Here is a 61,837-nt window from a genome sequence, read left to right on the forward strand (position 1 = left end):
TTTTTTAAGGGCATTTTAGTCCAAAACGTCGGTAATCCAACAATACCTCAGGAAAGGGAGGTAATGACATTCCCGATAATATACTCCAAAAAATATACTATTAGTAATGTAAGATTACAGAAAATAACATTCCCAACCAATCAAACGGAGGAATATGAATTTCATTCCCATGGGAATCTCACATTCCCCCAACCAAACACACCCTAAGGGAGCTAAAAGTGTCCGTCAACGGGATCTGTTGTTTGTTATTAATATGAATATTTTATCCAAGCTTTTGGATAGAGCTGAGGAGTTTGGCGTCATCAAGTATCATTCTAAGTGTCATCCGTTGTCCCCTTATTTGTTTGTTAATACTATGAATATTTTATCCAAACTTTTGGATAGTTGAGTGATGAATGATGCAATTTATTTATAAAAAAGTGTTACGTGCAAATCATCCGTTAAGTTTTTAACAACAATGTACTAAAATAAAACAAAAACTAAACATTAGCTATGTTTTTGAATTTTTTTTAAAAGTTTATTACTAAAATAAACCAAAATTAATAGTTTAGGTACTAAATGCATAATTTACATTTTTTTTTGCGTAATGTTAAAATTAGCCCTAATATGTATTAAAATAATTATTTTGGTCTTTATTATTTTCTTGAGCATTATGGCCCTCAACATTTTATTTTGAGCCAAAAAGTTTTTTATATATGGAAATTGTTAGTTAACAACTGCAACAGAATAACTATTGATCTTAGAAATAACTAGTTTGAGCTCTAACAACTGTAACAGAATAGTTGAGTCAGGGATAGAACCATGATCAAATATTGGGAAGGACAAGGTATCTAAGTGCAAAATTTTAAGGACTTATTATGTATTTAATCTAAAAAGTTAAGGGAACAAAATTCTATTTTTACTTAAATTTAAACTAATAAGGACCTAAAATACTATTAAACCAAAAATTTTGAAAGGGGAAAGAGCCCCTCCCACTCTCTATGTAGTTCCATCAAATGATTGAGAATATTTAAAAGAGATACTACTTTAGCATCACTTTAGTTTAATAATAATAATAATAAAAAACGAGGAACCAAAGCAAACTCCGAGTGTAAAACTTGGGGAGTTTTCATGCAAAAGTGGGATATCGTTAATTGAATGCCACTGTCGAGTTGATAATAATTTATGGTTCGATCCATAACCAATTCACCGGTTCAGGTCGAGTCACAAAAAGTATCACGAGTACAATTCGTTATTGTTCTTTTTGAATTTTAATAAATCTTGTAAGTTTTCATCATCTTAAGATGCGTTTCTTCAGTTTCGAACCAAAACTTTCGAAAAGTAGATGATTTCGAAACTACACAATATTCTTCTATGAAGAAATCTTAAATTCGAATTCAGAAGGTACATCTTAAAGTGAAAATATTAGAGTTTACTCGTGAATTTTATGCAACCTATCCCATGACATCTCAATTTTTCAGTTTGATTCAAGCTTAGCCACGCATTCCATCACAATTCTTCACATTAAAAGATCTTACAATTCGATAGACCTCATATAGTGCTGCAATCGATAATGGCCACATTTCATTTGGGTGACCCGTGAGAGTCTATGATCTGGAAAATCTAGACCTAAATTCAGCAAATGAAAAATGCAAAGTAAATTGAGCATGCCTACATTTTTTTCGCTTAAGAAAAAAGGCTACTGCGGTTACGAGAGAGCTGAGGCCGCTTTATAGGAGAGATTATCAGGTTCCTCAAAGTCATTGAAGGATTAGCGGCAGAATTTCCAAAAGCAGGGTGAGCACCGGCACCTCGCCTAACCGGAATGTCTGCTTGCTTTGCTGGTGAGCCACTTGATATGTCAAAAGGAGCAGAGTTTGAACTGTTCTGTCTTGCTGGCCATACGTCCTCTCGATGCACTGGAGTTCCAGGAGAAAAAACCGACCAATCTGCAACAATTAAGTTAACTGGGGAGGGGGATAATTAAGCAAAAATGACCTACTATACATTGGAATGAAATCACGATAGCAGGAACCTAGGAAAATATTAACTGTTTAAAGGCTTTTAGTGGAAGGTTTTTCAGCTTGTTGAATGATCTATTTTAGCATTCGAGTATTTGACACAAGGTAGGCAGCTTAATATTATATGAAGTTAACAAAAGAACATGATTACCCTTTCGAATGGGATCTCTGTTATCCATCATGTTAGCTGTTGGATTTGAGAATAAGTCAGGCTCATTTCTGGCAAAGAAATTGTTTGCAGGTTGGATGGCTGACCGTTTCACTGATTGGTATTCACTCCTCAATTGATCATACATTTCATCAAGCTTTCTCTTCTGTCTGGAATTTGTGATATTTGAAGTTAGCAGGGTTCAAGAAGCATAATATTTTGGCCAAAAGAATTAACAAGTTCAAACAATAGAATTTAGACTGGCCTTGATTTCTCAGAGAACTTTTCTTGGAGCTCTTGCTTATCCTTTGCTAGACTCTCAATTTCCTGCTCCATCATCTGACACCTCTTCGCCATTTTCTGATATGCAGTATGCACCTGATCCAGTTTCTCTGAGAACTTTTCGTGCATTGCCTCACATTTCTGCCGGTACTGAGCTGCTATTCTGCTCATCTTGTACTGCATTTCTATTTCCTTTTGCCCAATGTAAAACATCACACTTCTGCATGCACTCTTCATCGCTAAATTCATTAAGGATATGGACGTCTAAAAGTTTTTTCAGGCCGATCAGATTCCATTCTCTCTCTCAGTTGCAAAATCTTTCAAATGATACAGAACAGTACAGAAACATATCAAGTAATAGGAAAATCGTGTGAACTATATTATGAAGGATACATATCTGTGGAGAGACACCGGCCATTGTCATCTGCAGTAAACACATCATGTAAGCGAGCAAAATAACAAGTAGACAAGTAAAGAAGCATCACAATAGAAGGCAAATGAAAACAGCAGCATGGTGCAGATTTTACCAGGGAAATATTTTAAACAATAGAGCAAGCTGTATGTAATAATCCAAGTGAATCATTTGCTTACATTTATCCATTCATCATTTGGGTTGATATCAACAGGCTTCATAAGACTGGGAATCAAATTTCAAGATTAGAAAAGTAGAATTAAAATCAATAAGACACGTCATCAAAGTAAATAAAACTAAAAGCTACGCAGAACAATCCTATGCTTGTTAACAGATTATCAACCTCACCTGTATAATCAATAAACACTCAAATTCTTCGATAGACCTCTCTTTCCAAATAAGCAATAACTAAAATTTTACATTGTGCAATTCTATTTCATTAGGTTAGAAAAATGAAAATTCTGGAAAGCATCATAATGGCCAGCTTCCACCAGATAAAATTCTCACCTCTTAGAGAGAACTTGATCACAAATGGGGCATGCTGCATCATTGCTAAGGATCTTGCTTGCATCTTCAGTACCTATTAACTGTGTCAAGGAATCTTTTCATGCATTAACTGTTTCTCAATCTTAAACAATGGAAACAACAAGATGAAATGTATCCTATTGCTACAGCAGATCGATGAAAATAGTTAGGATACACAAGAGGTGACCACATGTAGTGGAAATGGCTCGCCCTTCTAATTCACGCCAGCAGGCATTGCATCTCATTTCAATTGATTGTATTTGTCTTTAAATCATAAATCTGTCTGCATATCAAAAGCAACAATCAGGGCGAGGTTCTATTAGTAGCATATGCCCCTCCTTCATAAAGTTACAAGTCAATGACTGCTACAGCTTGTTGTTTCATGAATTGAAAGGAACAAAGCTTTGGTCCCAATAAGAAAGACTTTCTGGAGCTTATCAATATCCTAAAGAATCTTATCCTATGTTTGGTTGTTAATTTAGTTTCCTGAAAGTAAGAAATTGCTATAAAAAAATTAAATGGGTGAACAAGTTCTAATCACAAAGCAAAACTTTTTCTTTTCAAAATCTGTTTTCCTTTTATTGTAAATCTTTCAAAAGTTTTGTTTTCTTTTGGAATATAAAAATCAACTACCAAAGTGATGATCGGATAGTACCTAAACTAGTAAGTTGAAAATTTTATATGAATAAGCAACAGAAATTAAATTATCACCGAAGCTTGAAAATTTCATGAAATTTTAGGGAAAATGTAATTCAGAACTAATTCATAGTCAGATTTTGATAATTAACCGTCAGGTTTTAAGGAAAATTTAAAGCCCTAGAGTTTCTTGGCATTGCAACTCATCAGCAAAAAAAGAAAAAAAATCACACCGGTTCAAATATTTCTAAGATGCTCAACCAAATCACCTGATGATTCAGCTTCATCAGGTTCTAAACATGGTAAATGCAAATATTCAGTTCGAGATTTCCAAGTTCTCTGATATTCGTCTTCCTAAATTTTCTTAGTAACCAAACAGAGTGATAATCAAACCTTTTATCCACAAGTTGACCAGCAATTCCTTCCAAATCAACGGATTCTCTAGCGACTTGATCTAAAATAACAAAGAAAAATATTTTAAAACACCTAGAACTTCACAGTTAATAGATCAACTAAGATTTTTTTTAAAAGAAATGGTGGAAATGAGATGAAAACGGCGAACGAACGCAGATACCGAGAACGCCGAGGAAAAGAAGTTGAAATCGAAGAAGTTTGAGTTTTACCTTCAAATATCATGAATATTATCTGGAAGAAAACGAATCTCCTTTCTCTGCCATTTTCTTCGATGGTGAAAGCTTTGAATTGAAAATATCACTTTGGCGCGTAATATTGCTTTTAAATTCTTCAGTTTTGAGTATTTGAATAGGTTCGTTATTGTAATATGCTTGGACTTATCTCGGCGTCAATGGTAAAACTGCAGTTTAGTCCCAAAGTTAAGGCAACATAATGAAATGGTGAAATTTCGTTTTGAACCCTAAAAATGGTAAAGGTTTAGTTTAGTACCTTCAAGATATATTTATTAAGATAAATCATATCATTTTGTCTCTAAACTTTTATTATTTTCTTATTTCGGTCACTAAACTATAATTTTTTTTATTAAACCACTAATGTTTTAAATTAATTTTAATTATCAAAGCATTAAATGATTAAAGGTGTAATGTTGTAATTGTTCTTCACATTTTTTTAAAAACCCTAAATTTCTAAAACTATCATCTTCGTTCAATCATTACTCATTGTTGAGTGTCGCTCGTGAGAAAATTGATATTTTAATATTTGCTTTTCACCATTTACTTTTTATATTTAATTTTATTCAAAATTAATGAAATCCCATTCAATTTTTTAATTTTCTAATATTCTAATATGTTTCGACAACTTCTCAATGAGATTAATTTTAAATATATATTCTTTGTCTTCTTAAAAGAATATTTCTCATTGTTTAAATTTTTAAATAGCTATCTCGAATCTCTCAAATATGGTTTTTAGAATCGGACCGGTTAGCGAACCGATTGTGTTACTGGTTCACTGGTTCAACCGATTAGACCGGTCGAAAGAACCAGACGACATCATAATTATTTAAAAAATTAAATAAAAAATACCAAAAAATTTTAATAAAAAACTAAAAATATCCCCACAATTATAATACTTAAATACAACACCAAAATTTCATCATTCATTACTTGATTTACTTCTAATAAAAATCTCTAAACATTACACATTAAAACCAAAACAAAAGTTGATTAACCTTCAAAATAGAAAATTTAACTTTTTTAATTTTTTATTGATGGTCGGTTCTTAGCAGTTTCGGTCCAGTCCTGTTCGAACGGTTCATAGTCGATTTAGATGTTCCTTGCGGTTCACTAATAGTAGTTTAACAGGATTAGAATGAATCGAACCTGGCAACGGTTCCCGATTGAACCGACCGATCCGGTCCAATTTTCAAAACATGGCTCTCAAATCCAACAAAATAATACAATTTTTATATTTAATTTTACAAAGTTTAAAATATTTTTAAAATTTTATATTAATAAAATGGTAAAAAAATGATGAGATGAATTTATTGTTCTCACAAAAATAATTGTAAAAAAATAAATAACGATAATTTTAGAAAAATATTTAAAATAGAAAAACTTTAAATTTAATGAAAGAAATGACTGGATAAAAATATAAAAATAGCATCAGATAAAAATAAATAAAAGTACACTTATAGTAATTTTTTAAAGCATCTATTTTTGGGTAAAAGAGTAACAAAAATAGTGACTTTATTGGTTTACTGGTTGGGATCCGACAATGCCAGAAAGGCGGCATGGCTTCTACCAGAATTCTGCCACGTGTACATGTTCTGTGGTTGCTAGAAATTCGAACTGCTTGATTTTGTGGCCTAGTTGTTATCTCGTTTTTTTCTTTCTTTCTTTCCTTTTGGAGCAAGTATTCCTTATTAAAATCAATCAATTTTACATATCAACCTTTCTTGATAGGAAGCATCTGGGGTTTCCTTTTGTTTGCAAGATCGAGCTTTACTGTGCCGGAAATGTGATGTTGCTATACATACAGCAAATCCTTATGTCTCTAGTCATCAAAGATTTCTTCTTACCGGAGTAAAAGCTGGTCTTGAAACACCAACAGACCCTGGTGCATCGTCTTCTGATGTCAAATCTTCTTCTAGTGAAAAAACTTCAGAAACTAAAACTAATTCTACATCTAGAAGGTGGGCTCCAATGGCCTTTTCTGGTGGATACAATGAGGTCCTACCATCAAATGTTGGAGATGAGAACAATGACCTGACAAAAGTAACATATGCTGATGGGGGTTCTACAGCTGGAAGCATTCAGTCATGGCAAATGGATGATTTATTTGGGCTAACTGACTTTAATCAAAGCTATGGTTATATGGATGATGGGTCATCTAAGGTACAAATTATAGTTGTTTTTGTACCAATTTTTATATGGCTCTTGAAGAACTGAATGTGTTGGCATAAAATACAGAAGATTTGAACAAAATTTTCTATAAAAAGCAAACTGAGTTCTTTGATAGGTCATATTATACTAAATAACTAATGTTGCAGCTCAGCTAGCAAATTAAACTACAGTGTTGTCTTCTATTGCTGTAGTTGTAATATATATTTGAAATGTCTGGCTAATGCAACTAAGAGTTCTGTGTCTGGGTTATTTTTGCTGGATTCTTCCAGGCTGATAGTGGCAAGCTTGGAGATTCTGACAGTTCATCAATCTTGAGATCTGCTGACGAAGAGGTAGATGATGATGAGCGCTTGGGTCAGGTGCCAGACTCCTCATGGGCTGTACAACAACTGCCTTCACCTCCAACAGCCTCGGGGTTGTATTGGCCAAAAGATTCTCGCAATCAATGTGATAGTGTGGTTTATGTTCCAGACCTATGCTGCTCCGTTATGAAAAACCCCCTTTAATTCATGGCGTCTGGCTCAAACCCGAAACACCGGCGACATTTAGAATAATCTGGTAAAGTCCTAATGCACAAGCTACTCTTCTCGCAGTTTCGGATCCACCTTCTCAGGTGTTCTTTTAGCATATTATCTATTATTTATGTAGGTTTTGATCCTTCCAAGCACCAGCCTGAGCTACTTACTTTCAGTCTGGGCTAAGCCACTTCTCTTCTATGTAGAAATCATTGTCATCCTGCAGTTGATATTTTGGTTGATAAAGTAAAAAAACCAGAACGAAAAAGGTGTACTAGAAAAAAGCTTGTTAATGGGTATTATTTCTATTTACAGCTTGTATTTCTTCATGATTCATAATCTGTGTTCTGAACTCCGAAACAGCTAGAAAAAAACAAAGTCTAGCGGTTTCACATTCCATTATTTTCATCGATGTTTTTCACATTCAGTTCATATTCGTATTGTCTATGATAATCTTCATGTTTGTCCTGATAATTTTGAGTGATTACCGAAACCTGAATGCCGGATATGTCTTATCTATAGATCTGTGTGATGTAGCATTGCAAGCTGAAGATAATTAGTTACAACAGGGATCAGAAGACAAGTAGTATCTTGGCTGCTGATCTGTCCAAGCAGAGTCAGAAGTCAGAAGCATCATGAGGCATCAAACCTTGTTTTTTTTACAGAAGTCTTTCTGATTTTGTGAGACAAGGTTTGCTTCAAATAATGTTACATGTGATCTCCTTTAAATTATCAGTTCTTTTAACTATATATATATATATATATAGTATAGTCGAAAATTTTCACGAGGCTGGACAACCTACTCGCAACTTTGAAAACTGTACCGAGTATGATTTCTTGAGCATACAAAGATGGGGGTTATGTAGTTTTTATTTGTTACCTTGTTTAGATGGCCGATCCTGTCCAGTTAGGATGCGGACGGTCAGATGCCACTGGAGGCATGCTACAGACGTTGATGTCGACGGGATATAAGCGGTTTTTAGTATCCAGTTCGTTGAAAATCTTGATCATCTCTTCAACCAAGAGTGCCCTTCTTGCCCATCGCTCTCCCATATCTTGGTGATTCATTTTATGTGTGAGCCATATAGCTATCCTCACTCTATTCAACTCTTCGAATTCCTTCAAGATAATCTTTGGATCTGGATACCAGTGGTCGCTTTTGTGCTCGACGAAACTGCAGCAAGAAACGATCCATTGAATCAGACATGTTAAGCATATTTTCCATTAATTATACATTTTCATAGATTCTTTGCATCCTTTTCTACTGACCTGAATATCCTCTTCTTGATTAGACCAATCTTTTCTGCAGGAGTTTTGACATGGATACAGAATTCAACTGCATCGCCCATATCAGGGCTACGATAGTAGTTATGTATGGCCTTTGTAGCCAGCACACTGTTTGGGATAATGATCTTCTGGTTGTCGTATCTTAGGAAAACAGTGGTTAAGAATCTGGAATTCGTTAAACAAAATTCATTTGAGAGCCCAAGCAATTAATAGAATACTTCGTTAAACAGAATTCATGGGGAAAGAAAGAAAGTTTACATGCTTATTCAAGTACCTGAATTCCATCGATTTCGCTCCTATCACCCACATCAAATGGGTGCATGATAAATAATAATACAATGGCTTCGAACACTGTCTTGCAAGTGTTGTCAAATACGAAGGCGACAAGGAGCAGTTGAGAGCTAATGAAAACGAGAACTTTTCGGGTGGTGATTTCGAGTATGATTAGCCAAGTAACCACTATAATGATGCCGACAAGAACGTCGACTACCTGATGAAGTCTGTTGATAGCTGTTTTGGTATCGTTCAGTGTCAAGGCAAGTGCCCTTCGTTCTCTGAACGCATTGGCCTACATTGAAGTGCATCGTGACATTATTGCATACATAAAGAAGGGGGGAAAAGGCCTTGCTTTATCCCCTAATGGCACGGTTGCTTCAAAAACATAAGCTTGCATATAGTCTCACCACCCAGCTCTTCAGGGCCTTCTGATCAATTCTCCTACTTTCGGATGCTTCTTCAAAGAGACTCATGGTCTTGAAAGCCTCGTCTTCTTGAAGAAAACGTTCAATGTCCTCCAAGTAGATGAACCTGAGAAGACAATTATTGGCAATAATACAAGGGAAAAGCATCTTAGGTGTTTCTAAAGTACTCGATCCGGACGGACAATATCATATTACCATTAAACCTGCAACTCATTGGTCAAACTAACAACAGCAATACATAGTTATACTACTTATTCACCGTAATTCGCTTCTCATTCAGTGTCCTTATGATTCTTAAACTGAAAAAACGGAGGTGCCAGGAGGCTTGATGAAAAAGAAAGCTGATTTACATGATTCGAGATGAATTAGACGTACCTGGATCTCGGCTTTGTAACATTCAGGAAGATTTTTCTTGCTGTGACTTTTGCCTTACGTTCATTTCTGATTTGGTTCGCGGAATCGTCTCTGTCAGTTGAATCTTGTATCTGTTCATCTAAAGTGGAAAGAGCCCCAAGGCAGACTATATTAATCAACCTTTTCATGTTCCAAGCAGAGACATTTTTATGATTCAATTTTTGCAAACGGTCGATCCTTATCCCCTATCATCCTTCTCGGAAGAAAGCAGAATCAAAAGCATAGGGCTTTTTACTCGGGGACTTTTCTGGATCCGTCCACTCCCTATCGTACTTACAGAAGAGGGTGATGAGAGGGTAGACGTCCCGAGTCCTGGAAGAATCTTGGCACCGGGTTTCTGTTGGCTGATAACTTCATTTGCAAGTCTTTCCTCCTCCTCCGCCCTTTGAATTTCAATCAACGGGGGACCAGAAAGAGTCTCGATTATGTTGGTTTTTGGCAAAAGTCCCACATTGGTTGTGTATAAGGAGGAGGGGAAATTCTTTTGTTATAAATAAAGCCATCCTCCTCCTTAGTTAATTATCCCACAAATATAAGCCTTCTTCTATTTTAAAGGCTATTTGTATTCTTTCTCTCTTTGTAATATTTCCTCTATTAGTGAAATATTTTGGTGTTCTCTTTTATGTCTATTTAATAGCTATTGTCGGGTATAGTTGTTGTCAATTATTGTCCTATTAAAATTACTTGTCTTGGTAGTTCTGTCTAAGGAAAGTGGGTTTTAAGAGGGACCATTGTGACCCCTCCTCTTTCCTGGGAATCTACCTTGGGGTGATTTTTAGTACAATCGTTTTCACACTAGTCACCTAGATAATAGTTTTCAAGGTGAATCTGTTATTGGTGGAAATTAACCCGAATTTCACAACAATTGGTATCAGCGCTCTTGGTTTATTTTAGTTTGCTCTGTGGTTGCGGCTTAGGCTGATCTTCCACATCAGAAAAAATTTCCTTGGGATAATTGACATTCTGCATTGGCAGCTATTAAATAGAATTTGTAGCAGAAATGGCAGACGCTTCTTCATCTTCAATTTTGGCAAGAAATGCTGTGACAAATGTTAGATTTGCAGTGGAGATTTTTGATGGCACCGGTCATTTCGGCATGTGGCAAAGCGAGGTTCTAGATGCCCTATTTCAGCAGGGTCTAGACATTGCTATTGAAGGAGAGAAACCAGATGATGTTGAGGAGAAAGAATGGAAGAAGATCAATAGAATGGCATGTGGTACTATTCGATCGTGTCTTTCTAGAGAGCAGAAGTATGCATTTTCTAAGGAAACTTCTGCAAGTAAATTGTGGAAGGCACTGGAGGAGAAATTTTTGAAGAAAAGCGGTCAGAACAAACTCTACATGAAAAAGAGACTGTTCCGCTTCAACTATGTACCAGGTACCACTATGAATGATCACATTACTAGCTTTAATCAGCTGGTGACTGATCTGATGAATATGGACGTGACTTTTGAAGACGAAGATCTGGCTCTGATGTTGATGGGATCACTTCCTGATGAGTTTGAGTATCTTGAAACTACTCTACTTAATGGGAAGGTTGATGTGTCTCTCAGTGAAGTAACTGCTGCCTTGTATAGTTATGAATTGAGAAAGAAAGACAAACAAGAAAACACAAGTGTCGAAGCAGAAGCTCTTGTTGTTAGAAGCCGTTCCAAGAGTCAGAATAAAGGAAGCAGAGGGAGATCGAAGTCAAAGTCCAGATTGAGCAAAGATGAATGTGCCTTTTGTCGAGAAAAAGGGCACTGGAAGAAAGAATGTCCCAGGCTAAAGAATAAAGGCAAACCTGAAAGGGGGAAGGCTGTCTCAGAATCAAATGTGGTTGAGTATGATGATGGAGATTCAGATTTCGCATTCGCTGCTACGCCATCAACCAGCTGTTCCAGTTCATGGCTGTTAGATTCAGCTTGTAGCCACCATATGACCCCCAATAGAGAATGGTTCTTTGATTTTAAAGAACTAAAAGGTGGAATTGTCTACACAACAAATAATTCCCCTCTTGACACACTTGGGATTGGTTCAATTCGCTTGAGGAATCAGGATGGATCAATCAGAACCTTAACAGGTGTCCATTATGTACCAGATTTAATGAGAAATCTCATCTCTGTGGGAACCTTAGAGTCAAAAGGTTTAGAAGTGAGGGCAAAAGATGGGATTATGAGGATTATCTCTGGTGCACTGGTGATAATGAAGGGAATCCGAAAAAGAAACAATGTGTATTACTTTCTGGGTAGTACAATTGTTGGGACAGCAGCAGTGGCAGCTTCTACTGATGAACAGGAGTCAGAAGCAACCAGGTTATGGCATATGCGCTTGGGGCATGTTGGTGAAAAATCCTTGAAATTACTGATAGATCAAGGATTATTGAAGGGTGCACGGGCTTGCAAATTAGCTTTTTGTGAGCATTGCATCAAAGGGAAGAAGACGAGGGTGAAATTTGGAACAGCAATCCATGATACTAAAGGTATTTTGGATTATGTTCATTCAGATGTATGGGGGCCTTCCAAGACAACTTCATTGGGAGGAACACACTATTATGTCACCTTTGTTGATGATTTTCCCGGAGAGTTTGGGTGTATCCAATGAAGACAAAGGATGAGGTGCTAGGATTTTTCCTTAAATGGAAAAAGATGATGGAGACTCAAACAGGCAGAAAAATCAAACGTCTCCGTACAGACAATGGTGGAGAGTACAAAAATGATCCATTTCTGAAAGTCTGTGAAGAGGAAGGTATTGTTAGGCACTTCACTGTCAGAGGTACACCACAACAGAATAGAGTGGCAGAGCGTATGAACCGGACATTAGTGGAGAAGGTTCGGTGTATGTTGTCTAATGCTGGGTTAGGCAAAGAATTTTGGGCTGAGGCTTTGGTCTATGCTTGTCACCTTGTCAACCGCTTACCATCGACTGCTATTGGTGGTAAAACACCATTAGAGAAATGGTTTGGAGTACCTGCTACAGATTATGATTCCTTACATGTGTTTGGTTCCACTGCATACTACCATGTTAAGGAGTCAAAGCTGGATCCAAGAGCAAAGAAGGCGATTTTTATGGGGATCACCTCTGGTGTGAAAGGCTATCGTCTTTGGTGTCCAGAAACAAAGAAAATAATCTTCAGCAGGGATGTTACCTTTGATGAATCTACCATGTTGAGAAAGGTGACTTCAGAAAAATTGGAGCAGACAGATGGAACTCCCAAAAAGGTGGAGTTTGAAGGAAGCAAATTTGTCCCAACCAGTAAAGAAAATGATGTTGACTCTCCTATGGTAGAAGAAGAGTCAGATGAAGAAGAGGTTCAGACCCAAGAACCTCCACAGCAACATGAATCAATTGCACTCAGAAAGGGAAAGAGGACCATTAGACAACCTGCTCGTTATGCTGATATGGTCTCTTTTGCATCACCAATTGCAATTGATGATGTTCCTGCCACTTTTAATGAAGCAGTTCAAAGTTCAGAACATAAAAAGTGGAGGATTGCCATGAATGAAGAAATGCAATCCCTTCAAAAGAATCAGACGTGGAAACTAGCTAGTCTTCCGAAGGGAAAGAAGGTAATTGGGTGCAAGTGGGTATATGCAAAGAAAGATGGATTTCCTGACAAGAATAACATCCGCTACAAAGCAAGATTGGTGGCTAAAGGCTACGCTCAAACGGAGGGAGTTGATTATAATGAAGTATTTTCTCCAGTTGTAAAACATTCCTCCATCAGAATTTTGTTGGCTTTGGTAGCGCAGTTGGATTTGGAACTAGTTCAGATGGATGTAAAAACTGCATTTTTACATGAAGACTTGGATGAGGAAATCTACATGACTCAGCCAGATGGATTCAAAGTTGCTGAAAAAGAAGAGATGGTGTACAAATTAGAAAAATCGCTGTACGGATTGAAGCAATCTCCAAGGCAGTGGTACAAGCGATTTGACAAGTTTATGATAGGGCAGAAGTACACAAGAAGCAAATATGATCATTGTGTGTATATACGCGAGCTAGAAGACGGATCCTATATATATCTTCTTCTTTATGTTGATGATATGCTGATAGCTTCCAGGAGTCAGACAAAAAATGCGAAACTAAAGACTCAATTGAACAGGGAGTTTGAGATGAAGGATCTTGGTGAAGCGAATAAGATTCTAGGCATGGAGATATCAAGGGATAAGAAATTGGAGAGGCTTTGTTTGTCTCAGAAAGAATATCTGAGGAAGGTACTAAAACGTTTTGGCATAAATGAGATGTCAAAACCAGTTAGTACACCTCTTGCTCCTCATTTCAAGCTCGGTGCATCCATGTCACCTAAGGATGATGCAGAACGGGAATACATGTCAAAGGTTCCGTATGCAAGTGATGTTGGTAGCTTGATGTATGCAATGGTGTGTACGAGACCCGATATTTCACAGGCAATTGGGGTTGTGAGCAGGTATATGCATGATCCTGGAAAGGAGCATTGGCAAGCTGTGAAATGGATTCTGCGGTATATTCTGAACACCGTAGATATTGGTTTGGTCTTTCAGCAGGACAAACAAGATGGTCAGTGTGTAGTTGGGTATTGTGATTCAGACTATGCAGGTGATTTGGACAAGCGTCGATCAACTACTGGTTATGTGTTTACATTTGCAAAGGCACCAGTCAGTTGGAAGTCCACCTTACAGTCAACAGTGGCTTTGTCTACTATAGAGGCAGAGTATATGGCAGTTACAGAGGCTGTGAAGGAGGCAATTTGGCTTCAAGGGTTGCTTGGTGAATTGGGAATGGAACAAAAGCACATCAAAGTGCACTGTGACAGTCAGAGTGCTATTCATTTAGCAAAGAACCAGGTTTACCATGCAAGGACGAAGCACATTGATGTTCGATATCACTTTGTACGAGAGATTCTAGAAGAAGGTGGAGTCATAATCCAGAAGATTCGGACCACTGAGAATCCTGCTGATATGTTGACAAAAGTGGTAACTGCGGTCAAGTTTAAACATTGTTTAGATTTGGTCAATATTGTTACAAATTAAAAGATGATCATTGTGTGTATATACGCGAGCTAGAAGACGGATCCTATATATATCTTCTTCTTTATGTTGATGATATGCTGATAGCTTCCAGGAGTCAGACAAAAATTGCGAAACTAAAGACTCAATTGAACAGGGAGTTTGAGATGAAGGATCTTGGTGAAGCGAAGAAGATTCTAGGCATGGAGATATCAAGGGATAAGAAATTGGGGAGGCTTTGTTTGTCTCAGAAAGAATATCTGAGGAAGGTACTAAAACGTTTTGGCATAAATGAGATGTCAAAACCAGTTAGTACACCTCTTGCTCCTCATTTCAAGCTCGGTGCATCCATGTCACCTAAGGATGATGCAGAACGGGAATACATGTCAAAGGTTCCGTATGCAAGTGATGTTGGTAGCTTGATGTATGCAATGGTGTGTACGAGACCCGATATTTCACAGGCAATTGGGGTTGTGAGCAGGTATATGCATGATCCTGGAAAGGAGCATTGGCAAGCTGTGAAATGGATTCTGCGGTATATTCTGAACACCGTAGATGTTGGTTTGGTCTTTCAGCAGGACAAACAAGATGGTCAGTGTGTAGTTGGGTATTGTGATTCAGACTATGCAGGTGATTTGGACAAGCGTCGATCAACTACTGGTTATGTGTTTACATTTGCAAAGGCACCAGTCAGTTGGAAGTCCACCTTACAGTCAACAGTGGCTTTGTCTACTATAGAGGCAGAGTATATGGCAGTTACAGAGGCTGTGAAGGAGGCAATTTGGCTTCAAGGGTTGCTTGGTGAATTGGGAATGGAACAAAAGCACATCAAAGTGCACTGTGACAGTCAGAGTGCTATTCATTTAGCAAAGAACCAGGTTTACCATGCAAGGACGAAGCACATTGATGTTCGATATCACTTTGTACGAGAGATTCTATAAGAAGGTGGAGTCATAATCCAGAAGATTCGGACCACTGAGAATCCTGCTGATATGTTGACAAAAGTGGTAACTGCGGTCAAGTTTAAACATTGTTTAGATTTGGTCAATATTGTTACAAATTAAAAGATTGTTTTTTTTAGAGATGTGTGTGGAATTTGCCAAGGTGGAGATTTGTTGGTTTTTGGCAAAAGTCCCACATTGGTTGTGTATAAGGAGGAGGGAAAATTCTTTTGTTATAAATAAAGCCATCCTCCTCCTTAGTTAATTATCCCACAAATATAAGCCTTCTTCTATTTTAAAGGCTATTTGTATTCTTTCTCTCTTTGTAATATTTCCTCTATTAGTGAAATATTTTGGTGTTCTCTTTTATGTCTATTTAATAGCTATTGTCGGGTATAGTTGTTGTCAATTATTGTCCTATTAAAATTACTTGTCTTGGTAGTTCTGTCTAAGGAAAGTGGGTTTTAAGAGGGACCATTGTGACCCCTCCTCTTTCCTGGGAATCTACCTTGGGGTGATTTTTAGTACAATCGTTTTCACACTAGTCACCTAGATAATAGTTTTCAAGGTGAATCTGTTATTGGTGGAAATTAACCCGAATTTCACAACAGATTACATACTGATTGAACAACGAATCCTGGATTCGGTCGAAATAAGTACTAACATGGAAAGAAGAGGCCAGCACCTTCACTGAAAGTGTCTTCAATAGCCACAGCATTACTCCCACCACAAGACAAACCAAAACTTTAGTCACATATCTAACAAATGCACTCTTAGTTTCCCTTTGAACGTTTTTGTCAAGCAAGCAATGCCAAGCTATCAGAACCAAACCGAGCCATAAACAATTCCGATCGAACAGCTTTCCTCAATCCATAAACAAAATACAATACCTTTTTCCTCAAAAGAAAATTCCTCTCGATAAAAACACAATTATCCTTATAATCCAACCTGAAACCAATCTACCACATATTAGCTCCCTTTGAAATAATCACAGCCACCTCAGAGTTCAGACGAATCGACTCGGTCCGGCCATGAAATCAGAAGAACAATGGAAAAGAAAATGCTGCAAAAGCTCATATAATATCCAAACCAACAACATAAAAAGTAATAATTTTAATGATTATTAAAAAGTTTGATCGTATTCTATTCAACTTCAATTGTTTTAAACAACAAAATCCACCACATAAATGACACATTTCCCCATTGGTTGGAGATCTTCCTCGTTTATAAGTTCTTGCTTTGTGTGTCAATTATCTGCTTTGTTTGTAGGGTTGTATATACTTATGTGTGTCACGTGAAAAAATTGTTATAATCTCAAATGTAATTGTATGATATATTGCTTATTTGTAAGGAGAAAGTTATTGGTTATGCAGTGTGTATCATGCTACTGATTTGCTATTTTTGAGCATCGACTTTCACTATTTAGAAAAATACAGTGATAGTTTGAAGAACTTGGTACGTGATAATTAACACATGTATGCATAGTTAGGGATTTATTAGTTTGTTTATGCATTAGTCATGCTTGTCTATTCTATAAATTAACCATTCTATACAACATGTTCTCTGGTTAAGTTCTATAACAAGCATAATCTCCAATTTTTGAATTTTATAATTCATTCATCGTTTTCTTTCCTTTTAATAATAAATTTTATAAAACATTAAAGAAAAATATGTAGTAAACACCACCAGCGATGAGCACGCTGAGCACCATTAATTTAATTTATAAAAATATAAAATTCTTAAGGACTTAACGTATAATTATAAATTAGTTAAAAAATTGAAGGTAAATTATTTAAAATAAAATATTAATTATATTATTTTTCATAATCTTTTTTAACAGCAAGGAAAAAATATTTAAGGTTTTTTAATTTAGGGATTGGTATTCGATCCAAACATTGTAAAAAAGATTATGAAAAAAATATTATAATTAATATTTTATTTTAAATAATTTATTTTTAAAATTTTAATTAATTTATAATTATTCGTTTGAGTTTTTTTTAGAATTTTAATTTTTTAAATTAGATTAATGCGTAGTAGAACTTTCCTTCGTATTATGTTTAGTTCAAATTCTAGGATAATGTTTAATTGGTGATTATGGATTAATTTTAAAAAACTAATTAATAAAAGAAAGATACATCTTACAATTAATTGCTTCCCACATTATGTTCAAATGAAATCTTAGACAATACTCCATACTGACTATTAGTTGGAGTTGACTTTATCTTTCATATTTATAGTCAAATCCAATAATTTTTTTGAACAAAACATGAAGGGTATAATTACATGAGATGTCTTCAAACAATGAGTAATTTTAAATTGATCCCTAAACTTCAAAATATTTTATATAATCTCTAAATTATAACCTCATTCTAACTTAGCCCTTAAACTTTAAAATATTCTATACCAATCTTTAAACAATTAGTATCATTCAATTTTGATCATTTCGTTAAAATATAGTTAACTTTATCAGTTAAATAATTTATTTATTTTTAAAGATCCTAAAATTTATAAGAAAGGACAAGCAAATATGGAATAGAAGAAGGTCTACTTGTAAATTTTAAAATTAACACAATTTATTAAGCTAGAAATACAAGATTAAAACAACTCATAATCTAAATCAAAGTCCCTAGCTCCATGGGAGTTCGAAAGCAATGCATAGAGAATTTCGTTCCAAGAATCAGGGACTCCAGCAAGACACCAATGGCTACAATCGCTTCCTTCCTTCCCAAAATAAAGAGAAGGATGACCATCTTTCCTTAGCAGAGAAAGCATAGTTATATCGAGCAAAGTGACCGGCTTCGACATCGATCGAAGAACGTCCTTCACGACCGACAACGCTGGCGGAAGAGGTCCGGGATAAGTTGTTCCAGGGAATGGTGTGGTTTGTCCTTCACAGTTATGAACAGGAGAGATGCCCTGGAAAAATACTTGAGTGGTACGAGGATCAACATTGGAATTAACCCATTTGGACCATGTAGTTAGTCCCACTTTGAAGGCCATCAATCTATCCATATCCTTGTATATCTTTCCTCTATATTCAATGAATTCCCATCTAATTCCATATCAACAATATAAACCATTAATACGTCAAAAAATAGAGTTAATTACATCACATTTTCTCCAAGTATGACCCCTATTTTAAATCCATCCCTAAACTTGTAAATGTTTCATTTTCATTCCTAAAATATAAATATCATTCTAAATCAATCCTCAATATTTTGAACATTTCGATTTTATCTCCAAACTATATGACCTCCATTCTAAATTGGTCCCCAAACTTTTTGAACATTCCAATTTCATCCCAAACTATGCGTAAATACTGATCACATACCTTGTTCATAAAATCATTAGGCTAATTTATATTATTATATGTTTGAAAAAATTAGGTTAAATTATGGTTGAAACTAATCACATATTTGGATGAATTTAGGGATAAAATTGGAATATTCAAAAGTTTGGGGACCAATTTCGAAAGAGGATCATAGTTTATGGATGAAACTAGAATGCTCAAAAGTTTAAGGATTAATTTAGACTGAGTGTAATAGTTTGTGGATAAAATTAGAATATTCAAAAGTTTAAGGACCAATTTAAGATGAGGGCTATAGTTTGGGGACATGTGATGCAATCAACTCCAAAAAAAGATATATAAAAAAATCATTATAAATATAATGAGACTAAAAAAATAATACTCACGGTTGATTCTTTCCTTTAGTTGTATGAACCCACCAATGCCAAGAATTAAAGATGAGGATATCATATCCTTTCCAGGAATAATCTCCATTGACGATCGAATCAAGCTTTAAGACTACACCTCTAGGTTCTTGAACAAGATCAACGAGAAACACGTTATGAGAATACTCCAGCGATATCCCAAACTCCTGCAAAGAATATTCACTTTTTTAAAATCAAAATTTGTTAAAATAATATTTATAAATCAATCGAAAATAACAAAAAACTCACCGGTAGTGAAAAGGTGGAGTGGTTGCCTGCACTGGTTAAACTGTATTTGGGTTGCGGCACCACTGCATGAACCATGCATAATAACGACTCCCACATGTTCAAGCTTATCGAGTCCCCGATAAACAGTATCTTCTTCCCCTTCATCTTCTTCAAGAAATCCAAGCCATTAAATCTGGGCAATGAGCAAGCGGTGGGCTTCCATTTGTATTTGAGGTAGAGTTTATCGGGACGTCCGTTCCTTTGACAGTCGAATCCTTTGTGTATAAAAGGACAACTCGCACTGTTGTAAAGAGGGTACGTATCATCTTTTATCCAACTCCCTTTGAAATAATCACAGCCAGCACTGAGTTCAGATGACTCCACTCGGTCGGGCCATGAGATCAGAAAAACAATGAAAAAGGAAATGCTGCAACTGCAAAAGTTCAGATGATATCCATGGCGGTATCCCATTTTTGATTTAGAGAGACAAGAGGAGGTATAAAACAAGTTGAAAACTTTGAAAGCAATACTGTATTGGAAAGTGTTGTGAATTACAACAACGAGCTATAGTTATTTATACTCTCGTTTGGTGTTATCTGGTATATTTTATATTTTATTTTTCCTGATTTCTTTCCTTGCTGAATTTAATTTTTAGCACATATTTAGGTTGAATTAATAGGGGACAAGGATATCTGATGCATGGCTGATTCTCAGAGGTGGAAATCAATTCATGTATGAACACTTTTAGTTGTGGAAATATATTTATTTTGATCTTTCTTCATTTGTTCATAATATATATGAACTTTTGTATATATGGAAGGTAAATAGATGCAGAGTTGTCAAATGAGTCAGCTTAGCAGCAGGCTCGATGCAATTATATTCAAGTCTAGTTATCTTAGACAATCTGAATCCATTGCTTAAAAAGAGTAATAATTTTAATGATAAGATATCTTTTATTATTTATTATTAGATTTTGAATATTAAAAAATATTCGTTGTTTATCAAATATGGTGATATTTAAATGCTAATTTAACATAAATTATCAAATACGGTGAAGTTATAGTATTGGTGTACCAGTTCACGGGGCTGACGTGACAGTTTATAGTGCAAACGTAACAGTCCATCTGTTATGTTTGAGTTACCAAATTAACCAATATGTCATGTCATCTATGATTGCGTGTAAACATGTGTGATATGGCATGCAAATCTGTGTAAATATACACAATCGATGCAAGTAATACAGTAGTAAGTGAGTATTGTCTCCACAGAGATTGGAGGTATTCTTTAAAGATTGCTAGAGCTAGTAATATGTGTCACTAACTAATCCTAAGCGTCTAAATCTAATTATATAAACAAATGAGAAATGTGTTATAGCAAATGGTATGAACAGATGGAAAAAATTTACTGAGGTAAGAAATGTGTGAAGTGAACAGATAATTTTTGTCATAGCAAGAAAATATGCAAGAGTAAATAAGTAAAAATTGCTAAGGCAAAAATTAATTGCAAGAGTAAGTAAAATTAATTTTTTTCAAGCGTAGTCACTTCCACCTTGGCCTTGTCAACTTCGATGCCGCAACGAGAAATTTTATGGCCCAACACAATTCCCTCTATCACCATAAAGTGACATTTTTCTCAGTTAAGAACAAGGTTGTCCTCCTCGCATCACTTTAGCACTTTAAATAAATTGTCGAGGCATCTGTCAAAGTCATCACCTGATACGGAAAAATCAACCATGAAAATTTCCAAGAAGTCTTCCACCATGTCTGAAAAATGGCTATCATACACCTCTGAAAAATTGTCAGGGCATTACATAATCCGAACAGCATCCTCCTAAAGGCATAGGTGCCATATGGGCACGTGAAAGTGGTCTTCTCTTGATATTTTGGTGTTATGGAAATCTAATTATACCCAGAATATCCGTCGATGAAGCAATAAAATGCCTTGCCCGCCAAACGATCAAGCATTTGATCGATGAATGGGGGAATTTGTCATTCTTCGTCCCCTTGTTGAGCTTTTGGTAGTCCACATAAATCCTCCAACCCGTGACGGTCCTCATCATTAAGAATTCATTATCCTCATTTTTCACCATGGTCACGCCACCTTTCTTCAGCAGCATTGAACAGGGCTAACCCAAGAGTTATCAGATATGGGATAGATCACCCCAACATCTAGCCATTTGATGATTTACTTCATCATCACTTTATTCATTATCGGGTTGAGTCTCCTTTGAGCTTTTAGTCCCTTGAAATTTCCTCAACTACCCTTGAATTTACGCCCATTTCGTGAATGGTATGGCAGTTGGCAGTGGTCTCAAATCCTTGGCAGGGGCAGAAGTTCACATGAGGTGCATTGGATAGCTGGCCTTGCGATATCAACAATTTTGTCTCGTACTGCATCAGACTTGCAAGATAAAACTTGTCGCACATCATCTTCATTTCCTTTGGCCTTCGCACAAATTTTTCTCGACAAATAATTTCCTCCTCGGCCATTTCGTATCACCTGCATCATCACAGCAACACAAAACCCTTCTCATCAGCAACATCAGTTTTATAAAGAAAAACTAGTCGAGGCAAAACTTTCCACCACATGCATGAAATGTCTTAATTGCAACTAAAATGCGGTGAAAATGGCTTTTAAACAAACAATAACTTAAGTAAAAAGACCTAAAATATAGTTTTTACGGAGTTATCAATCTTCCATATTAATCTGTCACCCTGGATTACCACGTTAGCACCATGAACTATCACATCAGCACCGTGGATTGCCACGTTAGCACCATAATAATCAGCGACGAAAAAACGTTGGTTAAAGGTTCACATGAGATTTATTTTAACACCCCAAAATATGGGTTAGGAGTTTCAGGTTTATTTGTTTGGCTTATGATTGATTTTACCTTAGTATATGAACCTTTGGACCCAAGTGGATTTGATTTGGGCTTGAGATGAGCCCAACTAGCTTCTAAAGGGGATGCTTTTAATCTTAAATCAAATAAGGAAGTACTAGGTGGGTAATTAACCCATTTTCAAACAAAGGTTGAATCCCATTAATTTGGGATGTTCTCACGTTTGTTTATGATATCTCTTTTTTACCACAAAGCTTGTCTTATTCCTCTCATCCTTGCCAACTTCTTTCCTCTCCAAGAAATCATCAAAGGTTGAAACTTTAAGAATCTTAGGCATCATTTGTGAATTATAAGGTAAGATTCACAATCTACAACTCCTAAGCTTTCATTCAAGCCCCAAATTGTAAGGTTTGGCTTAGTTTCCATGAAAATGGGTTTTGGAGGGGTTTATGGAATCCTGGATTCTAGCTCGTTTTATGAGTTTTACTTGGTAAGAAAAAGTTTTTGGCTTCTCCCTAAGGTTCAAAATAAGCTAACAACTCATTTAAACTTGTTTTGATTAGTTCAAGAGCAATGAGAGAGCTCAAAGGCTAGAGATAAGAAAAAGTTAACCCTTGGGTGATTTGGGAACGTTTTTCCAGTCACCTAGCTTCAAGGTAACTGTAATACTCTTAACCTGTATGCATACCCGAATACGAGTCAAAGATGCCACAAAGCTTTACATACATTCTAAGGTTAAAAATCTAGTAAAATTTTGAACTTTTAAAATTTATTCAATTTAATGTTTTCAATAAATAATGTAATCATATAAAATAATATTATAGTATTTAAGCCTTCAAATCAATATCATTTTCAGGCAACAACTAGACAGTTATATACTATTTCATATCATAAGATAAACTGTCTAATTACTTTCTAATTTAAAATATTTCTTTACTCTGTCAAAATATAATTTTTATCTAAAACACAAAACTTAAATTCATGTTTATATCCTTAATATCATATCTTAGACTTTTCTTATTTGTATATATGCCATCTAGAAAATTTAAAATAGTAGGATGTCATTACTAATACATGTAACTTTTCTTTATTGATTGATGTCGCTCAGCTCCTTACTTCACTTGCTCTTCTTGACTTATGCGTGAAAATCATCACACGCTAAGTATACACTTAGTGAAGCATTATAAACAACTAAAGTGATATAAATATCAAACAACTTAACAACCTCTAAACAACGTATTCATTTATATAAAACTTACTAATATCATAACAATTTAAAACATTAACTTAAATTCCAATAAATCACTAAATATTCAAACCAATTTATTCAATCCATTTTTTTTTTCTCTTCAAAGATTTGAAAATTACCATATCATGATGTTATCAAAACCATAATAAACAATATTATTTATAATAGTCATATCAAAGCCATGATAAACATTATCATACATAATAGTCATATCATATTCTTTTTCATTCATATACAATATAAAACTTTTATATCTTATTTTCATCTTTCACTTTCATTTCCACTTTCACATTTCATTATCATAATTCGTACTTTCACATTTCAGAACTCATTATCAGAATTTGTTTCCGGACTCATAACTTATTTCAGATTCATAACTTAATTTCAAATTCATAACTTATTTTCAAGTTCATAGCCCAATGCATATTTATGAAAATGCAAGGTACGTGAGTCAGACGAGTGTGCGCAATAAGCACTTCAGTGCTATCATCAAAATCAGACTATGCACTTCAACTGCGATCATCTCACTTGCACCAACAGTGCTATACATAATATATATAAATGTACCCGATCATAATCATAATCATAATCACTCTACCTCATGACATGTCAATTGTACCTACGACTCTCAATGTAACATACAATGAGCTTTTCTATTACTTATTAGACATTATAGAATTATCAAAGATATCAGTATCTCAACATATTCAACTTTTCGTATCATAACATGATGGGCTTATTTCACTTATTTTAAATATTTTGTCCTTATTTGGAGATTTACTATTTTTAATGTTTTAATACTAACATATTGGGAAAAAAATTTAGGTCCCCTATATTTAGTCGTGTATTCACATCTTGGTCACTGGATCTGGGTTGATTCGATTTTATTCAGATTTGTTGGGTTTTCATGTGCGATTTCCCCTTTTTTATTTTTCTAGAAATTGCTTATATATATAATTGGGTGAATCATGCATTGAACCCCTATAAATTTTCCATATTTTCTATTTTAGTCCATGTTCCTTTGTTTCTTATTTATTTCAAATTTGGGACGTTAATTTTATTAGTTTTCATTATGGTCATTTATATGTATGTGTTTTTATTACGAATATGATGCCCTTGTTTATATTATTTTTATTTTGGTCACTTGTTCATGATATTTTGTTTTTTATTTTGAATTGCATACTGGTTTTTGTTCACATTGCATTTTAATCCTTTTAATTTTTATTAATATTCAAACATTAATACAACCTCACAACGACTTGCCCTGAGGTATGACTTGCGGTATTTATGGTCCATGTAACATTTTAAATAGTAACCCTTAACATTTTATTTACATTTTATTCAATGGATTAGGGTGTTACATTTATTTTATGAGTTAGAGGGTCGCATTGAGAGAAAAAATAGTACGAAGATCACATTGATTTTTTTCCAAAAGTACAAGAACCACTTATACCTCTTGCCAAAAATATTTGTTGCCTATCAAATATGGTGATATTCAAATGTTAATTTAACATAAACTATCAAATATGGTGATCTTTTTCTATATAACCCATTAGATTGAGTTAAATGCTCTCTTGTCCCTAGGGATGGCAACGGGCCGGGTATTGGTTCCCCCATCCCCGTCCCCGTTTAAAAAATATGTACCCGTCCCCTCTTAAAAAACCGTGGGGATTTAAACGGGGATCCCCATCGGGTAATCGGGGAAAACCGCGAGGAAATGGGTATCCCCGTTTAGCATAAACGGTTATTTAAACGGGTATCGGGCCGGGTATATATATATTTAAATTAAATATATAAATATTATATATATATATATATTTTAATTTAAATTAAATTTATTAATATTATATATATATATATATATAATAATTATTTTTAATATTTATCGGGCCGGGTAATCGGGTAACCGGGGCGGGGATTACTAAACCCGTCCCCATCCCCGTTTAGCATAAACGGTTTTTCCTGTCCCCGTTTAGTATAAACGGTTTTTCCCCGTCCCCATTTAATTTGGTTTTCGATTTTCCTCGTCGGGTTCAGATTTTTTTGCCATCCTTACTTGTCCCGTAAAATTGTCTATTATTAACTTTTTTTGTCACTTTTTTAAATTTTGACTAATTATTATCTAAATTTATAATTGATAAAAATATGTAAAAATATATTTTAAAAACCTTCAATCAAGTAGTTTTCAATTTTATATTTTATAAAATTAATTATTTAAAATAATCAAGTTCAGATGTTTAAAAATTTTAACTTTTTAAAAATCAACAAGAGACAATTTTTATGGTACGGAGGGAGTACCTATCAACAAAGTAATTTGAATTTATTTTTATAATATTTGCTCAAAACTTGCAAACCGAGGTTATCATTCAGAAAAAAAATATATACAACATTTTGTAGGTACAAAAATGAAAAATACAATTGCATAAAAAGCAGTTTGATGTGCCTAACGATTTATATTTTGCTAGTTAATTTGCTGGGTCTCTGTTGTGCCAATACTCAGAAGTTACAGTGATGGGATAAAGATCAGCAGCTGATGAAGAAGAAGAAGTCCATGGCCCAACTGTTGACAAGCTGTGTGCCTGACTTTCAGGGGCACTGTTTTCTTCAAGCTGCTGGTAAAGCTTCTTCATCATCGCCTTCGAGTTCGATTTGTCCACCAGACGGCTCGAATCCGTCTCGAATTCCTCGACCGAAGCCTTGCCTTCAAGCATGCTGACTACAGAGGACATTGCAGGCCGGCCCGCCGCGTTAGCATCGGTGCATAGAAGAGCAACATTGATCATTGTCATTACTTCCTCCTTTTTGTAATTAGATCCAATTCTTGGATCAACCAAGTCCAATAAGTTCCCTTCCTCCTTCAAAACATGAACCTGCAAAAACAGCAAGAACAAATTTGGATGGTGACGAACAAATGTTAAAGATTAGTCTGAGAATGAGCTTCAAGAGACCTGAAATGTCCTAAAATTACCCAATCAAGAAGATACAAAGGTTCTTCCTTCGGACGATAACTCGTGTTGCTCTTTCCGCTGACAATTTCCAGTATCACTATCCCGAAACTATAAACATCGGCTTTGTCGGTTAAATAACCGCGCATCGCATATTCAGGAGCCATATAACCACTGCAAAGTTCAAAGCTTCACTTTAGTACATGCAGCAATGAATCTTTTTTCATGCTTTGCATTGAAAACATTACATCAACTTGCAATTAGGACAGTGAAGCATACTAAGTTCCTGCGACTCGGGTGCTGATGTGTGTGTTATCCTCTTCATCAAGCTTGGCTAATCCAAAGTCCGATATTTTAGGGTTCAAATTCTTGTCAAGCAGCACATTTGTAGCCTTGATGTCTCTATGCACAATCTTCAGCCTTGATTCTTCATGGAGATATGCCAAACCTCTAGCTATTCCGATGCAGATTTTTCGTCTCGTTGGCCAGTCTAGTTTCAGTTGGCATTCTTGTGGACCTTTTAGTAACCAAATAACGAATAATTCAGACATTTTATTTATTTATTTATACATGATAAAAGTGCATGAATAGTTTCAAAACCTACCAAACAATGCACGAGCAAGGCTGTTGTTTTCCATATACTCATAGATCAGTAACAGTTGATTTCCTTCAATACAGCAGCCAAATAGCTTCACCAAATGAGGGTGTTGCAGAGCAGAAATCATTCCGATTTCATTGACGAATTCTCGATTTCCTTGCTTCGATTTAGCAGATAGCTGCTTGACAGCTATGACTGTGCCATCTGACAGAATACCCTGCATATCAATAGATTTTATCACCAACTTAGTTTTACAATAAGATATTTGGAGGAAGGGCTATGACATGAGCATTCAAGGTGAAGAGAAAAAGAAGAAAGCATTTACGGAGATCGCCGAATAATACCTTGTAAACAGGACCAAAGCCTCCTTCTCCAATTTTATTAGCAACATCAAAGTTATTTGTGGCAGATTTGATTTGCCTCAAGCTAAATGAACCAGTCTGCAATTGTAGACCTTGTAAGTCTGTGGAAAAGAACCAAAGGAACAATAGGACCTTTTATATGGCAGCTACTAAAGCCTCATATTTCACTACAAATACCTTTTTCCAATTGGCTTTTTTGTCTGAAACAACCTTTCCACCAAAGTAATACCCCAATTAGAAAGATGACAAACACAGATCCAGCTATAATTCCGACCACTGAACCGACCGATATACCACCGCTACTGCCCGTATGTTCTGCTGGAGGTATAAAATCTGCTTGAACAGAATAAGTTACAAAGATGGTATGATCGATGCCGTTGTTTTCCTGAATGTCCAACTGGAAACTATGAAGAATATATAGTTGAGAAGAATGTTAAAACATTCTACAACGTACCGGGATTTACGGATATAGCTGATATAAGAGGACCATAAACTCCTCTAACAGGAATACCAGTAGTCCCTTTTCCAGACCAATGAAGGTCAATCTCCAAGGTACTGTTAGTCACCGACGCAGGAAATTCTTTTATGACTGCCTTGCCAATTCCACCGGCTTCGTCCTCAATGTTAAAATCTTTCTGCACTAGCTTGCCCTGCAAATGGATAAGTTGAGTTAACTGAAATTTTCACTTAAAACCTAAAGATCTCTCTAACAACAGAGCTTTGCAGATAAAAAAAATATAATGAATAACTACCTGAATATATATGTCAAATAAGCGACTTCCTAAGCTGCTATATGTATTGTCATTAGTGAACATTATCTCTGCAAAATGGAGGTTGACTGTGTAGTTCCCGTTGCCCATACAAAATCCATAGTAAGTCAAAGAAAGAGGAGAAAGGCGTGTGTTCATGTATAGTCTGGGATCATTCATGGAGAGTCTCGACGAGTTAGTCCAAATATAAGTGTCCGAGGGACGGTCATCATCCAAGAAGTGACCGGTGCTGCTGAACGCCCAATTACTTCTGCTTTCGTAAAATCTTGAAGGACCGGCTCCATCTGCATCATCTTCATATGTGACATTTCCTCCAATAGCTACTTCTCTCCCTCCACAATTTATATGGAGAGAGTACCAGGCTGAGACATGAAAAACAACAAATGAAAAACTGCTGGAGGATTCACACTCTTCACAAACAAAAAGAATTCAACATTGTTAAGATCTATAAAGCTTTCTACTTACATTTTGAGCAAACAAAGCTTCTCATGCAAGAAACAGTTCCCCTGTTTGAACAATAGAAAGTCCAGAGAAATTTCATCATCTTTACACCAAAGTATCATTTTTTTTCTGAGAAAAACGAAACTTTCAGACTACCCCTAAGAAAAAGGAGAAATCGAAGAAGTCATCACTTACGAGGTACCGTTAGGTGAAGTGCTTGCAAACAAATTCCTGCAGGAAAAGTCACAGATGCAAGTTATGGCTAATAAACAAAGCATCCGCAAACACTCTAAAAAAAGAATGAAGATTAGATTCTTACACGCTCCGCTGTTGACAAGATGTCCCTTGGCTCACAGCAAAGTTGTTATATGAAAGATCACTGTACCAATATTGAACTTTTGGATGTTATCATTTCATTTCATGAACAATCTACTAAGCTCATAACAAACATATCTAGAAGAGAATCTAATAGTTTCCCATTGCATGAACCAACATTTGGAAGAGAATCTTACACATTGTCTCCTTTTTCCAGTATCCAACTAGGTACTGAACCAGTAAGCAAGTTTCTTGTTAAATACCTGCTCAATATAATAACTTAATGAAATCAAATACTCTGCGCTATATATCGATATCGAATGATTAGCCACTTGTAGCTCCTAATAAGTAACTATGTTCATAGTATCAGCAGGAACAGCTTGATATTATAGGAAATGAGAGGAAAACCGACAATCAGATTAATCACTTACAGGTAATCCACGTCCATAAGGCCCGAAAAACTGCTTGGAATTTCTCCGCTGAGTTTGTTAAAACTTAGATCTCTGCGAAAAGAAAATAAATTCTGAGAAAATCGACATAGGACACATTATCTAACACAGATAATGTGCAAACTGCGATATCAGAAAAGAAAGAAATCAAGTTTATGACTCACAAGGTCTTCAACTTCGTCATATCCCCAAGATAATAAGGTAGCTTTCCGATGAGATTGCAACTCCTCAATATCCTGTGATCCAACCACAAGTATCTGTTATTTGATTTATTGATATAGTATTTGTTTAATGGAATCTTCTTCATTTTGGAGTTTTACTTACAGTATCTTCATTTTCTTCATGCTACTAAGTGGTGGAAAAGTTGCATCAGCTCCATTCAAGTCACTGATTCTCCTGTATATCAACAATTTTCATATGTATATAAATCATAATACAATTGCAATGTTCCAATCTCTAGGTTTGAAGAATAGTAAAACTGAAATCCAACTTACAGGTCAGTTAATTTTGCCAGACCACCAAGGCCTGATGGAATTGGTCCCATCAGACCACTTCCCTGTATCACTCTGTCATTACCAATACTCCATGTAGGTAAGTAAATTATAAAGAAAAGTCCCAATGAATGAACTGCTGTTGTTCTAAAGTGTTCAGCTTACAATTTTTCAAGTTCTGTCCAATTATGGATGAAGCTAGGAATCTTTCCGGTGAAGTGGTTATCGCTAATCCGACTGTCAAGAAACACAAAATGATCAATTCTCAATTCGTAATATAGAACTATAAGTAAAGCCTGATAAATCAGAAAAAACAAGATCTTACAAGTCTCTCAATGTGGTCAGCTTGGCAAACGTTTCAGGTACTTTTCCAGTAAAATTGTTAGAGCTAAGAAGCCTAAGCACCAATAACAACAATGGATTATGAAGAAACATTTAATCAAACATAATGAAAGTAGTAATAAATCAAATTCTTATGAGCATTTAAAGATTAAGACTTGTACAATCTTTTGATGGCCGGTAGATTCCCGAGCTCTAGAGGCAATGGTCTTGAAAGCTGATTGAACTCGGTTGTTCTACATGAAATTTTCACAATTAAAAGAAAGATTCCTCTAAATGGCAATATTAAAGCAAGAACTACAACTGGATATCAGAAACTCACAAGCTGCTAAGAGTACTTATATTTCCCAGCTCTTTTGGGATCGAACCAGTTAAGCGATTTCCAAGAAGAGAACTGCGGTAATCTTCATGTTAATTTCACATGCTGTAAAATCATTAAGCAACATTGGATATTGTAGAACATACATGTTGACAAGTTGCATGGATCCCCATTCTGGGGGTATTGAGCCATTAAGGAAGTTGCGGCTGAGGTCACTGCAACAACATCAACAGTGTTATTTATGCTCTGTAAGAATGGATTTCCATGGTGTTGACAAGAGTTTGAGCTTACATTTCTTGTAGGAAAGGGAACTTGGCCAAATCTTTTGGGAGACTGCCCTGGAGATTCTGTGCCTTAAGCATTCTGTTTCAAATACAAAATTGCATTGAGACTGACTGCCATTGAATTGACAATGACAAATCCATACTAAAATTAATTTCTTATTAATAAAAAATAAAAATCATTTACTAAAATAAATGAATTTTTTTAACTTTTATAATTAAATCATATCAATCTTTTAATAATTGTAATTTCAACATGTGGGATGATTACATGATGCCTGATTCATGTTAGATACTTGGATTACACCATCATGCAGAGTAACATGCAGCTTTTGATTCCATGTCTTTTGTCTCTTCTATTTGTCCCATTACTTGATAGATTAAGTTTTATAAATCTATATAAATTTAATATATACATACATAAAAATATATTAAAATTCACTAAACAATGCAGAAATATTAGTTTTGATGACTGAATCTTCAAAAGATATAAAAAAAAGTGTTAAAATTATAGAATAATTATTAAATGTTATTAAATTATTATAAAAAATTATTAAATTTATGAAATTATTATAAAATGATCATTATAATGTTATAATATATTAATAAATTTCTAATTAATTTATATTTTTTTAAAATTTTAATAATTAAAACAATCATCTAAATATAAATTGATGACCTATAATATATTTTAACATATATTTATTCTCGTGATTAGTTTTACTTTATCGTATCTTTACCCATTTTTCTATGTAAAAAAGGGTAAATTATATATTTAGTACATAAACTATTAATTTTAGTCTATTTTAATATCTAAACTTTTATTATTTCCAAATATATACCTAAAAATTTAATTTTTGTTTCATTTTAATACCAACCGTTAAAAACTTTAATTTTTGTTTCATTTTGGTAACATGTTCAAAATTTAACGTTAAATTTTGAACATAATGAAAGATTAGGTACTAAAACGATCCAAAGTTTAAGTACTAAATGCGTTAAATTTTTAATGACGGGTGCTAAAATGAAATAAGAAAAAATTAAATTTTAGGTATGATTTTAAATAAATTAAAAGTTTAGATATTGAAACGGATCAAAATTAATAGTTTAGATACTAAATGTGTGGTTTACATAAGAATATATTCTCTGACACTGACTAAACTATGAGTGAGACAGCTATAGTTATAAGATAGGCGGATGGGATTCAAAGTCAACACTAGTGAGCTTTACGTACTGTTTCTCTCATTTGAAGAGGCAGGCAACAACTTGCTCTCTTCCTTTAAATTAATTAATGCATCAACCAACAAACTCTTGTTAAAAAATAAATAAAATAAAATTTGTATTTCCTTAATCAGAAGCTTTACTGGTAATTGATTATTGTATAGTTATATAAGAGTGGTAAAATTGTGATTTTGGTCCCTCTACTCCACTTCAAATCAGAGATTTAATCCTTATATTTTTAACATTAACGTGATATTTTCTTGAAAAATCTCTTCTAGACATGAATTTTTCTATACTCGAAGGAATGTTTTTAAAGGAAAAAAACCCGGTAAACACTTTACCCAAAACAAGTACTATTAAGAAATGATAGAGCAACTAAACTAACAAGAACCAAACGGACTCGATGGTAAAATAATTATTGTTATTCTTTGAGGTTTCGAGTTCGAGCACCATAAATGTAATGGGTGTGAGTGTTCAATATTAAATTGTTTAGAGTTATATTTGAACTACCCTATATTACTAAAAAAGAAAAGAACTAAACTAGGTCAAATGAAAATAAAAGGACCAAAACCAGTATTTGACCAAAAAGTAGAGACATCGAAAAGAAGAGGAGATTTACATACATGCTAACGACATGGCAGACTGTATCATTGCCATTTGGGAAGGAGCAATTACATGTGACTGCATTTTCAAATCCCTTCAACGCATTGGGCGTAGCCCACCCTTCTTCTCCACTGCATGGATCTACGCTGAAGTTCCAGTCTTTCTTCCCCAGTGTCTTCCCAATGTCCTTCAAATGTTGCACTGAACCCAAACCCAAAAAAAAAATCAAACCCTAAACCTTACATATATTACATCAGAGTGTGTGGAAAACAAAAACCCAACAAGACAATACCTTCGTTGTCCGGAAGTTTTGCTCCAAATACAGAACTCGAAAGGCAACAAGCAAGAAAGACAGAAGCTAGAACAAGTCGAAAAGCTAGCATTTTGTGTGTTGCTATTCTGTGAAAGATGATTGAATCACATTTGAATGCAAAACATGGCTTTAAAGTGCATGAAAAATGGAGTAAAAATGGGGGAGACTTTTGGGGTTTACTTTATGCTTAAAGACGAAGAAAGAAGAGCTTGAAGAGGGCTCGTACATTGAGATCGACCAAGTCAACCTTTGTTGTAAACTTTGTAGGACTAGGAACAACAAACTATGTAGTCCCATCACTTGAATGATAATAATAATGGTAAAAGGACCAAGTTGCATAGAAAAATAAATGTTTATATTTGTATGATTTGAGGGAACTAATCACCAACTGATAAGTATGTGCACTGAGGCCCATGTGCCTGCACGCTTTTGTGTATAATATTTGCATGTTTGTTGTTATATATATTTTTTAAAGTGCTCTTCGAGTTCAAGATTCGTAAAATGTTTGATAATATTTAATATTAAAAGATTAAAAGTTGTCTTTAAATATATGTTAATTTGTATTTGTCACGTATTAATAAAAAAGACACATTCTCTTTAAAAAAAACAACAAAAAGCTAACGTTTAAAGAATTAATTAAATGATCAATAATAAAACTCTGCCATGTTGGCATTATAGTATACCAAGAATTTAGGTTAAGGTGGAGAAATTGAATTATAATTAACATTTTTTTCTCCTCAAGATTTCATTAATCTTAATTATTCACAACTGTGAGTACTAAAAATAGCTAGGTTTTTATATAGATGCACGTAGAAAGCAAACGAAACTGCGTTGGGGATATGATTCGCTGGTGACAGCTCAAACTTGTTTCAGCCTGACCATCAATTTAATTTCTACCGAACTTGCTTAGGTAGTTGTGGCAATATATTTATTGAATAATGTATTTTTTCGATTAAATTAAGATAAATAAAAGGCAATACCTATTTAAAGGTAATCTCAATCATTTGACATTAAACATTTGTATTTCTAATATTTCTAGTGCTGAAACTCGATAACTCAAGGAATAATAATAATTTTTTATTAAATTTAAATTAATTAAATGTTAAAAATGCTTTATTTGAAGACGATGGTATAATTTTCAAGAATTTAAGTGACTAATTTTTTATTAAAAATTATAAAAAAAACATCATATTATAAATTTTTATATTTTTAATAAATTTTTTTATCGGTAAAAGAATTCATTTTTGTGCGACTTAATGGTACTGTGCATACTCGGATTAGCCACGTAAATTTCGGGTTTAATCTTCAAAGTGGATTGATATATATCATGCGACAATATTAATATATGATTATAAAAAAACGTTATAAAAATATTAATATTTTTTTAACATTATCGGTAAAGCGTTATCTAAAACATTAATTTTTTACTGAAAATGTTAATATTGGACGGTACAAAAAATATTTAACATATCCGGTAAAATGCTACCCAAAATTTTATTTTTCACCAAAAATATTAATATTAAGGTCTACAGGAAATTAGTTAATGAAATTAACATTTCCGATAATACTTTATTAAAAATATTAAAAAATATTAACACTTTCAGTTAAATTTTTTTAACCGTATATTAAGAATACAAATATTACATGTGGATTAGGTAGAAAGTTTGAATTCAAACCTAACCCAATAAATTCAATTAAATAATATGTTCCTTCCGAGATTTGAAAGCTGGTAGAGCATAAGGTTCTTAACCTTGAGGTAGTGGGATCGAGTCCTATGTAGGGTATTTCATAATTTGGAGGTCTCCTACGGAAGTTGCTTTCAACCTAGTGTTGGAGGCAGCCTACTATCTTATCTGCCCTTACCCCATTACATAAGGGAACAAGGGACAACCAATATTTTTAAAACTCCGGGACAAATCAATGCAATGACTGAAATTTAATTACAAATATAATTATGATATACTGTACAAAAAATTATAATTATGTTGATTAAATTTAATTTGTTTAATATTATCGTTGGTATAATATATGTATATGTAAAATTAAATATATATATATATATAATCATAGTTTATTTGTCTAAAACATACAAGTTCATATGGAATTGTGCATGTAAAATTAATTCGTTATACTGCTTTACATTTATTTAATGTATTAATTAAGCTAATTGATGTTATTTATAATATTAAAATTTAAAATTTTAATCTTATTTAAAAATTTAACGTTTAACGTATAATTTTTTTAAATATAAATTTTATCTCTATAAAGTGAATTATAAAATATAGGCATCATAAAAGCAAAGCGTGTGCCGGCGGCCGTTGATATACAAAGCCTTACCTGGCGGCTTCCTACTCCATTCTTGTTTCTTCTTTGTTCTTTTACTCTTAACTTTTTTATTTTTCTTTTCTTTTACATTAAAACATCAAACCAAAAAAATCCGACATAAAAAACTCATGTTCATTTTCCCTACGTTTGCTTTTCTTTCAATCAAATTAACAAGGTCCTACTTATGTTCTCCATGTCAATTGCTCCACTTTGTTTCTCAAGGGAAATTAGGATAGGTCTAACTGCAGCATTGAGTTTTGCTTCGTTTGTTTCGAAGAGTTTATTGTATTTTTTTTTTGGTTTTAAGTCGAGTGAAAGAAGAGAATTTTGGAGTTGAAGGAAGAATAAAATGGGGTTTGTTTTTTCTGCATTTAAGATGGTTTCTGTTCTTTTTCTGGGAGTTTTGGCTTTGAATTGTTTCACTGAGTTCGGGTCAAATGCTCAACTTTTGCCTGAATCTGAAGGTATGCAGACACCCGACCGACTTTTTTTAGAACTTCCTATAAGTTTCTTTTTTGTGTGTGTGGCGTTTCTCCCTTTTGATGTAACTGTTGAAGTTAATGTTACTCTGGTTGGTTCCTGAGAATTCAAGGAGAAAAGAAATGAGAAAAATTTAAGGATTTGGGTGTTGTTCCTTTTAATGAACTTGCTCTGTTTGGTCACAGGTTTTGGAGAGAAAAAATCTTTAGTTTCTGAACAATTCTTTGATTAAAAGTGTTATGTTACATGCACTGCTTTGATACTGAGAAAAATGTATGGAAACAAAGATGTTTCTGCATTTTGGAGTAGTTCAAAAGAGTTCATCAAAGTGAGGACTTTGTTTTCAATTTCTTTTGCTACCATGTTTCCACACAAAAAACCATTTTAAAAAATTCCTTTTAAGTTAATCCTCTCTCTCTTTGCACTTTTCTCATATGGGTTTTCTTTTATGATCCGTTTTCTGCTTTAATGTATTACCTCTGTTCTGTTTGGTTACCGGGAAAATTGAGGATTCTATCCTTACCCTGCACTTTCTAGTTTCTACCACTTTCTTATGAAGCAAATTTCTACTTATTTCTTTAAATCCCCAACATTTTTTTTCCAGAAAGCAAACAGATAAATAGTATAATTATTGATGTAGTTTACTACTAGAATTGCTTTTGGTGTGGGACTATATGTCAACTGGTTTTCCATGTTTTTTTCCCATTTGAAGTTATTGATTCTAAATATGTTACTCTCATTGCATCAAGAGCTGCATATGGTGATTTAAGTTCCAACTCAACTTTGATCTATAAGCCAACTTAATGCATTTATTTGGCATGTTAGTTGGCCCCACTCTTAGCCATAGATTTTGAACTTCCCCCTACCTATCTTGCGTTATTGTACTATATGATTTTGAACGAAGCCTATATTTACACCTAATCACATGCCATGCTTAAGCCAGCAATTAGTTTATATGAATTTTGATATATTGTTACCTGGATCCGGGTGAGTATTGATGTCTATCCAGCTTTAATATATATTCGAAAGACTTAGTTTCGGTATTCATATCTAAATATTTATTGGTATAAGCATCAGGCTTAATATTTTTTTTGAAAAATTAAGAGGTGATAAGTCAAATGAATCATGGACACACACGTTAAATACAGTATGAATATTGTATGATTGTTTCTGGTAATCTATTTGTGTATTTACTGCAACAGTGCGAACTCTTCAAACCTTATTTTCAAAGATGCAGCATCCGAATGCGGGTACCATTAGCAGAACCCTTTGCAGTGATAGTTCATGGAACTATACCATAACTAAACTTGTTGAAAGCAATATTGTATGTAATTGTTCTGATGGAAACAACACTATATGTCACGTCACTCAAATGTATGATCTCTTCTCTCTTTTTTAACCATGAATTTACCCTGATTCTAGTTAACCCTTAAAAGTTATTTCAATGAATGACATTATATCCATTTCCTTTTTAATTCTTTTGTTGTTTCTTTTTCTGTAACAGATTGATCAAGGGTCACAATTTGACTGGAATTCTGCCACCCGATCTTGGAAATCTTACTCATCTGGAAGTAATGTAAGTTCAGTTAACATGCATATTGTTCGCGTGTTGTGAGTACTATAAATTATACGCAAATAATGTGCAAGTATACACAATCGCTCAAGTAATATAATGATGAGTGAGTATCGTCTCCACAGGGATTGGGTGAAATTACAAAAGTCTAACCAAAGCAATGCACTATTCTATCTAAGTATAGTTAGTCTTGATATATACAAATGTCACGGCAATGTAAATGTGTATGCTGGTGGATATGGAGTGATGGCTGATGGTGTAGCAAATGGAAATGCAATGGCAATGATGGATGTTTAATGTTGAGTATGTTGAATTGTCAAGGCAATGAAAAATGGTAAAAACAGTAAATACAAAGAAAATAGAATGAAAAGAAAATAATCCTCACGTGACAAGCTTCCAATGGAATGAGTGGTAGGGATTGATCTAAGAATGCTAAACTTATTTCTCAAGTATATTTAAGCTACCTGGTCTATACTTACTCGACAGAGCTTTCCTAAAGTGTTCTAAAGAACCTAACAGAATAAGATGCCAAGGCATCTGCTCTCACTCAACGATGTTGGCCAGCCTACCCTATTGATAAAGACACCATTTTTAGTCGTTGAAATCATATCCTAGCCTCTTCCGAGATCTAAGGGATTAAGTTATAATATTCTTAGGCCGGTTCAAAGTCCCTCGAAAATACTATAACCCATTTCTTATGAGGATCTTATCTTGCGTTTCTTCCGAATACTTACAAGTATTTTTAGTTTAGGATTCTTCCGAATACCTAACCTTCATCTAAGAAATGGACATTTCCATGCCTCTTACAAGCCTAGATGCTGAAGCATTCATAAGCAAAGCAAATAAAGAACCAAAATAAACTTAAATATACCATTACAAATAAAGTTCAAACAACCATTAAATCAACCACCACCAAATAAGTTAGTTCATGGTGGGGTTCAAAATATCCAAACACAAAGTCATGGAAATATTTGTTCCAACAACCCACAAATAAATATAAAATAACAGCAAAAAGGGAAGTTGAGAAAAAGCCTTCGACGCGCCATCGGAGGTCTACTCTCGGCCACCGTGAACCACCTAGCTCGCTAGCTCCTTTCCGCTCCTAGCTCGCCACTCCTTGGAGCTTTATCAATGGGGGAATATCCCGAGGAAGAAGAAAGAAAAAGAGAAAATAAAAAATGTGATTTTTGCTACCGTATGTGTCATCTTCCCCTTTTCTTTTTTTTTCTCCCCCATGAGGTGTTATATATAATAAAAAATATCTAGGGGTAATGAGAGGTTGTTGGGTGCAAAATACCTCTCATACCCCTAGAATCACATGTTGGGTGTGAACCTTAACCTCCAAGTGGCAGTGGTCTTTTGGCAGCTCTGGCAGGCGGTTACAACAGTCCTTCACGTGCAGAGACAGCTGTCCAGTGCCAGCTGTCTTTATGCAGAAATATTTTTTTGTCTTTTTCTGCGCCGGAAATGCCAAGACATTTAATCTACTTTAGCAACGTGTGATGCCGCGGCATTACTTCCCAAAGAATCATTTTTTCTTGCTATTCCCTGCACACCACAAACAAACTGCACCTTTCCTTCAAACATCATCATTAAGAAATAAAATAGCACAACCACCACAAATGCACTATATACAACTACATGATCTTAAAATGCCTAAGATGAACTTTTAAACAAACAATAATTTAAGTGAAAAATGCCTTAAAAATAGCCTTTTTAGGAAGTTAACACATATCAGAGGTTCATTAATTCAGTTCTCTGTTCAATGTTTTATTAGACTTTAGTTTAGCTCTTTTATCTATTGACATATGTGATTGTTCCATTGTTGAACAACGATCTTACTCGCAACTATCTTAATGGATCGATTCCATCGACTTTGTCTCGGCTTTCTCTCATCAGTTTGTAAGTCTTTCTTTTCACCTCTTCGGTTCTTTGGTAGTGCCGTTTGATCATCGTCCATTAGTGAAGTTTGTATAACTGTTTGATCTTCCGTAACATTTCTTCAGGTCACTTTTGGGGAACCGTCTTAGCGGTCCGATTCCTGGGGAAATTGGTGATATTTCTACACTTGAAGGACTGTAAGTCATGATGCATAAATCTGTTGAATTGAATAAAGAATGTTGTTATGGTATATTGATTCCTAATCGAATTGCATTTTCAGGGTTTTGGAAGATAATCTTCTCGGTGGATCTCTACCTTCCAACCTTGGAAATTTGGGCGGCTTGAGTAGACTGTAACTTATTTTCCCAGCCTTGAAAAACCATTATTATTTCACTGAGAACTTTCTAAAATGTTCTCTGATTCGAGTTCAACGATGTTTGTCGAGTGAATTTGTGATTTATGTTATTTTCGATTTGAGTTCTAACTGACTACTTTGCTGCGCCTGCAGTCTTCTTTCTTCGAACAATTTTACTGGTAGAATACCTGAATCATTCGGCAATTTGAAGAACTAAACTGATTTGTAAGTGTAGTTATGTAATGTAGATTTCCGAAAATTCATCAAAACTTCAGGCTAAATCCTGACCTTTCTGAAATGTGTTTTTGCAGCTGGATAGATGGAAGCAGTCTGTCTGGGAAGATACCTGATTTCATAGGGAATTGGACTAAACTTACAAGACTGTGAGTACCAATCATTTAATTTGAGAAGCTCATTTAAATATTATCATATCTTTTTTTATACATTTTTTAATCTTTTCACAGTTATTTTAATCAAGAAGCTCTATATCTTATTGCAGGGACATGCAAGGCACATCAATGGAAGGACCAATTCCTTCAACCATATCCGAGTTAAAAAACTTAACAGATTTGTGAGTCTTTTGTCCTTAATCCTTATGTACTTGGTTCTTTTTTCGTTTGGCAACAACATTCATGACGGCGAGCAATTAATGTTCTTATATCTCATCACTTTCAGGAGGATAACTGATTTGAGTGGAAGAAGTTCAGCATTTCCAAATTTGGAAGGAATGAAAGATATGGAAGAATTGTGAGTTTAGTCTAAGAAGTTCTTCCCCCTGACTCGTTATTTCTACTATTTAGCTCACCAGAGGATTTGTTTGAACTTTGTGACTCAGGGTACTTCGAAATTGCTTGCTTACCGGTTCAATCCCTCCCTATATAGGGGAAAATCATTAAAAACATTGTAAGTTCCACACTCGAACTGTTTACGACATCAAAATTGTTTAACACCATTTGTCTCGATTCTGCAGCATTAATATCTTTTACCGATTTACGTTTACATGACTTGGATTGCAGGGACCTAAGCTTCAACCGTTTATCTGGACAAATTCCTCAGACACTTCAGGGTTTGGCAAAGTTAGATTACCTGTAAGTATATAAACAAAAATTTGAAGTATCATTAGAATATGGAAAAGTTGATTTTCTGTAGGCCATGTTAGTCTATCTTTGTATCATATTGTTTCATGCATGATTAATTGTGAGATGTTCGTTTTTCATGGCTTAGTTTTCTGACTAACAACTCATTGACTGGAGCGGTGCCTGGCTGGGTATTAGACAGCGACGAGAGCATGTTAGTCCCATCTCACAGCTTATAATTATTTCTTTTTCGATGTTCAGAATGTTGGATGTTTTAGTGACTACAATTGTTCGGACATTGACATTTTCCTGTTTTAAAATTTTACGAATTCTTTGAAAATGTTCATTGCAGAGATTTGTCTTACAACAATTTTACATCTTCATCTCAAACAAGTTGCCAACAAGCAAAAGTGTAAGTCTCTTGATATTTTTCTTACATTTTCAAGATCATTAAAGTTTAGCATATTCATCTTCTGTATTCTCTAATATCAACAGGAACCTAGTGTCCAGTTCCTCGTCCTCAGCCGACAGCAACTCGTAAGTTTCTTTTATTTTATTTTTCTTTCAATTGCTCCATTTGACTCAAGAAAAATAACTGGTGCCAACACTAAAAATATAATTTGTAGAGTTTCATGTTGCTTAAGGAAGGACCTTCCTTGTCCTAGAAAGCCAACCTGTAAGTACCATTACTTCTTTCTTATACCTCTATCGGTTGTACTTCAATTCGATATTCTTGTTTCTCACCAGAAATTTATGTTATATAACCTTGTTTCTTGTTGCAGACCATTCCTTGTTTATTAATTGTGGAGGAGAGCATACAGAAGTTGACGGAAATGACTATGAAGAGGACTTGAGCACCATTGGTCCATCAAACTTTTTCAATTCAGCAAATAAGTGGGCTTATAGTAGTACAGGGGTTTATTTGGGCAATGTCGGTGCTCATTACACTGCAAGAGCTTCATCTGCTGTGTCTGGTCCAGTCTTCTACAATTCTGCACGCCTTGCGCCTCAATCACTGAAGTACTACGGCCTATGTCTGCTAAAAGGCAACTATAATGTGACGCTTCACTTTGCTGAAATTATGTATTCTGATAACAAGACATTTGAGAATCATGGAAGGCGCTTATTTGACGTATCGATTCAAGTAAGTATACATTAGCTATGTTATTGGACCATTTTTCCGAGTCTTTCCTTTATTTCCAAGATATGTTGGGCATGTGATTGTAGCCTCTTTAACTCAATTATTCATACAGGGGCGATTAGTTTTGGAGGATTTCAACATCATGGAGGAGGCTGGCGGTGTTGGGAAGGGCATCTTCAAGGAATTTAATGTTGATGTAAACGGAAGTACGTTGGAGATTCACTTGTACTGGAGAGGGAAAGGAACTACTGCCATTCCTGACAGAGGGGTTTACGGACCTCTGATATCTGCTATTACAGTAACTCCTAGTAAGTACATATCATGTCAAATAACTGGCTTGTTTCTAATCTTTTAATTGTTTTTTTTTACTCCTGTATCATCTTTTAGACTTCAAGGTCGATACCGGGTATGGGTTATCAGCTGGAGTCATTGCTGGTATTGTGATCGGTTCATGTGTGATTCTCATCCTGATATTGATCATCCTCCGACTGATGGGTTACTTGGGGGGCAAACACAATGAAAACAGTGGTACGGTCATAATTACAACGAATGTTTACATAATAATTACTTACAGCTTTTGGTTTTTAATTTATTGTTACTTTCTTAGGACCGAATTGGAAAAGCGGAATCTGTTATTGTTTATGTTTTTGTATGATAGGCTAAATCTTTTGATCTTGGTTTGAAGTACTCGAAAGAAGAAGCACTGAGGATGCTAAACCTGGCTCTTTTATGCACCAATCCATCTCCAACTCTGAGGCCATCGATGTCCTCCGTGGTCAGTATGATCGAAGGCAAGGTTCCCGTCCAAGCTCCATTAATCAAACGAAAGGATTCGGATCAGGATGCGAGATTTAAAGCCTTCGAGACACTATCCCATGACAGCCAAACGAATGTCTCGACGTTTTCTCATTACAGTCAGGCTCCAAGAAGCACATCCATGGATGGACCTTGGGCTGATTCTTCGATGACTATTCTGGACGGGTCTCGATAACATTCTTCATCAAGTATGCTCCTTAAAAACAGTCCTTGAGAACACGTTTGATTGGATGATGACAGGCTTCCAAATTCTTTCTGACTTGAGATTCTTTGTAAAGGAAAATATACGAAAATGTTGCTACAATCAGGTGAAAAATGTTTTCATATAATGTAATGGATAATAATGTTCAAATTTACTGCGTAATAAAGAAATTTTTGTATGAAATTATATCATTTAAAGGAAATATTTAAATTATATAAGAATTTAAAATTTTTATTTGATGTGATCATCACTCCTAATCTACCTCTGTCCATCCCTACCGAGTAAGCATTCCTTGTGTACGAAGTCCCGTTGCCTGGTGCCAAACACAAAAAAAAAAAAGCAATATTAAAATAGAGTCAGGTTGGGTTGGGTTTTCGATCAACTCGACCTGAATATTATACATCCTCTACCAGTCTGAATCCGGCTCGAAAATTATACACTCTTCATCTGACTTGAACTCGACCAGGCCCTTTGAGATGAAATAGAATCCGAACTGAACTGACCTGACCCGGAATAATATAATTATAAAAAAATATTATTTTTACTCAATAAAAATATAGATTTAATTGGAAAAATAATATATAGAAGAGTCTTATTGCAATTATCCTTAAATATATGAGGTAAAATTATATTTTCTTTGAGTCGGGTTGAATATTTTTCACTCTAAACTCGAATTTGACTCGAAAATAATCTCTAAAAAACCCGACCCGATTTGAATTCGTATTTTAAAAAACCAACCCGATAGGATCGAGTCAAGTTGGAACCCGTCAAGTCCGGTCCCGTGCCTATCCCTAATAGAAAATTGGGAGCCATGGTTGAATCCATGGAGAATGAGCAAAAAGTCGTGCAAAATTGAGGTCCCATCTCTTGACTGCATATGTTTTCAATACGAACAATACAGTTTACCCTCGAAATGGACAAGTAGAAACCATGTTGCACAAATTTTCTTCATAGCGGACCTTCACCTACAATCAATTCTTTCTCAATTGTTGATATGCATGCTCCAAGAAATTCAGGGTTTGTTCACATCCAATAAATGGACAAGAAGAATATTTTATAGAAATTGGCAGCCAATTCTGAATGTATAAACTAAAAAAATGGACAAAAAGCTAGATTCTTTAGGACCATCTATGGCTGACGCATCAGCGGTCAGCCCACTGATCAACTCCCTCGGTTCCACAGATTAAACCTTAAAAGAATTGATCATCCGTCTCGCTGTCTCGGTGGTGCCTTGGGAAACGCTCAACACTCAAAAATCAAATGGGAAACACTTTCCTCTACTTGGCTCTTCTTATGATCTTCCATTTTTGTATGGCGGCTACCTTCTCTCTGAAATCAACCAATATACTTTCAGATCAATCAGCTCTTCTTGCATTCAAAGACTACATTGTTCACGACCTGATAATCTATTAGCAACCAACTGGTCAGCTTCTACTCCTGTCTGCAATTGGTTCTGTGTCGGTTGCGGATCCAAGCACTGCAGAGTCACAGCTCTAAACCTTTCCGGGCTAGGACGCGTAGGCACCCTTCCACCCCACTTAGGAAATCTATCATTCCTCTCTCTTCTTTCCATAAAAAAACAACAGTTTTCATGGCGGATTACCTTCCCGATTATCGAATTTGAGACGGCTGGAATTCATGAACATCGGTATGAACAGCTTTAGTGGAGAAATCCCACCATGGTTGGGATCATTAACTGAACTTCGAGAGTTGTATCTGTATCCTAACAACTTCAATGGTGTTATTCCATTCTCTCTAGGCTATTTGCCGAAGCTAGAGGTCATGGAATTGTTTGAAAACCAGATTTCAGTTCAATACCCTATTTTATTGTAGATACTTATTTTCGTCCGGGTCTTTATTATATTGTATAGCATAATATGTAAATATAGTTTGTGAGAATATATAATATATAGTTTTTGAAAACATTTTTTAAACATATATATATATATATAATATAGTTTTGAAAACATATAATATATAGTTTTTAAAACGGTTTTAAAAACGTGTATAATTTAGTTAAGACGGTTTGAAAATGTATAATATATAATTTTAAAAAAAATGATTTTGAAAATATATAGTATATAGTTTAAAACGATTTGAAAACATATAATATATAGTTTTTAAAAAAATTGATTTTGAAAACATATAGTATATAGTTTTTAAAAACGGTTTTTGGAAAACATATTATATATAGTTTTTTAAAAACGGTTTTTGAAAACATATATAATATATCATGTTTTTGAAAACATAATATATATATATTATAGTATAGTATATAGTATTATATTATATATATTATATATTATATTATGGTATAGTATATATGTTATATGTTATATGTATTATTTATTATATTTTTATTTAACCTTTTTTGTTTTATCCGGTCCAATAGGGAGTTCAAGATCCAAATCAGGGTCTAGAATGAGGGTATGAGGGAGCACAACCGGGCAGGCAGGCCTGACCCAGCAAGCATACCCGACTAAGAGTCCAGTAGGTAGAAGCCCAAGTTTGCCTGACCCAACGAACTACGGTTTTAAATTTAAGTAAAGGCGCCACGCATTCCCAGCTGTAAGATCTGACATCGATCAACGATCCAGATTGCATAATAGTTAGGGTTTTTAAAACCCTAAAAATATCATTATACCGCAATTGATCCTAAACCATTAAATCTACAACAATCCAAGAACCAAGATCAAATACTAGAAGGTTCCAGAAGCTCGAGAGTCACTGATGACAACTCGTGGGAATTACGCGCCAACGAGATTACTAGTTGGCCGAGATTTTGAAGTTTGAAACACAAAGATCAAAGCAACTTGGACTGAACCATCCGATATATTCTGTCAAACAAGAACCACGAATAACTAAAAACAACCTTGAAGATCAAAACAACCCAGACTGACCATTTGAGTTTTCCGACCACACCAACAACCAACAACGGAAAAGTGAACGAACAAGTCAGATAATCCCGAGATATTCGAGACCTCAACGGCCGACCAAGGCTATAAAAGCCTTCGGCCAACCAATGGAAAGGGACACCGAAAATCATCAAGAAGCAACAAAAAACAAAGAGAAACATCGCAAAGCAACCAAGTATCAAGCAACCAAAACTAAAAAAACATTTGAATATTCATCAAAAAAATCACAAGGAACCAAAGTTTTTTTTTTCCGAAGAATCATCGAAAAAGTAATAGACGCCGGAGCTAGGAAGAATGACGTCGAGAAATGGAAAGGCCTTGTCGAAAAGGTAAAAAATTGAAATTTATTTCGTATATCTATGCCTGTGGGGGGTTTAGAATAATCGGGGCTCAGTCGGTGAGTGACCGGCCTTTGGCCAGTTAATGAGAGTTGAGAGAGTTTTATTTTTGGGGAAGAAGGGTTGGATTTTAAAGGCGAGTGAAAATGAATTTTTTGTGATATTAGGGCTATTTATAGAGGGACCCATGTGTAATTATGAAATTCTTAAATTATTTTTGTAGTCCCTACAGTTTTGATACGTAATTCGTTTTGGTCACCTGTTGTAAATTTGCCCTTAAATTTTAAATTTATTCAATTTAATCTCTATTTTAATTTCTTATGTTGTACAAATTGTCCCTTCCTAACTTTTTATTATTTCTTGCAGCTCTCGAATAGTATCAATTTAACCCCTAATTTTAATTTTTTTGTGGTTAAATCCTTTTAATTTATTTTTTTATTACTTAAATAAATTTTGTTTTACTTTAATATTTAACACGAATTTGATTTATATTTTTTACGTTAATTTTAATCAAACAAAGGTAAGTAATTCGGATCGAATCTTTAAATTTCAGTTTAACTTTTAATTTTCGCAATTAAGATAATCGAAAAATTAAATTGGTACCGAAAGGGCAGTACAAGGGTGCTAATCATTCCTTGACTGTAATCGACTTCTGAGTCCGATACATTTTTGGTAAAATGCAGATAAGGTAAAATGGTCAATTTAGGTGTCCGATCAACCAAATGATCAGTGGTGACTATAACACATTTATTTAAATCGAAGCCCATTTTCGGGCCCACTCGAAGGATAATTACAACAGCATGACGACTCAACTGGAAATGTTTGAAGAATTCAATTTTAGATACGAAGTTGAGATTAAAAGACGTACAACTAAAAGCTCATGGCATCCTTTAGAATTATAATGATAAATTGGAAAAATTTGATCGAAGGCTTTCTCGGAAAAAAATTAACCCGATAGAGGAATCGAATGAAATGGAAAGAGCGTCAATCTCAGAACCTATGATCCGAACTAAGCAGGTCATCGATCTAACGACGTTAAAAATAGCGCTAATGGGAGGTAACCCATATTCCACTTTCTTTTAATTTAATTTAATTTGATTTGAATTGATTTTAGTTTCGCTTTGTTTTCAATTTCAATTTTTTATTTTTCTTGAATTTAATTCTTGAATTTTTCTTATTTTTGGGTAATTCATTGTCCTTTTTTATTTTAAATTTATTTTTCGAAGTTCATTTGAATCAAAGTCGAAAAATTGACTCGAATCAGACCATGGTGCACATGCATAAAGCAAGCAAAATTCAAAAAAAAAAAAATTATGGCACAAAGAGCACTCCTATTTGGAGTAACATCAGGCAATATGTATGAAATTTCATCCAATTTGTAAAACTCATCGTTTCACTTAATGGGTGCACGTTAGCACAATAAATGGGGTCGACACATAATAGTAATACCCCTTATTTTGACCACCATCATTTGCTGCCTACCCCACCAAATCTTTCCCCCTAAATTCCAAGCAATCTTTTTTGTTTAATTTAACTGACTTTTACATAAATCCATATCATTATCCACCTTTGTCAAAATTTTATTTTATCCTTTGACCAAAATTAAATTATTATTTCCAATCATAACTCATCCCTCCATTTTCATGTAAACCCAATAAAAACAAAACTCTTGCGTCTTCTTCAAACGCACATCGAACACCCACCATTTCCACCGCTACGTTTGTTTTTCTCTAATTGCGCACCGTCGCCCCGATTACTCCGATCATTACTCCACTTTGACGCCTTACACGTGCTTGACAAAGAAACGTGCACCACCCTTCCAAGAATTCGAACTGCCATCGAACTCCACTCCCACAGCCGATCGTCGTTCGTTCTTGAACAAAAAAGGTTAGTTTCTTCACTCTTTTCCATTTTCTTTTCCACTAATATTTTTCTTTCACTATGGCTCGTATAAGGATCAAAGTGAAAATTTACTTGACCGCCCGTCACTCTCGGAGGAGGCCACTGATGCTTTATCGTACCACCCGTGGTAGTGGTCCCAAGCGGTTCAAACTCTTAATCGACTTACCCATCACCATCTTGTGGCCCTGCTGCCCGATGAGGAGGACGTCGCGCTTCAATCTAACGTGCGCATTTGGTTACGCCAGAACCAATTCACGTGGTCGAACCATCCTTCTCCACTACTACCAAGTACGACTCTACTATTTATCTCGTGTCACCAAAATATTTTTTTATCATTCTAATACACGGACACACTACCCATCATCCTCCGCGACCCGTTCCATGTATATGACACTATCGATATCCCGTTCTCAATCAATGTCGGATGCTACCCCATCTTTTACCGTAGACTCTACTACTATCGAACAACCTGAAATCAATTTTGAACCCTGTAACATCCCAAAAACCGGACTAGTGATCAAAGTGCAAGATTTTAAAATTTTGTGGTCAATTCAGATAAGTTGGAAAGTTCAGGGATTTGTTTGGAATATTTCTTATAGGATTGTTTGGTAAAAATTATAAGAAGAAGGGGTATTTTGTTCTTTTAACTATTAAAATATTAAAAATATGTGAAAAGGGTATTATAAACACGTGGGAAAATGATTAAGGAAGTCCAAAATTTTCTATCTCCTTATTTCTTCCTCCTCTCCACCGTGAGTTCTTGCATAAGGTGAGTATGCTTCTTATTGATTATTCCTTTCATTTTAAAGTTGGTTTTGATTCTTGGAGTGTTAAGATAACTTAAGGAAGCTAAAAGAGAAGTTTAAGCTAAAGGATTTATAAATTATGAAAGATTGAATATAAGGGGTGTTAAAGTGAAATTTTGAGGAAGAATTTATAAATGGATTTTAAGCCATATTTGACTTGTTAGGGGTTTAATTAAGAAGTTAGAAGTAATATAAGTGAATTAAGAACATGTTGATAAATTGGTATGAGTATTGAATTCAAGTGTACTAGTTAAATATTGGGTGTTAAAGTGAGATAAGTTGATTTGAATAAGTATGATTGAGTTTAAAGGCTTAAAAGAAGAGTAAAGTAAGGAATTTAGTTGAGTATGGTTTATTTTCAGGTTATAACGATTAAGTTATGGGCAAGGGGTATCAGTACTATTCATACAGTACCGATACTCCAAAGTAAAAATATATGATAATTGGGTCTGGGTATTGATACCATAGAGTAAAAGCGGATGAAATCTTTAAGAGGTATCGATACCAAAGGAGTAGTATCGATACTAGGGGTATCAACACCATTGAGCAAGTATCAGTACCATTTTGAAGAGGAATTCTTGAATCGAAATTGGGTATCGATACTGAAGTATAGTATCGATACCACAAGGTAGAAGTATCGATAATGTACCTTGGGTTCCGATACTACTCATATGGAAATTATGAATTAAGTGTTTCTTTCAGCTTAAGTTATATTGATTGTTTATAAGCAATTCAAACTCCGATATTCATATAAGTTGTATATTTGTGTAGATATCGATAGAAGGCAAGTCCAAGACGATTCGAAACTATAAGAGTGTACAAGAGTCATAAGTATTGTTGTGACTAGTGAGGCCCAAATGAGTGCATACTAGTTGGTATATGATGTTTTATGAAAATAAGACTCGCGATGAGTCTAATTCTAATATTAGAACCCATGAATATAAGTATGTGTTTAATATGATTATTATGTGTGCTTGAGTACTTGAAAATGAGTCTATGTATATATGTTATGATATATGTTACATGATCTATGTGAATACATGTTTGTGTGATAAACCATGTGAAGTGATATAAATGATCTATGTGAATATATGAGAATATGATATAAACTATGTGATATGGACATAAGGGATTATATGAACATGTAATATAAAATTATGTAATGAGAATCTATGTGTTATATAATATATGTGAACATATGAGAATAAGATATAAGATATGTGACATGATCTACGCGATTACATGAACATGAGATATAAGTTATGTGACACAATCTATGTGATTACTGGTTTATTTGAAATAAGATATAATAAATAAAATATATGGTAAAACCCATAGTATGTGATATGAGAGCTAGGGGTATAATTGGTATGCCAAGAGTCGAGGGTTCTACGCGATCCTTCAGGAGTGATCCTTTGGAACATATATGCAGTCATTTGGGACATATATTTGGTCCTTTGGAATATATATGTGGTCCTTAGGGACAATTCTATGTGGTCCTTAGGGACAATTCTATGTGGTCCTCGGGACATATATGTGGTTCTTTGGGACATTTCTACGTGGTCCTTCGGGACAATTTTATATGGCACTCAATGCAAATTATACGAGATGTGGTAACAACATTTGTGCACAACCTCAATGCACTCACATACCTTAAGTTATGAGAAGTGTACACGTAGGTTCCGAGGAGATTAAGGAGAGAAGATAAGCAAGTCAGGTCAGCATCTTGTAAAATCATATTTAAATAAGATATGCTCTGATAGATTTTGTAAAATCATATGATTGTAATTAATGTAAAATATTCAGTTTTTCTTAAAATATGAATTTAAATTTTCAACTATCTTGTAAAAGTAAACGTTTTGAAAAGTCAATGTGACACATCGGATTCGTATTCGGGTCGGGTACGGGTTGGGATGTTACAAGCCCATCGACATCGAGCCATTGATGATATGACATCTCGTGTTTGGTTATTCAAAATATTTTCAAAATGAATTTATATTCCAAAACAACGTTCCACCGCAGTCGAGTTCGAAGCCCTCGATCGTGCCCGAGCACACTTCCTCTTTATTATGCCACTTTTTTTAGCAGTATCATGCGCTTCCCTCTCCAGCTCATTCGTATGAATCCTAGACATTGGGTGATGATACGTTCGACCCCTTTGACGAACGCAATCATCCTGGTCGAACTTATTCGGTTTCGATCAAAAAGGTGTTGCAAGGCTATCTTGACTTCGACGATGGCAAGGTTTGATGCTTCAACAATATATGTCATCGTCGATTTCAAGTTTATAAGTATATCCCTTCATGTACTTTAGATATTTTTGCATTTGAGTGATGTTGTAATGCACTATTTTGATGTTATAGGTTGGACTCTATATTTGCATATTCGTTGCAACACTTATTATGAGCTAGTCTTTGAGTTTTATATGACTTTTAAATTTTCTCAAATTCATATTATTACTTTTCTTTTGATGGGACAATATTTTCGGATGACATTAGTTGATTTTAACTTTTCCATGGGGTTTATGACGGATGTCACAGACCATGCATTTTTAACCTCTTTGTGTGATTCCACAGGACTTCGACATTGATATGGCCTAAAAGAAACTTATCGGTTTGGCGGGAGTACAATTCGACTCTCGGACAATGAAGGCGTGGCACATTCATAACCCGACACTCTGATATATTCAATGATTTTTGGCATACAATTACTCGGGACGTAACGACACTACATGCTTGGATTCCATGGGACTTCTCACCAGAATACCCACCTATCCACATATTGTGCCTCCCGGTACCATCACGACGTGCCATGAACATGTATTTTTTAGAAGGAACGATCCACCATTGGCATAAGCGGCGCTAACTCAAACGGATGTATGAGAAGAAATCCAAGACATTCAAGGGTGCCTCACCTCCATTAAATCCAAGCTCACTGAATTATCGCCTATTTGCGCCCGGGATTATCTTGATGTGGCCACGGACACGACCATAATTAATCGAGGAGTACTATTTTCCCTCACTTTTGCACTTTAATTTAATTATCGTTTTGGGACAAAATGGAATAAGTGGGGAAGGTAGTTGAATTTTTCCTTAGTTATTTGTTCTTGAAATTGAATTTTTTTGAAGTTGATATGCTTGAAATTAGTTGCCTAATTTCTTGACTTGTTGATTAGTTTGATTGTTTTTCTGACGAATTGCTAATTTTGCTTTGAGTTAATGATTATTTGCATGATGGTTCTTTGGTTTAGTTAATTGATTTTCGAAATTTTTGATGTTTTCATAAGCTTGATTAATTAAGCGATGCATGTACTTGATTTAACTGAACCAATTTGGTGAGACTTGAGCCTATAATGAGCACTATATTTTGATTTCGTTCCTTGCTCTTTGTTTCTTTGAGTGTGCCAAGCATTGCATTCCATGCTAGAACTTGTCATTTAATACTTTTCGAGGCTACACACATGTGGATTTAATGTATTTGGATGATAGAGCTATTAGGATTAACCAACTTCTTCTCCCAAATTAAAAAGCATGCCCTTTAATTACCCCTTAGTGAACCCAATTTGAGCCTAAACCTTTCTTTGTTTTCACCCAAATTCAATCAAAATTAACCTTAGCCTTTTCTTTTCTTTTACCCATCTTTTTTCCACCCTTTGCCGAAACTTTGGGAATTTGTTTTTGCCACTTAAATCATCATTCTTCTTCACACACAAAAAGTCAAAACAGTGAAAATTAGCTGCCAAAAATTTCTGTTTGAACAGAAAAAGAAAAGAAAAAAAACATTGTATTGCTCACTATTCGAACATCAAGAAAAAAACCCTCCTTGTTCGAACAATAGAAAAAATAACCCTTGATTTGAATATGTTATCCTTTGGTTATTTCATTTTCTTCCTTGTGCTTCATTTTGATTTGTGGCTTAATATGAATTTTTCAATGTTCTTGGTTTCGGAAAAAAATTAACCCTTTCTTTCGGCCTATTTCCCTACCCCAAACCTTAACCAAGTTACAACCCGAATAAAAGACCTATTGACTTTGACATTGAATTAATTTTAAGTAGTGGGGATTAAATTAAATTACAAGCTTATGGTTGTGCTTTAACTTTGCTTTGGCTTGAGCGTTTCTTGTCCTTAAACACTTAGAGTGAATGAGCGAAACCTTTGTGAGGCAATCAAGTTGTGCATCATGAGATTAACTTGCTAATTGGAATGTCTAATTTTGATTATTTGTTAGCTTAGTCACTTACTTGAAATGATTTCTAATTTTTGATTCTTTGCTTAATTGTGGTTTGTTGGAACAATTGAGTTAGGGAATGGCGAACTATATTCTATGCATGTTAATTGAGAAATGCTTGAGAACAAACATTAGATAAAGTGATGGGGAATTTAAATGAGGTTTATTTTGTGCCACTTTTCTTGTTTAATTGTAGATGTTTGTTCATGTTTTCTATAGAATTTAGTGTTTTAACATGTTTTTGTGCAAGACGATAATTTCTGGAAAATGTGCTAAAAAGGGCCAAAAATTGCACTTTTTGTTATGGAATTAAGACTGGAACAGTGACCATGAAATCGGGCATGAAATGCTGACATGGCAATAAGTCAGCAGTTTCTAGAAGGTCCAATCAGCAAACTTCTAGAAGACGTGCGAACTGCTGAGCAATTCAAATTCAAGAAATTAGATTTATCTTTTAGAATTAAATTCAAACATTTTTTATAATTATATTTGTAATTTTATTTGAATTATTTCTTAGCTTTTCTAGGGTTTAGAGGCTATAAATACCCACTTCGGGTAAGCCATTTGGATCATTCAATATCTCGAATCATCATAATTCTTTTGTTCTTTCTGTCTTTTTAGTTTTATTAAATTTCTTCTTTTACTTTCTTTGTTATTTTTCTTTTAAAGTTTTTATTTTTAAAATGCTAAGTATGACTTTTGTCATGCTTAGCTAATTTTCCTTTTTAGCCGCAAATAATAGCGATGACTTAATTCTGACAAGATAATTGAATAGCACTTCAATAACTTCGGAATTTTTCTCTCATTCTATGCGCTTATTTTTATAAAATCAAAACAATTTTTCAAAACTAAAGATTGACTTTGATCTTGATTATTGTCGTGATTATATATGTGGGAGGAAGGATAGGCTCAAAGCACATTCGACTTCCAAGGAACACAATTAACAAGATTGCCTTGTTAAGTGGGAATTAATATCGAGGAAGCGATTATTGAAATATCTTGTTCGAATTGGTTGCAAATGCGCTTGGATCTTGATCAGTATCAAGATTGCCTTGGTTTGATTAATTTCCAAAACCGAAATCAAAGACTAACTTGGGTATTCCGTGTACAACTTAGTCGCGTAGATTGCTATGCTTGATGCGGTAACCGATGTAATTTGGTAAATCCATTTCGATGATCCGAAGAATTTGAGTCAGAACTATTATCCAAGGTTGGCTAAATCAACTGAATTTTCAGATTTTGTTTTCTTTAATTTACCTTTCTTTATTCCTTTTAATTTATTTACAATCTTTCTTTCAATTTTATTTTTAATTCTCAAACCATCAAAACCACCATCTTATTTACTTTTCACGCAAATCACGTTTAGGGCATAATCAAATACGAAGAAATTTATCAGTCTCCTTAGTCCCTGTGAGATCGATCTTACTTCTCCTATACTATTCAATTTAATTTCTTTTATCTTTTTTGAAAAGAAATGAAATTATTTGACATGAAAAACGACGCACGTCATATACCGAAATCCGGCGAAGGAACACCACTACCGGCCATGAGATCCACGAAGAGAACAAATGAGAGGCTACGCAGACAGACCCGGATCGAGAACGACTGATACCATGTTATAAACTTAAAGAGAGAGTGAGGAAAATATGAACGAATGCTTGTATTTCATTAATTGCACAGTACCCTATTTAAAGAACAACTAAGATGGACACATGTCCATATAGAGAGGACATCTGTACATAAAATAGAATAATAGAATGACAGCTCATCTAACAACCAAATAACAAATTGCAACTCACGTATATTCTCAACAATATATACATATATAATCTTGAGTTTCCTTCTCATATATATGCTTCTCAAGTGAATATACAAGAAGGAAATAAGAAAAAGTATACATCAGATGAAAATTTATGTATAGTTTTGATATTTATTCCATTCAAATTTTATACGTAATTATTATATCTAGTATACGTCTTAAATTGTTTTCTTTCGGTTCAAGTGATTCGTGTGATGTCCAGGGATAGATCGAGGGGTGGATGGGGCAACTGTCCCTTAAAAATTTAAAATTATCATATATTTTAAATTTTTTATATATTTTTTATTGAAGATTTTTTTTGCTCCCTTGAAATTTTATAAATTTAAGTCTCTCTCGTTAACATAAAATCTTACGTCCGTCAATAACCTACCAACTTGATCAGAACTCAGTTTTTTAATTGAAAAAATGGATGACTAAATATATATTCTTATTCAATTAAGAGGCAAATTGATTAATGGCTCTCCATTCTAGGGAATAAGCTATAAGTCTCTCCCTTGCAGGATAGTTTATGCTGCTTGACTTTTATTTAGAAAACCTACACCAATTTGAACAAACAGTTCACCAGCCAATAATAATTAGTTCATGATTTCACCTTTTTTTTTTGTCAAATTCCTAAATTAAACCTTAGACTGCATATATATTGATTAACATTATGCCTTAGCCTGCAGATATAGTAATTAACATTATGCAAAATATATTGATTATGTGACTTCAAGGAATGAACAATGTGTAAAAATGGCCTTTCACCTTCATACACAGCTTGGCTAAACTGTAGACGTAAGCATGATTGAACGCATGATTTTATGTTATGGGTGAACTTATAAAATTTTAGAGGTACGAAAACAAATTATCAATGGCCCCGACCGCCCCCTTCGCTCCATACCCGATGCCACTGAATTTAATTAATAACTTTTATCTGTTAATTGTTTGTAATCACAGATCCCTGGGCATTGCATCAAGTCACTGAAATTCAAGCCGGTTGTGTACCATGAATCCCTTATTTCGTTCCAAACATGTAACAGTTGACTTAGCCAACACGTTACCATTTGAAGCTATACACAGTATTACTTACAGCTCAATTTCTCTGTCAATTGGAGTTGCAGAAGAGAATTAGCAGCGCAAATATACAAGAAACGAAAAGGTTGCTGATCGGTGGAGAATTACCCGACTCGATTTTCAATGACACCTCCCTGCATTATTTACACTTTTCAGGGTTTTCAAATATGCATATCATCTCAGCCAGTTAAAAGTGACCCTCACGTCACTCTTTCCTGCAATGCCTTGTTGATAATTTAGCCAACCAAATTCCACACCAAGAGTTCATGCATGTAATCCTACTTCAGCAAACCATAAACTTTAGCACATCAAACCTTTTTCAGTGCGAGAAGAGAATATTATTGTTAGTTTTGATCGGTGCCCCAGTTGATGTTACTAGGAGTCGACTTGTGTAATGCTCTCGATCACTTTGTGGCAAAGAGACGTGCGCCGAAGTCAGCACAGTACCGAGCACTATATGAACAATAATTGATGTTTGTCTACTTCATGAGTATATTGCATTTATAAAAGTTCTTTCTCAAGACTTATAGCAGCCGGATCAAAGCATCATTTTCCACGTATATTACCTTATTAGAATCTAAAAGCCTATTCTTTGACTTGAGAATGTAAATGGTTCTGTTTTTCTTCAATTTAGCAGTTTTTATGCAACTTAACTGGCTAAAACACTGTCTCTACACTGAATAATATAGAAAATGTTAGGTCTTGTTTTGTAGTCCAGTAGATCGTTGAACTGTGGAAGTAAAAGCTTTGTTCTGGTACAAGTAAAGTGGGAAAAATAACAAACTTAAACTATTAGCAACAGGGAAAAAGTAGAAGGAAATGGTGTTTGACCATTAAATGCTTGATTTCTAAAGTGTCAAAGAGATTGGTCAGAGGGGAAGTATTCTGCTAGCCGACCAATTATTTGTGGTGATAAGTATATGGCCATTGCATGAAGTTACTTAAAACACATGCAAGCTGGCTCACGGCATAGTTAACTTGAACCTAACCCAATTTCCATGAATCAAGGAAAAGAATCCATGCAGGAATTTACCAGAATATCCTTTGATTCATTGCAAACATGGGTCCCTCGATTCTTATATATATATATATACAACCAATTTATCATACAAGGCCTCACTTCCCCAATAACAGGCAGAGAGAATATACACTAAAATGGCTCGTTTTAGTCTTTTTTTTCTTATCGTTATTGTCTCTTTGATCTTCCATCCAACATGTTTTGAAGCTAGAAAGCTTTTGAACTTTGAGATGAAACAGGCTCCTCCATTTAAGGGCAATTTTGCGGGAATCAAGTTTTCCAAGGAGCCTACGAAAATGCTTCCAGCTAGTGATGATGATGAAGGGCATGCAATGGTTAGTAACGAAAGGCGATTCGCTTTTCGTCTTGCCGAAATTGATAGAATATTACAGTCTCACCCAAGTCCTGGAGGGGGTCACTAATGAAATGGCATTATTCTCCCATTGTCCCCCTACTATATCTATATGTAGCTTTTTATCACACACTTTATTTTTCATGAAGTACTCATATCTCACTCACACACACGTCTCACACTTGGTCATATAATAAGAAAATTTAGAAAACATAGTCATGCTTGAGACAGATACATATTCGTGCTGTAATTCTATGCTTGCATTTTTACAGTACAGATTGTATGCTTTTCTTTTTGATTTTATAGGGTCTTTATTTATAACTTGGGGTTGGGGGATACAATGTAGTTTACTATGAATACGAAACAAATTTCTTGATAATACATGTTTCACATTGCTCATATCCATCTATCGCTTTCACTTTCTGGATATTCTATAAGCCAAAAACATGATGATTTTGCAGTATCGATCATTGACTTACTTGTTATAAGCATTTTACAGTACAACCTTTTTCAAGAATAACAAGACACGTTTTCAATATCAAACAGTAAAGATCACTTGAACAAGTTTCGAACTTGGAATATTCCAAATCAATGGAACAACATGAAATGTGAAGCAGAAAAGACCAACTAAAAAGTAAGTTGCATAACGCTTTTGCTGAATCTCAGCACAGTTTATACATTATTCGTTCCACCAAGAGAACTTGATTATGAAATAAAAAAATGTGCCTAGTGGCCTGCTCCGGGACTTGGGACGGTCTATAAAATCTATCAATTTTGGCAAGATGAAGAGCAAAAAGCCTCCCCTGATAATCAGCCTTTTGATGACCTTTATTACTAAAAGAAACTGCTCGTGTAGCTTCTCTTTGCTGAGCACTTGAAACAACATTGCTGTTGAATAAAATGACTTCCGTTGGCTGTAAGTTCATAAGCCTTCTAGCTTCAGCCAATGATGGTGCTTGGCAGATAAAACAGGAAAGAAACATAAGCAAAACCATGCTTAAACGAGTCATTTTAGAGGCCTTGCTTAAGAGTCAAGATTAATTGATTATGGTTTATACATATATATGTGCTAGGGTTCAGTTGGCAACGTGTTGGCTAAGTCACTATCATTGAATTTGTAATTGTAGGCATGCACCGACTTCAATGCCGGCTTGGTGTTCAGTAACTTTACACAATGTCCATGAATGAATATGCGACTACAAACAACGAACAGATGAAGTTCTTTTAACTTTTTTGAGGGTTTCTGGCATCTACCTTTTAGCTTGCATTTCCAAGCTGTCTATCAAGGCAAAACACCATTTCTTTGCTTTGAAAGAGATTACAGAACCTATTTGTTTAATTTTGGTTGGGTAAAATACGCATTTTTTGTTATTATTTAATATAAAAATAATTTAAAATATAAAACAAAAACAGAATGTGGTCGAATGTCACCGCCGGCTGTCGTCCACTACCGTAGATGATGATCGTTCAATCCCAAATTTCATGTGTCGGTTCACCTCGACCCACGGAGTCCGAATCTGGTGGTTGTTTCACCAGAAAATATCCTAAAACCCATGAATTTCTACCAAAATATTTTGGCTTCATCAATTTTGATCTCCAATTTGTGAATTTCAGAGCAAGTTCTGACAAAATAGAAGTCGGATTCAGACTCATGGTGTCGAGACTAAACGATTCATAAAATTTGAGACCGAATGGTAACCATCGACGACGACCGACGGTGGCGTCCAATCAATTTCTATTTCTATTTTATATTTAAATTATTTTATATTAAATAATAAAATTGTCACATTATAGGAAAATAATAACAAAATAATTCAAAGTCAATCAAACAAAAATAATTCAAAAGTTTAGTCAGTACATTTAAAAAATTGAAAGAATAGTGAATACAATAATTAGTTTGGAGGTTTTATCTTAATTCTATTTTTTAGATAATTTTTGTTAAAAATTCGTAATCGATAAAGAAAGCATGAGATTAATATAGAATAAAATATGTCTAAAGATAAAATTTAATGTGATTTAGACTTTTAAAAACAAAAGATAAATCAGAGACGGGAGCACCTTATGTGCTGGGGCCACCCCCTCCCACGCAATTTTTTTATTATTAAAAAACTAAATGGGAAAATATTAAGCTGGTTCCAAATTTTAGTTTATTTTGATTTCATCCTATCATTTTCTATGATTAATTATATTTTACCACTTAAATTGGAATCATGGCTTCGTCTCTGAGATAAATAGTTCATTATAAATAAAGAGATTATGAAAAGTACAAAAACATAAAATTTTGGGTAAAGTACACAAATAGTCCCCTAACTATAGGATAATATTTTTTGAGTCCCTTGACTATTAATTATTATAAAATGGTCCCCTAACTATAGAAAATTGCTTTGTTGAGTCTCTCAACTATTAAAAGTCACAAAATGGTCACCCAACTATTATTCATGTTCCAAACTCGTTCTTTTTCGTTAAACTTTTGACGACAATCTGAGTTGCATGTTAACCTGCTAACTGAGATATGATAAAATCTGATCTTATAATCTCAAACTATCATATCTAAGTCAACACGTTAATATCCAACTCAGACAACCATTAAATTCTTAACGGAAAAGGATGAGTTTGTAACACAATGAATAGTCAAGTGACCATTTTATAACTTTTGATAGTCAAGGGACTCGACAAAGCAACTCCTTATAGTTGAGGATCATTTTGTAACTATTAATAGTCAAGTGACTCAATAAAGTATCATCGTATAGTCAATGGACCATTTGTGTACTTTACCCTAAATTTTTTTGAAACAAATAACTCGCAACATGTTAACCCGCTAAAAGTCACCCTCACGGCTCTTTTTAGTGCAACGTCCTATAAATACTTTAGCCAACCAAATTCCACACCAAAAGTTCATGCATGTAATCCTACTTCAGCAAGCTGAGGGAAAGTATGCCGGAACAAAATTACTTTTTATTTAGAATATTATTGAAATTAGTGTTGATTGACGCCCCGTTCATATTTACTAGAAGTCTACTTGTGTAATGCTCCATCAGGATTTCAAATAGTGGAACGTAAAAGCTATAACGACCGTTATTTCAAGGTAGTATCGCCGTACAAATCAATATTGATGACTTTAATGGTAGATAGTGAATTCACGTCAATAGCGGTTCGTCGCGCTCGTAATTTAAAGGGTAACGGTGTATAACACCAAAACGGAATGTTATTAATGTTATTCTACCGTAACTACAAAAAATACTCAAGAAAGATGATTGTTTTTGTCTGTTCATCGTCACCAATAGACTGTGACCACCACCGATGAACATGGTCGACGGCAGCCTAACGAAGTTCTCTAAGAAATGAAGGCTCGATGGAATTCTCTAAAAAATGAAAGGTTGGAGTTGGGGGAGAAGAGACTTGGGATTTGGAGAGAGTCAGAAAGCTTCTAGATTTTTCTTTAAGTTATTAAAATATTTTTTGGGTTTTCAATTAAAAAAATAGAGTATGTGTTTGGGCAGTTCTACTCACACTCCCATTTTCTATTTTTTTTTTATTTTTTTAAATAAATTCTAAATATATTTTTAAGAGATATTAATTTGATATCCATTCAGCCTTTTAGAAATTATAATTTAATTCTTAGTTTATAATGTAAACCTTAATTTTTATTTAATTTAATCTTAATTTCAATAATTTAAATAATAATATATTCACAATGTCATCATTAATTAATTATCTTATTCTATTATCAGATTTTTAAAGTCCGGGTTTTAGAGTCTTCTCTTTAGTTAAACTATATGTATGTATATATGTATATCATTTTCGCTTAAAAACATTATAAAAATCATTAAAATTGATTCTTATAATTATAATTGTATTGTTTTAGAATTAGATGTGTGAAATTTAAAAAAATTTATGATCGTGGATAACATCCGTTATGCCTGTAACTACAATAAATACAATACGATAAAAAAAATATGACCGCGAATATTATTTAAATCCTTGTAGTCGATCTTGCAAAAGAAATACCACTTTAGGAACAACTATTGATGTTTGTCTACTTCTTGAATATATTGAACCAAAAAAAGTTCTTTCTCAAGACTTATAGCAGCCGGATCAAAGCATCATTTTCCACGCATCTTACTTTTTTAGAATCTCAAAGCCTAATCTGATTGACTTAATTGGTTAAAACAGTGTCTCTACACTGAATAATATAGAGAATGTTAGGTCTTTTACTCCTGGAGACAACTTCCAATGCTCAATATTTGGCAAACTTTATTGTCAATCTTCTGTAGATCAAGCACCAGGAAAAAGGCAGAAGGAAATTGTGTTTGACCCTTAAATGGTTGGTTTGTAAAGTGTTGAAGAGAGTGGTCATGGGCGAAGTCTTCTGTTAGGGACCAATTATTTATGGTGATGAGTGTATGGACATTGCGTGAAGTTACTTAAAACACA

General features: G+C 34.5%; 6 protein-coding genes and 1 pseudogene across 6 annotated transcripts; 2 read left to right on the plus strand and 5 right to left on the minus strand.

Annotated features, from left to right (window-relative positions):
- Positions 1 to 1,562: 1,562 nt before the first annotated feature.
- On the minus strand, positions 1,563 to 3,645 carry LOC120155437 (E3 ubiquitin-protein ligase CCNB1IP1 homolog). Its single transcript, XM_039166990.1, has 7 exons — positions 3,543 to 3,645; positions 3,350 to 3,422; positions 3,022 to 3,067; positions 2,824 to 2,854; positions 2,414 to 2,669; positions 2,152 to 2,318; positions 1,563 to 1,928 (listed from the first exon to the last, which is right to left on the minus strand). Exons 1-7 carry the CDS (start codon positions 3,610 to 3,612, stop codon positions 1,666 to 1,668), a joined length of 906 nt encoding a protein of 301 aa, XP_039022921.1. The 5' UTR covers positions 3,613 to 3,645; the 3' UTR covers positions 1,563 to 1,665.
- Positions 3,646 to 6,190: 2,545 nt separating this feature from the next.
- On the plus strand, positions 6,191 to 7,644 carry LOC120155406 (B-box zinc finger protein 22-like). Its single transcript, XM_039166966.1, has 3 exons — positions 6,191 to 6,247; positions 6,379 to 6,810; positions 7,089 to 7,644. Exons 1-3 carry the CDS (start codon positions 6,191 to 6,193, stop codon positions 7,323 to 7,325), a joined length of 726 nt encoding a protein of 241 aa, XP_039022897.1. The 3' UTR covers positions 7,326 to 7,644.
- Positions 7,645 to 8,219: 575 nt separating this feature from the next.
- On the minus strand, positions 8,220 to 17,839 carry LOC120155408 (mechanosensitive ion channel protein 5-like). Its single transcript, XM_039166967.1, is given in 10 exon segments — positions 8,220 to 8,508; positions 8,604 to 8,795; positions 8,888 to 9,189; positions 9,305 to 9,428; positions 9,698 to 9,921; positions 9,972 to 10,165; positions 16,264 to 16,495; positions 16,497 to 16,570; positions 16,573 to 16,622; positions 17,835 to 17,839. Coding segments are annotated over 10 exon segments (1,686 nt in total).
- A 401-nt stretch (positions 17,840 to 18,240) lies between these two features.
- LOC120155409 (protein trichome birefringence-like 41) lies at positions 18,241 to 20,055 on the minus strand. The gene is made up of 3 exons (XM_039166968.1): positions 19,606 to 20,055; positions 19,339 to 19,523; positions 18,241 to 18,697 (listed from the first exon to the last, which is right to left on the minus strand). The coding sequence occupies exons 1-3, from the start codon at positions 20,053 to 20,055 to the stop codon at positions 18,241 to 18,243; spliced, it is 1,092 nt and encodes a 363-aa protein (XP_039022899.1).
- Positions 20,056 to 21,246: 1,191 nt separating this feature from the next.
- LOC120155410 lies at positions 21,247 to 21,700 on the minus strand. The gene is made up of 2 exons (XM_039166969.1): positions 21,493 to 21,700; positions 21,247 to 21,371 (listed from the first exon to the last, which is right to left on the minus strand). The coding sequence occupies exons 1-2, from the start codon at positions 21,698 to 21,700 to the stop codon at positions 21,247 to 21,249; spliced, it is 333 nt and encodes a 110-aa protein (XP_039022900.1).
- A 4,438-nt stretch (positions 21,701 to 26,138) lies between these two features.
- LOC120155453 (probable leucine-rich repeat receptor-like serine/threonine-protein kinase At3g14840) lies at positions 26,139 to 33,189 on the minus strand. The gene is made up of 24 exons (XM_039167002.1): positions 33,099 to 33,189; positions 32,827 to 33,007; positions 30,996 to 31,067; positions 30,851 to 30,919; positions 30,708 to 30,779; positions 30,550 to 30,621; positions 30,372 to 30,443; positions 30,212 to 30,283; positions 30,050 to 30,121; positions 29,880 to 29,951; positions 29,720 to 29,791; positions 29,538 to 29,609; positions 29,304 to 29,369; positions 29,111 to 29,170; positions 28,987 to 29,022; positions 28,816 to 28,856; positions 28,333 to 28,712; positions 28,035 to 28,230; positions 27,758 to 27,913; positions 27,563 to 27,681; positions 27,225 to 27,435; positions 26,900 to 27,137; positions 26,644 to 26,794; positions 26,139 to 26,545 (listed from the first exon to the last, which is right to left on the minus strand). The coding sequence occupies exons 1-24, from the start codon at positions 33,187 to 33,189 to the stop codon at positions 26,141 to 26,143; spliced, it is 3,048 nt and encodes a 1,015-aa protein (XP_039022933.1). The 3' UTR covers positions 26,139 to 26,140.
- On the plus strand, positions 26,212 to 42,918 carry LOC120155452 (annotated as a pseudogene).
- Positions 42,919 to 61,837: the final 18,919 nt, after the last annotated feature.

The sequence above is a fragment of the Hibiscus syriacus genome, unplaced genomic scaffold (assembly GCF_006381635.1).
Source record: "Hibiscus syriacus cultivar Baekdansim isolate YM2019G1 unplaced genomic scaffold, ASM638163v2 tig00111191_pilon, whole genome shotgun sequence".
NCBI classification, from domain to species: Eukaryota; Viridiplantae; Streptophyta; class Magnoliopsida; order Malvales; family Malvaceae; genus Hibiscus; species Hibiscus syriacus.

Coding starts and splice junctions, on each gene's coding strand:
- LOC120155437 (XM_039166990.1), bottom strand. CDS start 3,612: ATGAGATGCAATGCCTGCTGGCGTGAATTAGAAGGGCGAGCCATTTCC. Junction 3,423..3,542: donor TACATGTGGTCACCTCTTGT/GTATCCTAACTA, acceptor CACAGTTAATAG/GTACTGAAGATGCAAGCAAG. Junction 3,068..3,349: donor GATCAAGTTCTCTCTAAGAG/GTGAGAATTTTA, acceptor TTTGATTCCCAG/TCTTATGAAGCCTGTTGATA.
- LOC120155406 (XM_039166966.1), top strand. CDS start 6,191: ATGCCAGAAAGGCGGCATGGCTTCTACCAGAATTCTGCCACGTGTACA. Junction 6,248..6,378: donor CCACGTGTACATGTTCTGTG/GTTGCTAGAAAT, acceptor CTTTCTTGATAG/GAAGCATCTGGGGTTTCCTT. Junction 6,811..7,088: donor TGGATGATGGGTCATCTAAG/GTACAAATTATA, acceptor GGATTCTTCCAG/GCTGATAGTGGCAAGCTTGG.
- LOC120155409 (XM_039166968.1), bottom strand. CDS start 20,055: ATGGGATACCGCCATGGATATCATCTGAACTTTTGCAGTTGCAGCATT. Junction 19,524..19,605: donor ACTCCACCTTTTCACTACCG/GTGAGTTTTTTG, acceptor TATTCTTTGCAG/GAGTTTGGGATATCGCTGGA. Junction 18,698..19,338: donor ACTAAAGGAAAGAATCAACC/GTGAGTATTATT, acceptor ATATGGAATTAG/ATGGGAATTCATTGAATATA.
- LOC120155410 (XM_039166969.1), bottom strand. CDS start 21,700: ATGCTGCTGAAGAAAGGTGGCGTGACCATGGTGAAAAATGAGGATAAT. Junction 21,372..21,492: donor TTCATCGACGGATATTCTGG/GTATAATTAGAT, acceptor ACAATTTTTCAG/AGGTGTATGATAGCCATTTT.
- LOC120155453 (XM_039167002.1), bottom strand. CDS start 33,189: ATGCTAGCTTTTCGACTTGTTCTAGCTTCTGTCTTTCTTGCTTGTTGC. Junction 29,370..29,537: donor CTTATGGACGTGGATTACCT/GTAAGTGATTAA, acceptor TATATTGAGCAG/GTATTTAACAAGAAACTTGC. Junction 29,023..29,110: donor TCTTGTCAACAGCGGAGCGT/GTAAGAATCTAA, acceptor CTTTTCCTGCAG/GAATTTGTTTGCAAGCACTT.